The sequence below is a fragment of the Pinus tabuliformis genome, chromosome 8 (genome assembly GCF_031772625.1).
Source record: "Pinus tabuliformis cultivar Carrire ecotype Pingquan chromosome 8, CPIR1, whole genome shotgun sequence".
Lineage (NCBI taxonomy): Eukaryota > Viridiplantae > Streptophyta > Pinopsida > Pinales > Pinaceae > Pinus > Pinus tabuliformis.
In genome coordinates this window covers 97,885,341-97,957,429 of record NC_142294.1, presented here as the reverse complement: position 1 = coordinate 97,957,429, position 72,089 = coordinate 97,885,341, and positions in this window count along the sequence as shown.

The following is a 72,089-nucleotide window of genomic DNA, read 5'->3' as shown; positions in this document are numbered from 1 at the left end:
ATCATCCTTTGAGTAGGATGATCATCTGCTGCAATGATGTACATGTCAAATGTCTTTATATTTCCTGAATATATATCGCAGCCCGGATGGATGAAACTAGATCCGGGGTCTTCAAACTCGTTCGATCTTCACTCTAAGTACAAGTCGATCCATGTGAGAATTGCGCTGAAGTCGAACATGGAAAGACATCGCTTGATTACCGGTCGATGATGTAAACCGTTAACAAGCGCGAGAGGAATCACCGATAATGATAATGACCCTCAAGGTATTGCAATACAATTCACGTGGTGTGAATATAGGACTTGGCATCCAACACCACGCAAAATCTTCTGGTCGAAGGTCATTGATGTATACCTATCGCCGGAAGTGAGAAACTTGCCATTGAGGCATGCAAGCTTCAAAGTACTGGGGGGGTGTTCCTAGATCAACTTCTTGGATAATGAGCTGAAGTCGACAAGAAGTGATCCGTCAAAGGAGGGCCTTAATGAATCCCACATCAGTGACACAGAACGGAGCTAATGATTTTAGTGGAGGTGAAAACAATCTGTGACATATGACTCAGTGTGGCGATCATGGGTGGATGAAGGATAATGTATGGCAGTGGATGGGACACGGTTGACTCTTTCTGAACAACATCTCTTGAACATATAACGACACTGATGCGATGGATCGGTAGCATTACCCCAAATACGGATGGTTTGGCGAGACCATGGTGATGAGACCGGTGAATGAAACAACCCAACCCGATGTGATACGGAGGAAAAGTGTCATGTTCAAGAGCGACTTGCTACCATTAAAGCTTTGAGGTTCTCCCAATTTTTCCCCAGTCATTTCTGACCAGTACCTCTTTATTTTTGTCAAGCTTGAGGAGGATAACATATGCTTGTTCTATAACCTGCCCTTCGGGCAAGCCTATCGCTATGTTTTAACGAGCCTAGCGATAGGGAAACTCGTTCTCGTCTAAAGACAAGTTTGTCGCTATTTAATCATTTTAACGAGTCTAACGACAAGGAAAACTCGGTCCTTTTCATTTTTAGAGAGTCTGAAAAGGTACAGAAAGTTAACTCCAAAATTCCTTTTTCGTCATCTAATCCCTTAAGTCCGAAAAAGTATAAAACAATACAGAAGGGATGATTTTTCGATAACTTTAATGAGCCGAATAAAACAAGCGCTCGACCATTTTGTGCAATAATCCCTCAGGTCCAAAAAGATTAAAATCTAGCGGAGGGATAGCTCTTCCGGTCACTTTAACGAGCTGGAAGGCCAAAACTCGGCAAACTTTTCATATTTTACGAGTCAATTGAAAAGAGCTCAAAGAAGACTCGTCTTTTGAGGAACGAGTGATAAACAGGGATAGCAGCAGATTCCAGGTACAGGTTGGAATTTTCCAATCACGGCAGTGTCACAAGGATGGCTAGGTGAAATCACTCTTCGCAGCTGTTCCTCAAAATGGGTAAACAATCATATGGAGGTGAACGATCGGCCAAATGACGGTGGAGGTGGTAGGTGTAAACACGACCAAGGCTTTTATGGCTGATAAATTTACGATCACAGCGGTTATTTACCGGGATAGGTTCATTTTTTATTTAAAAATGAGCTTAAACTCTGGGGGAAACATTGCTCACTACTTTTATTTATTTTTTAACGAGCATGAAGACCGTGTTAAAACTGCTCGGATCTTGCGTTTTTTTTTTTAACGAGCATGAACTTTATGCTAAAACTGCTCGAATCTTATGTTTATTTTTTAACGAGCATGAACTATGTGCTAAAACTGCTCGAATCTCGCTTTTCTATTTTTTAACGAGCATAAATTCCGCAGTAAAACTGCTCGAATTTTGCGTTTATTTTTTAACGAGCATGAACTTTATGCTAAAACTGCTCGAAATACCAGTCATAAGATAAGAAATGTCTCCTGTGAGATCTCTATTTTTTAGGTAGTTTCATCTTCACTAAGCTTTACTCCATATCCTTTCTTTATGCAAGTTCGGAAACGACTAATCCAAAAAGCAGATAAATAACCGCTCTTTGCTTGCACTCCAAAAGGTTTGCATGCCCCTAGGTATAAAGTACAATTTCAAGGCTGCCCCTACTTATCCATCAAAACATTTGTTTTAAAGGGTGAGGCTTACCTCTTTCTGGTTACCCAAAGATTGTTTCGTTAATCTTTCAAACAAAACATTTCCTCGGCACTATCTACCGAAATAGACAAGGGTGAATGACTGTTGTCAAACACGTAACCTTGACAGAAGAATCCTATTCCAGAACAACCCCTCTTCCATCCACGGACAGGGTACGGACTAGTCATACTCTCTCGCGGAAATTCTACCTTATACCCAAGGTTTTCTCTGCCCGAAGCAGACCAGGATGCATGCCCCCTGGGTTCCAGTCCTATCTTTCCGAATCACTCGCACTCATCGGGAAGAAGGACTGGGGGTGGAGACATTTCTTGATTGAATAGACCATTTAGGGTTGGTATGTGACTATTTGCGATGCGTGATCCCGGAAATGAAAGTTGGTCTACGAGCTTGACCATTCTTCCTTCGTGTGGAAAACACATTACTCCAAAGAGTGAGGAGACTATTGCTCCCATGCAATATATATAGTCTCGTCCAAGGAGTAGGTTATAATCCAAGGGTCCTTGAACGACCATCACATTCATTTGAACGGTCTTCCCTTTCAATGTAACAGGCACATTAGGGAGGATCCGTAATGGTCGACTGGTTCCTTTATCGAAACCCGAGAGATTTCTTATCTCAGGCAAAAGCGCTGGGGAACCCAGTGCTTTCCAAGAAATAGAGGAAAGGATACTCACAGATGCCCCTTCATCAATGATAGTGCCAGCCATTACCATTCTGTAAATTTGGACTATGATTCTGAATGGTATACTGGCTGGCAACCGGGGTCTGCCTAGTTGGTTCCAATCAAAGGACACAACCAGGTTGCTTGGTGGTGGGACCGAATACACAGCCGGATATGACCCTGACGATGTTCCTTCCTGCGATAAAGGAATGGGCGCATTGCCCTGATGCTCATCAGAGTCTGTGTTGATGAAAAGAATCTGGATGGTGTCATCCTTATTCTCTTCGGTGAGGGTGTCATTTGAAGATGAATCTTCAGTGACGATGTCATTTGACGATGAAACTTCTGAAGGGAGAACCGGGTCAACTGCCGTTTCGACCTTTGGACTTTCGTCCAGTCTGGATTCAGTAGGTTCATTTTCAATGACTGACACTTCAGCTGACCACTTGAGCGGGCCAGCTGTATTCTCAACCAACGAAGGACTTGGCACGAGTTTTTTGTATCCAAGAGGAAGTCTCAACGGTGAAACCGGACGATCTTCCAAAACTCTCTTCGCTTCGTCTAAGAAGGGACAACGGTGGATGGCGTGATCTCCTTCACACAGTCTACAGGGGGATCTTGCTCCCCCTCTTTGTCTTGAACCTTCACTTTCGCTGGTTGACGGTAAGCATTCAACATGGCTATCAGAGGTTGATGCTCCCGAATTGTGCAAACGAGGGGACCAGTCCCTTAGTATCCGGGGAATACAGGGACAATCTCTATGGAAGTGGTCTCCTCTACATATGACACATGGCGATTTAGGCCCGGTCTGTGCTGTGTGTGGATTTTTGTCAGATGTCTTTTGCTTGCCCCCAGTCGCCTTAGGCTCCTTCTTCTTCTTCTCTCTCTTTTTCTTCTCCTTCTTCTCCATGGGAGCTTGGCTTTTGCCGGCTCTACCTTGCGAAGATGAAGGATTGGAGGAAGAGTTATAGGAAGTAGAAGGCTGGTGGGCAGCTCTAGACTGATCTAACTGTTGACTCGACTGCTCAGGAACCATGGTGTTCTGAACTACATTGGTTGAGAATAGCCGAATTGGTAGGCCAATTGTCAGTCCTGGAAGCGACAATGTGGCCATGTGGGGCGCACCAACTTCTCCCCAAGAGGAGAAAGGACTAGGATTTCCGTCATGAGGAATTCCTTGGTTGGGGTGTTCCATGTTCTCAACCTAAAGATCTACGCAGGAATAGGAGGTGATTATGTTCCGTTTAAAATAAATTTTATAACGACGCTTTAGACACAACTTGCTTTTTCACTTTTTAAGAGTCGAGAAAAAGCTAAAGATGACTCTAGTCTCCTTCGATGTTTTAACGAGCCCGAAGTGACAAATGCTCGGATGGACTTTTTCAGTTATAGAGTTTGAAAAAGGCCAAAAGAAACCACTCTGGAGTTCTAGGCAGAGGGTGTGCCAAACTTTTCGCAAAACCACAGAATACGTTTTACGGTACGAGTGGTCGATCTTCGTGAATGCTGTGTTCACTGTATTGCGATCAGTAGGGCGGCCGACACGGCTTCCTATGGATAAAGGCTTTGTTACTATAGGGGTCTCCCAATATATACGTGACGGTACGTGGGAGCACAAGTCTGTATTGATACTTACCGCTTCACCGTGGAGGAATCACCCAACCACTCAACGCTAAGATATCATGTTTAACGACGCCGGAACACGTCTCTAGCTTAGACCTCTATGTGTTTGCGTTATGTTTCAATGCGTTGTTATGTAAATTCAATTCATTTTAAGTTGATCTTGTTTAGCAATTTGCCTTTATGGATCACCACGAGATGTATAGTACAACTTCCTAAATGCAGTCTAAGATGATAAGCAAGCTTTTCAATCTTTCAACTTTGAAAATCTTAGCTACTGAGGGAAAAGAAAGACATCATCTTTTCACACAGATCATAGAGCACACACCAATGCACTTTTTTCTAAATAAACATGCAAACTGTCAAAATGCACATGCACAATGCAGGTATTTCTTTTCTCTTTCTTAATGTTGATGTACTACAAAAAGAAAGCTGTTGTATAATTTTGAATTCAATTTCAAGTGAAAGCAAACAAGCTTTGTCCAAAATCAAAAGACACCTTAAGATTTACTTGTTTCGACGCTAGAAATACATAAATTCAAACCATATGACGAAAGCAAAAGCTCAATCAGCTATGAACAACAAACAAACTAACTCTTAAGATCAGAACGACACTTATCACAGGTCTAGATCTAAGAGGCCACAGCAAGACTAGTTCACTTTCGTTATGGGAAATTGCAAATGGTGTAAGAAATACACAAAGAACAAATACAGTTTCTTTATACAACCGAGGTGGAATAGTGGCAAAGAAAAGTGGTTTCAGATAGGTATATTGACTGATAACAGGCTGCAAAAACAGGGATGAAAACAGGGCAATAAACAACAGGGAACCCCAGTTGCACAAGGCAAAACTGGTTCAGCGCAGGTAGTACACTGTCAGTTTGACATTCAACGCAGGTAGCCCTTTCGGGACTTGCGCTGAAATGCAGACTGCCTTCACAGTGCCTGCAATGAACAGAGAAACTCTCGTTTCTCTTGGTTTCCGGGTTACAGATTGCTCAAAAATTCACAGTTTTTGGCCAAATCAAAAGCTATCAATCAAGTACACACTAAAGGGTAATTAGGAGGATGAAAAGCTATCACTAAGAGCTATTCAGAGTCCTTGTGGATCAGCTCTTCAAATCATAAACATGCCCAGAAACTGAGCTAGAGTAGCTACCCTCTACTTTGCATTTGAAAGATCCAAATGCAGTTCGATTCGGTACTCCCTGTGTTTAGGAAATGAATAGCAAAAACACAAACAACCAACAAGATACGATCCCCAGCGGAGTCGCCAGTTTGTTGTTGGGAAAAGTATCCAATACGGAATGAACCTATCCCACTCTAAGGGTGATAGTACCTCAGCAACAATCGAAGCAAAGCTATCTAAGATTTCTTCTTTATGAAAGTAAAATAGGGGAGAAAGAGATCCACTAACCAATGTATTTCGCTAATGGTTGATCCAATCTTCTCTCCTTGCTGCTTGCTCCCAGCTCCTTGCTCTTTCACTGGCCCAGCTACAACAAGATCCTGCAAAATGGCAAGAGAGGGAAACTACAAGAAGCATACATTCATAATTGATTCAAGGATTAGAATAAATCAAATACACAAGTATAACAATACATCATTGAGACACATGCATATAGAAGAACCTAAAATGCTTTATTAATGGAAGAAGTAAAGTTCAGGAAGTGATACAACCATAAGAGGCCCAATCCAGCATCACCTTCCCAGCAGAAAGAAATCTCCTCTTCACCTCCTTCAAAGCAAATCACCCAATAGTTCTAAACTCAAACCAACAGCACTTCCTTACATTCACAAGATTCCAGCCTCCCTAGACCTCATGAGAGAGCTCTATATATAGGAGTTTTGGAGAAAGGATGAGTCAACTAGAGACTGGTGTGAAGCTGACTTGTGTCCTCTCCCACTTCAGTTATTCTTCAGTTCTTGAATCCACTTGGAGGTTCTTGCTTCCACTTGGAGATCTAGACCCTCTTACTCATCACCAGTCGAATTCCTTGATCCAAGTGTCATTTTGGAAGCTTCCTGGGCATTGACACCTTGAGGAATGACTGCGCCACATGTCCAAACTCGCCCAGCGCAGGTAGCCTTCTTTGTAGTTGACATTCAACGCAGGTAGACAGTGGAGCACTTGACATTCAGCGCAGATGCTCAGTGGAGCAGTTGACATGATCCAGAATTAGCTTGTTTTTGAGTGTTTTCAGGTGGAGAACTGATATTCAGTGCTGTGGTTTGCTGACCTGTTCCTCTAGGGGTAGGAACAACATGTTTAGGGACTTTGGATCCCTTAGATTATGGACATTTCATGCTTCATGCTGTAAGGCACAAAAATGTCTATAACACATAGCAGAGATGGTAGAAGGCTTGGACTGTGGAGGGGAGGTTGCGAGGTCAAACCTCGGTGCCTCCACATAAATTTTGTTGAATTTCCGTCTGCGTAGGCTGTTGGGAAGTGGCACGTGGTAGCGTATGGGCTTGCCATGTGGCATTCTCTCATTGGTCCAAAACTAACCAATCAAGCTACACCATGTCACCAATCTGAAACCCAATAAGAACACGACACTTATTGCACTGTGATTAGATTTTGACCATCCATTGACCCTGCCTAGTCACTTGCCACGTCAGTAGTATGGACTGCTGACTGTGCGGTGATTGGGCATTTTTTTTTGCAAATTTCGCTTGTTTAGCAAGCGAATAGAACTTAATAAATTCCTCATACGAACTCAGTTTTTAGTGAAACGAGTTGCATTACGATTGTTTTTCCAAGACAAAAGTGGTAGTTCAAGTTTCGAGCCATTCTGAGAACTTTGATTTTTGAGCTAAATACTAAGTGCCTGATCATCTAGAGTCTCTTAACAAAATTCGTTTCAAAGACTTTCTCAATCTCCTCCTCTCTCCTTCTACCTCAGGTTAGTAATACCCTCTTGGCTTCTTTTTGAAAATCTTTTATTTCCCAAGAGGAGTTTGGGCAGATAACCATCTGCCCATAAATGTTCAATTATCTAGGGTGTGACTTCTCTAGTATTGTTTTCTAAAACAACTTTCTTATGGCCATCACATAAGTATCATATACTAGATAAATTTACATGGAATTTTATTCTATTCAAACTATTGTTTAACTCTAATTAAAAGTCTTTCACTTTCTAGTATAAAGAAAAATATTCACTAGTATACCCAGGGGACATCACAAGAAACTTATTTTTTTTAAGAATGTTAACATAGATAATGAGAAAAAACAAGATCACATATACATTACCTAATGTTGGATTTTTTTATTTTTTTTCAAATTAGTATTAGTATTATTATACCATGCTTTTCATAAAATTAAAATAAGATTAAACTAATTATATAACCACCACTAGAGTCACAAGATATGGAAACATTACAAAATAAGATATGGAAATATTACTTTTTCTATCATTACAAAAATAAGTCTTCAACCAATCAAGTTGAAGATAAATAAATTAAATTATTGTTAAAAAATAATAAATTTCAATCTGTAATGTTAAACAAAAAATTTGCAAAGTTTTTGGTTAAGCCCAAATTAATATGGGTTTGACCAAAAAATAGAATTTGTTATTACATGCATGAATGAAAACTATTGTTTTTTTATATATATGGTGGGAAAACCTATCATAGGTCAGTTGTCAAACCAGCAGTGAGGACAACCATCACTGGCTTCTATCCACGAATTCAGGTTGACTCATCACTGTTATTCAAGGAAAGCCCCTCCACCTAGAATAACTCGTTGGGGCTTCGTAAGGGGGTAGGCATTCACACTTGCCAAATGTCTCTGAGTATTAGGTCGTTAACCTATTTCCTTACGTCCGAGGAAGACGAGTTCTTAGCTAAGCAGAATTAGTTTTAGGGCATACTCCAGGCCCAATGAACACTATTAAATATCTTTTATCTTTATTAAACAATATAAATCATGTATATTTAATTAAATCTATACTCAAATTAGGAAATTTGCTTTAACAAAAGAATTTGTGTTTAAAAAATTAACAAAATACGTAATCATATATATATAACTTGATCATCGTTTTAAAAAGTATATATGTATTTGAATGATTCCTCTATGTTAAAATCTAATTTAAATGATTAAAGTTAATTTCCCTCAATTTAATAGACATCCTGGGTTTGTTCTGTTGCTAATAACGGGCATTTTTCTCTTCTCATCCCAACCCTGATTCCATTCCTATCATCTCATCTCCTCTGATGGAATTATATGCTCATCCCCTTCATCCTTCCCTTCATCCTTCCCTGCATCAAACCTCGTTCTTTGTCATCCTTATTGCCTTCTCTACCTCTCTATTCCCCTGCTCCTTCTACTTGAATGTGAAATATCAGTCTTGTCAAAATAATAATACATGTGGGAGTATGAATATACCATATCCTTTTCTTGTAGGAAATCATGGATTTGGTCATCCTAAATTTCACTCCAGTAACCAGAATTTAGGGCCAGAATTACACAATACTATAGATTTTTGACAAGACCTTCATTATTGTGAGGGGCAAGAAGTGTGAATATTTAGATGATCCCATTGATATGCAAATAATGTATCCAATACATGCATATACCACTAAGATAATTGGTAGAGAGAACATGATTTTGTATGTCTACAAGTGTAATAAGCAGGGTCAATTGAACCATCCAACAATTCTTCAAAGGAAATGTAATTCCAATGATTATTGCAGTTTGTTCAATAGTAGGAGTTTGATTCTAGGATTTTTTGACCAGTTGCACTGACAACAATATTAGTGATATTGTTAAGATTTATGCCCAAAAGAGAAGACATCCTCCTGGTAGATCTAATTCATAGGTGGGGAAATTCCTAAAGGATTATGCTTATGAAATACCAACCAGATATTCACTCTTTCTTCTTTATAAGATCTGTTAACACCCAGGTTGTTCCCTTTGACTCCTAAGGGAATACGGCCGGGGTAACCACTAACCAATCTTTTGATTACAGTTTCTAGCCAAACTGCAATCAGAGAGGGCTCTCTCTTTATGATTTGTCTCTGTTTTGATAGTATTTTAGGCTAGCTATAATGTTCATGGTTTTGGTTTTATGTTTTGGTTGAGGGATATCTTTCTGTACCTAAGGTGGAAATCTTCAGATAGTTCTAATCCATTGGGCTATGGAGTCTGTGGCTACAGGTTGTTAGAAATATTGAGTTGAGTTGCTGGAATTACAGGGCCATTTAAATACCTCATGAAACAAACTTGAAATTATGATGGTGAAGTGAATATAACCAGTGAAAAGCAGTTAAGAATTTTCCGCTAGACTAGGAGTGTGAGAAAGAGATATACTGCACAGGAGAAGACTTGAATTCCTGAGACAATAATCACTGTGGATGATATAGTGTGAAGGTGCAGCAATTAAGAATTACACCTTTATTACTATAACTGAAGAAAAACATGTGTAATAGCTTAGATTGAGTTCAGGGTAATCTGTGATCAAATCCTAGAACTATTCTTTTTCCTTACCATTAACTGTGAATTACAAAACATGAAAGAGCTGTGAAAAGATAACAAAAACACATAACGAAGAGTTTTAAGAAAAACTTATTGAAACATGAAGAACGCAGGAATCCTGTAATATTCAGCAAAATACCACAATGCCTCAGATAACGCAGTGCTTTTGAAATTCCATCAGCTTTGTATTAATCTTCTGAAAAATTTACAGCGCAAGAACTCTGGAAAAGAAATCAACAACAACCCCCGCAAGATTATGCGAGGGGGGAATATATACAATCGGTTACACAAAATATCTGGAGCGTTGAGTCATCTCAGAAATGAATACGTTCACCAACTTTTCAAGATAGTAGATAAGAAAGTTATTACATCATTGAATACAAAATAAGTGCTCTTTATGTATGTCAGAAGATATTTTGACCTTTGGAGGCCACTGAGTCGGTCTGAACGTTCTGCTTTAATTCTGGAAAATGTGCCTTTATGGCTGTCGTGCTGTAGTTTTTCGGCCCTGTCACCTGTAGCTGTCAACCTTGCTTTATTGGCCGAATAGTTCTGCTGAGTTGGCTCAGCCTTTTCCTTTTCATGCATGCTGGTTTTATCAAATTTTTCCTGTGCATGATCACCTATGAATTTAAATGAAAAATTTTAGTTACAGGCTCTGGTTTATAATATCAACTGTATCATTTTGGTCTAGTATTCCTGTGTGGGAAATTGATGTCTCAGAATTGCCTCTAATGTCTCATCTGCCTCTGTGTATTTGTAGAAGTTGGGAGGCACTTCAAACAGATGTTTGATCATGCATAATAAAAAACAAGTTCTGTACCCTGTTGTAGAGACTTTGTCCTGTTGCTGGCCCTGTTTCCTCTGAGGTACTGGCCTTTTCTGTGATCTGATTTGTGGCAAAGGTATTCACTCTCTTGGCATAGTTTTCATGTGAAAATAGTCTTCCTGCGCTGTTCAGTAAGCTTGGGAGACCTTTGTTTTGCAATGCCACAAATTTGTCCATGAATCTATTGACCTCTGTCTGCATGTCCTGGGTCCTTCTTTCTAGTGTCTGCACCAGGCTTCTTAGTGTCAGGACCCTCTTTATTAACAAAATAGTCTCAGTCTTGTTGGAGATTCCCATAGTTGCCAACTGAGCACTTGTTCTGTTGTTGAGCACATTGATCATTCTATTGGCAACCTCAGGCATATTGCCTAGAGATGCCCTAGCTCTTTGGATTTCCCTATGTGCTTTTGCAATGAGCTCCATCTGCTCATGAATTGTCTGAATATATTGCCATTGATCAGTGATGGATTGGCCAATATTGGCCCATAGCGCTGTCTTGAGCTCAGCCACTACTTTATCCAGTGTGAGCTCCTTCTCCAACTCCTTTATCTTCTCCTTGAGTGCCTTTATCTCTCTCCCTTTCTCAGCAACACTTTGCTTTGATTTATCATATCTTTCATTTAGCTTGGCAAGGCTTTCCCTGGCCTCATTCAGTTCTACCATTTGTGCTTCCAAGGCCTGAATTTCATTTCTCAGCTTTTGCACGTCCAGGCTTGGGGCCTGCTCTGTTGTTGGCGCAGGTGCTGAGGTAGAAGGTGTTGCCTGTTCTGTTTGTTGAGTAAGGGGAGCAGTAGTTGGAGGAGCTTCCTGAAGGTTAATTATTTCTGGAGGAGGCTGAGATGTTTGACCTCCTTCCTTTTGCTGTAATGCTACTTGCAATGCTGCCTTTGCAGCCTCTGATTCTCCCAACTTCTCTTGTGTCTGGATCAGCTGTTTGTATAAAGACACCAGCAAAGCTGCCGCATCTTGATCATGTCTCAGCTGAGCAACCTCTTCAGTTTGAGGGTGAATAGTTGCTGGGACTTTGATCATTTTCCTCAATGCTGCCATGTCTGCATCCCTCAATTTCAATAATGCTTGTATGCCCTTGATGTCCTTGGGATCATGCCCAATCTCTATGATTATATCTTCTAAGGCTCTGATCCTGTTGTCCTTTTCTTGAGAGGATGCTCTCTCCAACTCCAGTTGGGCAGTGGTGTTGTTTAGGCTATTTTCTAGCCTGTAGTTCACCAAAGTCTTGTCTGCCAAGGAGGCATACACCATCTCACCCATTTGCTTGTGTAGTTCAATCTGATCCATCGGGTGGATGTCCTTGGCAAGGACCTCAAGATTGGTCCTCAAGTAGTCTGCAGGGGACTGTGGTTGCAATGCAGTTGGCATGAAGTGACTCATGATCATTTTGCCTTCATTGACATCATATGCAGACATTAGTCTTTGTTGGTTAGTGGGAGCCATTTTCAACAAATGATTATATAGCTGTATTTTTATTGGCTCATTCCTCCTCTTTATGTCAATGAACTGTTGTTTGATGCCCAGTTCACCTTCTCTTTGATGGCTTGAGGAGCTGACTTCTCCTCCCTTTATCCTCTCTTGTTCCTGCAGGAAGGAACTTGCTGAGGCCTCCATACTTGGTGGGCCCATGCCCAAAGATTTCCCTATAGGCATTTCCTCTTCTGAAAGGGGATTCATTCTGTGTCTTTTCTCCCCTTGAGTTGTTGTTGTTGTGAGGGGAGTCTCTCTGTCCCTCTTTCTACTTATATCCTCCTTTTGTGGAGTTTGGAGGATTGAGGCTTCAGCTGTTGTTTCCTGCCTAGGAGGCACAATTTGTGGTGGCTGCTGCTCAGTGAAAATTGGGGCCTCAGCTGCTTTTTCTTGCTGTAGTGGCTGCTCTTTCTCTTGCTGCCCCTCTTGTGGCTGTTGTACCTGTTGTTGTTGCTGCTCCACCTCCTCATGAGGTGGCTATTCTGGTTCCATCTCCTTTTCCTTGCCTTTGGTAGAGGTTTGCTCGGTAGCTTTGGCTGCTTGCTGATTTGTTGTGGAGGAAGAGGCAGCTGCTCCCACTTGAGTGCTTAGAAGAGTAAACACCTGTGAACAAAGCTCTAGGTTAGCCATCTTTTTCAGATTTCTTAGTGCTCTTTGATTTAACTCTTCTTGTGTGAGAGGCTCCTCTAAGGTTCCTCTCCTCCACTTTGTTTGATTTGCATACTTTTCTATATGAGGAATCCTTACGTGGTCATAGCTGGCTAGCCTATATTTGACCCTTCTTAGGCTTATGAAGTGACCGAGGTCATATGGTTTCCAAAGGAAACTGGTTTGCAAGCCAAGGGATTCTAACATTCTATCTGCCTCTTGCCAACCTTCCTCCCTTTTGTTGTAGACAAAGTGGCCTAATTGGTTCCTGACCTTGAGCTGTGCTTTCTTGCCTCTGCCTGAAAAGTGTAGCACATCAGCATTCCCAAATTGCCTGAAGTATTCCAGGGCAAACAATCTCATGGGCACATATTTGGGCAATCTGTATGGGGGAAACTCACACCCATATATCCTTATAACTGTGTGGTTCTGGTAGAAGTACCAGTCCCCAATGCTATATAATTTAGACAACTGAAGCACCCTTTGCATCTCATCAGTTAGTCTTGGAGGAGGTGAGCTCATCAGCAGAGACATGGCTAGGTGGATGAAGAGATCTATGAACTCACAGTAAGTATATGTAGAGTGAGATCTGTAGTGGAAGGTAGAGGACCAATAGACCACTGACCTTGGATTGCCTTGGGTATCCACTCTTTTCACAGCAAAAGAAAACTTTTCATGTTGATAATATAGGATTAAGTGGTAGATGTAAGAGGTGTATCTGAACACCTTTTCTCTTGCCAAGTTCATCAACTGCTCATGTATTTTATCAGAGATGTAGGTGGCATAGTCATAGCAGATTGGAGACTTGCCAGGAGAGAACATGAGCATGATCACCAGCATAGTTTCATCAACAAATTCAATTGAATTATAGCCCAGAATGGGACTAATCATGTCTACAAGGTCTCTGCCCAATTGGTTGAGGTATACTTGGTTAAGAGGAGGATACTTCACAGTGTCAGAGTCAATGTACAGCTGATTGAGTTTGGTGACCTGAGCATCTGTCAATCTAGCTCCTTGATTTATCAGATCTATTAGTGATAAAGGAACTAATTTCTTCTCAGTCTTGAAGTGCAGCATCTCTTTGATAGCTTCAGGGGTGATATAGAAAACAACTGAGCCTGAAGGGTCAAGCACAGCCCTCTGAGTAGGGTCATAGCATTCGGCACATAGGTGGATTAAATCAGGAAACTTGTTGACCTGAGGGAGCTTGAAGATAGGGAGAAAAGAGTCCCATATGCCCAATACATCTGTTCCACTCTCATTTTTAGCCTTCAATTCATTTAGCAGGTGGATGTGGAACTTGGTATTCATCATCATTTCCTCTGATATTTGATAATCCAGGTCTGCTAGAGGTTTCCATTCCAATTCTCTCTGAGGGGCATTTAATGGAGCAATGTTCAATGCTATAGGCGCTACTGGTGCATCCATGGTTACTTTAGGATTCTGTTACACAATTTGGTGTCACTGTGCAGAGCAACACAAAAGAGTATTCTTTGAAAAAGAAAGGTGAGTTAATGAGGAACAGAGGGTAAAATGGTCAATTGCAGCAATTGAAATACTGCTCAAAGCATTGACGAGACAAATGCTTGGCCTCAAACTCTTTTTCATAGCAAATTGGTGCAGGTTGGATTTCCCGTTCACGTTTGTGCGAACAAAATGCAGGTTTTATGAAAACTCAGGTAAACAAGGCTTAGCAGGTGAATTTCGACCTTACAGTTGCAAATGGGGACTAGGCACAAGGGATTTGCCGGTAAATTATGTGTTTTTTCAGTGTTTTAAGTTATCCTTGGAGAATTATGGACAAACTTAGGCGCAGGGAGGATAACTCGGATAAATACCTGGTACACCGCGGCAATGGTGACAAATGCAGGTGGGTTTGGCGCGCCAGCAATCCTCGGATTGAATTCAGCAGGTTGGCGTGAGCTTGGACGTGAAATACATGCAGAAGAAACAACAGTCGTTTTTGTAAAAAGTGAAAAAAACGGGGATTTTTGGCCAAAATATGGATTTTTTGGGACATTGGCGCATTTTTTGGATGACGTCAGCATGACGTCATCAGGTGGGGTCAAGGTCGGATGACGTCAGCATGACGTCATCAGGTGACGTGGCGGCTTAGGAGTGGTCCACGGGGATGGTGAGGTGGCGGACAGGTGGAGCAATGGCGGACGGGGGCGCTGACGCGGCGATGACGTAGCAGTGATGCTGGCAGTGACGTTGGCAAGGCGGGTTCACCGAAACCGGAAATGGTTAGCGGTTTAATATCGCACCGCCTTCCATACGGAAGCGGAATTGTCAGAGGGGGCTCCGATACGATCTGGGGGTGATGCGTGGCAGAGGCCTGACATCACCCTCTGACAAATTTCGGAAGGTAATTCACGGACATCGGGGCCGGTCCGAAATGCGTGAGGGCTGTCGGATGAAAAGGGCTCGATCCGACGGTCGACATATCATTGAGCTGCCACGTGGATACGGGTACGGGCGGGGATTAAAATAATATTTTCTTCGGTAAATGCGCCCGGTGGGGACCTTAGAACATTGGCGCTTTTTTTGGTTTTTTCAATGTTTTTTATAAAATCGCGCATAGCGCCCAGACTTTGGATAAATCGGAAAAAGTGGGTTTTCATGTGTATTTTGCAATTGAGCGAGTTAAGGGTGAAAATGGGGTTTTTTACAAGGTTTTTTTTTTTAGCAAATGAAGGTTTAAATGGGTTAAATGACTTCTGAAGGAGAAAGAGGGGTAAGGCTTAGGGTTCTCAAACTGACCAGATGTCAATTTAATCCCCAACAGTGAACATATGGCTATAATGCCAAGGAGAGGGATATTTATACAATGCTTGGGGTTTATACACCATAGTTTTATAATAGTAGAGAAAGGGTAACATAGGGGATTTAGATAATAGAAGTTAGGGGTTAATATGGATGGAAAAGGTGAATGAGGAGTGATATCACTAAGTTTATTTGAAAACCACTTAGCTTAGGGAGTAGATCAAAATGAAAAGAATTTTAGACAAGAAATGTGGCTTTCAAAGGAATAAGAACCAACATAAAACCTTGAATTCTTTCATGAACACAACTAATGAAGGAATGTTAGTAAGGGATGTGAAAGGGGAGAAATGGGAAGTTAGACATGCTCCTTTGCTTTGCTGCAACATGATGGAGAAGAGGACCTTCTCAATCCACTGATATTCCTTTGTGAATAGGTTAGCACACATTCAATTGTAAGGAATGATATTTCTGCAACCCCATCTGCCTACCCATCTTTTTGCCTAGCATTTTTTGTTTCTTCATGGAGGGTGCACTTAGACTTGCAGACCCTTATGCACCTTTTCTTTTCTTTGGCTTTTTTCCTTTTGATTTTCTATCTAAGGCTACCCTTATTGCTTCCAAGGTCCCAGATTAAGCAGTTGGGAACCTTACTTCTCTACCTAGCTACTGGTCTGCCAAGATTAAATAGTTTGGACAGACTTCTTTCTCTATTCTACAACAGAAAAATTGAAACATGGCATGATCCAGATTAGGCTTTTGGACCATCCATCAAAATTGAGTCAACATCAAACTATGTACACACATTGTTTTCTCTTGGAAATATGGGATCTTTGCATCACCAAAGCAGAGCATATTTGGACCTTTCTTTGCCAATCATGAAATATGAAACCTATTGGTATAGGTAGCTAACAGTGGCTCCACTTGGGGATGGCTTTTCCATTTGAAAGGCCAAGAACAACAGGTCAGAATGCCTTGGCGCTTGACTTCTTTTACCAACACTTGAAGTATGCTACTTTGAAATGCCAAATTGTACTCTTCCCATCTTGGTAAATCTCTGAACTTATTTGCCTTTTGTTGATAACTAATAAAACTTGAGAAACTGCATTTTTACATTTTAACAGAAAGTAATATATACACCTGAATATGTACAAGGGAAACTCAGGTTGCACTTATGGATAGTAGTCAAAATAGTGCCTCAACATCCTGCCATTCACAGGACCTTCATCCAAATCAGCTTCATCAAGACTTTTAAGGAAGTAAGTATTGTTTCCTTGTACTGCTTGGACAGCAAATGGTCCTCTCCAAAGGGAATCAAATTTTCCATGTTTTCCTTTGTCTTCCCTTCTTGAATCCCACTTGAGGACTTTATCACCAATGTTGAAATCTTCAGCCTTAGTCCTTCTGTCAAAAGCTTTCTTTAACTTTTCTTGTAAAACTTGAACTCTGCTGTAAACTTGGTCTCTAGTTTGCTGCAAACATATCATTTGATTTATCCTTCTTTGCATATCATTTGGTTCAGCTTGACTCTCTTGAAGTAGTTTCATAACAGGGACCCCTAGCGATGAAGGAAATTTGGCTTCTAATCCATAAACTAACTCATATGGGCTGATCCCAATTGATCTTTTGGTTGTTAGTCTATCTGCCCACAAGGCATTCACAAGCTTCTTATGCCAATTCTTCTTATTTTCTTCCAATACCTTCTTTATGATGTTTACAAGGCTTTTGTTTGATGACTCAGCAAGGCCATTTCCTTGGGGATAATATGTAGTAGAATGGCCCAAGGTAATGTGAAATTTGTGGCAGAAATTCACCATCTTCTTTGATCTGAAGGCAACAGCATTGTCTGTTATTATCTTATCAGGACAACCAAATCTAGAAAGAATATTGGTCTCAAGGAACTGAATGATAATGGAATCATTAGCTTGTCTGCATGGAACAGCTTCAATCCATTTAGTAAAGTAGTCTGTAGCTGTTAGAATCCATCTATGTTGGCCTGAAGATGAGGGATGAATTTCCCCAATGAAATCCAAGCCCCATTGTTGAAAAGGTCTCTCTGTTGCAATGGGCCTCAAAGGAAGTGGCAGCAACTTTCTCTTTCCCTCAAACACTTGACATTTATGACATGAGGTGGTGAATTTCTTGACATCAGAGAAAACAGTGGGCCAATAGTAACCAACCCTCAGTATTTTATCCACAGTGGACTTCCAATACAAGTGTCCACCACAGTCACCTACATGAAATTCTTTGGTGACATTGTTAGTCTCATTCTCAATCAAGCAGTTTAACAGTATACCCTCATGGTTTTTCCAAAGCAAATTTGCATCCATGACACAGAATTTCGAAGCTTTCATTTTTAGGAATCTACACTTAGTTCTGGACAATCCTGGTGGAGCACACAGGTTTTGTAACACATAACATATATCAGAGTCCCAAGGGGATTGTTCAAAGGCTACATTGATCTTTGGAGTCGCCAGCTCCGGTTCATTGTCCGGCTGGTTTATGTCTAATGCTTGGAAGTTTGCTTCTGTCATTAGTTTGGCCAAGCCTTGCCCTTTTATTAATTTTTTAGGTTTTATTTCAATGTCAAATTCTAAGATGTTGGCTATCCATTTTCCTCTTCTGCCCTCTAAGTTTTCTTGAGTAAGTATGTCTTTTACAATGGGACTTGGCACATAAGCTATAACATGGGAATAAAGGATGTAAATACTAAAGTATTTAATGGCCTTGACCAAAGCATAAGCTTGTTTCTCCATGATCTGATATTTCAGAGGTGCATCTCTAAGATCCCTACTAAAGAAAGCAATGGGTTTCTCATTTCCTTGGTCATCTTTCTGTAACAAAACAGCAGCAATAGTATGCTGGGAGGCAAAAGAGAAAATGATAAATTCTCTGTCAAATTGAGGATTTGTTAAGACTGGGGTTTGGGTAAGGGCCAATTTTATACCTTCAAAGGCTTGATTTGCTTCTACTGTCCACTTTACTTTTGAATCCTTTTTTAGCATGTTGTTCAATAATCTGATCAGTTCTGCTAAGTTTGGGATAAACCTTCTTAAGAAATTGATCTTCCCTAAGAAAGCTTGCAATTCTTTGATATTTCTTGGGTGAGGCATTTGCAAGATAGCTTGTATCCTGTCTGGGTCAATTCTGATGCCATCCTTTGAAATGATATGTCCTAACAGCTTTCCTTCTTCCAAACCAAATAGAGACTTCTTTGGGTTCAAGGAAATTCCATATTTCCTACATGTTAGGAAGATCTGTCTCAAATGTTTCAAATGTTCTTGGTCTGATTTTGAGAAAGGTGTGAGGTCATCTAAATAAATGACAAGAAAGTCATGAATCTCTTTAGCAAAAGCAATATCCATTGCTCTTTGAAATGTTGCCCCTGCATTTTTCAATCCAAAAGGCATTTTTACATATTTGAAAGTTCCCCAAGGGGTTGTAAATGCAGTTTTGTCTTGGTCATCAGGGTGTACTAGGATCTGATTAAAGCCTGAGAATCCATCTAGTAATGAAATCCTTGATGCTCCTACCACTCTTTGGAGAATGTGATCCATCTTAGGTAAGTGATAGTTGTCCTTGAGGGACACTTGGTTTAGATTTCTAAGATCAACACAAAGTCTTATCTCACCAGTTTTCTTTCTTGTAGGTACCAAATTAGAAATCCAATCAGAAAACCTGATTGGTGCTATGATACCAGCTTTAAACATTTTTTGTACCTCTTTCTCAATTGCAGGGAGAAGCATAGGGTTTATTCTTCTCAATTTTTGCTTAAATGGCTTTTGATTTGGCTTGAGAGGGATTGTGTGTTGGATAACAGAGGTGTCATAGGATTTTAAATCCTCATAACTCCATGCAAAGACATCTTGGAACTCTTTGAAGAGGTCAATGTATTTGGGCTTCTGATCAGGAGGTAGGGATGCAGACAATTTTATTATCTTGGGTTTCTCAATGGTTCCAATGTTGCATTCTTCAATGGCAGAGTTAAGGGGCTGCATTTTTGGTTTTCTAGGGACATCATTTGAATCAAAAATATCCTCTAGTGGAGTTAGGCCTGTTGGAAGAAAATTGTCTTTCAATTGTATCACTTCAGCCTCAGCATCAGCCACTTCTTCACAACTGATTTGTTGAATTTCTTGTATGTTGTCTTTGTTGAAAATTGTTGGATGTAGGATTTGGTTAGCTGTTTTAGGTGATATTGGCTTATGGTTCTGTTGATCAGGTATTTGTGATTGACTTGCTCTTTCAAGTATTTGTGATTGACTTGCTCCCTCAGTGTCAATATTTAGTCCTGCAAATTCTTGTTGCAAGGTCAAGAAATTATTTATTTGTGCATCATCTTCAAATACTTGCCAGTCGTTGACATTGTTTGGGACAGAAGGTCTGTGTTTTACCTCAGCTGTAAAGCAATGGTGGGGCTCAAAAGGTAGCTTGCAGGTACTTGCAAATGTAGCCAAACTATGGGCATGCAGGTTATGGGTTCTGGGAATCTTGGTAATTTGAAATTCAGTGAAGGACTGTAGTAATTCAGCAGCAGCAGATCTATAAGATCTCAGCCTTTTGTCATTGGTGACAAAATTATCCTTTACTTGTTGGATAACTAGGTCTGAGTCTCCTAGAATTGAAACTTTTATGGATTGTAAGGATTTTACTAGCTTGAGGCCTAGCAAGAGAGCTTCATATTCTGCCATATTGTTGGTGCATCTGAAGTTTAACCTATAGGCTCGGCCTTCTGCATGACTGTTTTGTTTATTATGTATCCAAACTCCAGCTCCTGCCCCTAATTTGTTGACTGACCCATCAAATTCAAGGAACCATAGGATCTCTTGTTCTAGGGGAGATTTAATGACTTCTTTGTAAGCTGGGATTGTAAGTTGAAGATCTGGTTTTTCATTTGGTTTGCCTTTTAGGACAGTGTCATCACTTGATTGGATCAGCTTGATTTCTAGAGCAGCAGCCTTGTTTAATGATTGCTCAAGCAGTATTTCTTGAACAGCAGTTTCTTCATTTACATGCTGATCTTGTTTGAGTGTGTGGATTTCCTCATCACTTGTGGGATTTGTTTTGTCATTGAAAAGGATATATGAATCTATATCAGAATGGACGGCATATATGGGAAAGTTTTGAGGCTTTTCTTCACTGCTGACCATGTATTTCATAAGTGACTCTCTATATAACCTCTTGGGTTGACCAAAGACTGAGATGGTTGCATATGACATGTCTAATTGTAGGGAACCTTGGAGTTTAGCCCCCCATGATCTTGATAACAGCATCCCATATTTGGGTGGGATATCAGCAACCACAACATCCATAAGGATTGTTTTATTGGGATACTGGATGAGTGAGACACAAAGATCTTTTATGAGACCTAAACACTTAACTTGGCTGGAGTCAAATGAGAATAGGTCCTTATATGGTCTTGTAATATCTAGATTCAATCTTTCCATGACTGATTTAGGCATCAAGTTGTGAGAGGCACCTGAGTCAAACATTGCATTGTGTAATACCTTGTCATGAATATGCAGACTGACATAAAAAGGTAAGATACCTGTAACAGCTGTCTTTCCATCCACTTCTGGACCGAAAAGCAATTCTGGGGTGTCATCTAACACATTTACATTATCTTTATTACGAGTTAGCTGAAGGGATTTCTTGATTTGTTGTCTATACATGTCATGCTTGGCTAGTTCTGAAAGAGGAACAACTACCTTCAATTTGCCAATTTCAGCTTCTAAGTCAAAGGGTCTTTCAGATTGGATCTTGGTGTTTTGGGTGGCAGCCTTTTCCTTGTTCACTAGGTTGTCTTCTTGATTTTTATCTTGATCTTGAGGCTTGTCCTTCTTTCTCATTTCTTGAGAAGTGTTACTTGGATTGGGCTGCAAGGGTGGTGTAGCCATAGGCTTCTGTTTTGAAGGCAATGGTTCAGTGATTTCTTGAACGGTTACTTCACTTGTAACTGAATCAGTTGTATCATTTGGTTCTATAACAATAGCTTTCCTAGGCTGTGGGGTGTCCTTTGTCTTGTCAGGATGTGTCACATTTATAGTTCTGCTTCTTAGCTTATATTGTTTATGAACTTCATAAACAGCTGTGTCATAGCCTTGTTTAAAGTCAAATGACTCACCTGACCTGGTTTGGAATTGCTGAATGTCATCATCCTTATGATCCTCTTGACTTAGAAAAACTTGCTGCTCATCATTCAGGCCCATCAGGTTAATGTGGGTGCCATCTGTTTGTTCATCTGAAGTGGATGCGTCAGTATAGTTTTCCTGGAAAGGAGGTCTTATGTCTGGATCAGGACCGGCCTTGCCAGCGTTTGGGTTTTGATTTCTCCTAAAATTGGGATTCCTATTAGGGTTATTTTGTGGTGCTTCCCATGATGACTTTCTCTCAACTGATTCTACTCTGTCCCCCAATCTCTTCATACCAGTGAGTATTGCATCCAGTTTTTGATCAAAGGCTGAGGGTTCTTCTTTGAAGGTGGTTCTCTTTTCCAATCTTGCCCTGTTTCTTTTGGCAATTAGGTTAGCCTCCACTGTAACAGCAACCTTTTGGGCATCTTCAAGGGTTTCAGTGGCTCTTTCTTTCAATTGATAGGCCATATCAGGGTCAAAACCATCAGGAAATTTGTACAAGGCTAAATCAGGAGGAGGTCTTAAATTCTGTGGTATTGCATTATATACATTGTTGAATCTTGCACAATACTCCAAGACAGTCTCTTGGGGACCTCATTTGATTGTGTCATATTCACCAAGTATGTGCAGGGGATCTTTCTTTTTCTCCCATCTGTTAGTAAAGGCTTGATAAAGCTCATCAGGAGTTGTGATGGTATTTGCAGCCAGTGACCTAAACCAAGTCCTTACATCCCCTGTCAAGCTCTGAACAAAGATTCTCATTCTCACACTATCATCATCTATTTCATAGTTCTCAAAATGGTCTTGCATCCTCTTTGCATGCTGAATTGCTGTGAAAGGGCCAGTGGAGTCAAAATATGAGATCTCGGATTGGTACTCATGAGGTAGAGCTGCAGCATTGGCAGGCAGCTGCAGGGGTGCATATCTATTAGCCATGTTTGCAGGATTTATAGGGTTGATTGGGACAACTGGGATGGCATGAACGACTGGTACAACAGGGGTGGTTGGAACGGTAGAAACTAGAGTGTTGGTCAAGGGAATATGTGTAGTGGATGGAGGTGTGAAAGGAGGACTTTTAGATGTGGAAGGTGAACTGGGGGAATCAAGGGTAGATCGAAATAGAACCTTGATTGGAGTGGGAACAGGATTTGGATAAGCTGTCTCAGGACTTAAACCAACAAGAGTTTCCTGTCCTTGTTACCTCCTAATGATCTTAGGGATTGTGTTAGGATTTTCAAAAGCAGTTGGTGGGTTGGGGTCAGGATTTGACCTTGTATATCGCGGATTCTTCTTGGGAGCCAGCTTCTGAACTTATTTTTGAGTACATTTTTTGGAATATTTTGTGTCTACAAGGGCCAGACAAGATTTTGGAGTTACTGTGTATATTTCAAAGCTAGCACAAAAAGTGACAGATGCAGCTTCAAGAGATACACAGAAATTAGAAAATCCTGAGGAACTCCCCAGTGGAGTCGCCAATTATGTTAACACCCAGGTTGTTCCCTTTGACTCCCAAGGGAATACGGCCGGGGTAACCACTAACCAATCTTTTGATTACAGTTTCTAGCCAAACTGCAATCAGAGAGGGCTCTCTCTTTATGATTTGTCTCTGTTTTGATAGTATTTTAGGCTAGCTATAATGTTCAGGGTTTTGGTTTTATGTTTTGGTTGAGGGATATCTTTCTGTACCTAAGGTGGAAATCTTCAGATAGTTCTAATCCATTGGGCTATGGAGTCTGTGGCTACAGGTTGTTAGAAATATTGAGTTGAGTTGCTAGAATTACAGGGCCAGTTAAATACCTCATGAAACAAACTTGAAATTATGATGGTGAAGTGAATATAACCAGTGAAAAGCAGTTAAGAATTTTCCACTAGGCTAGGAGTGTGAGAAAGAGATATACTGCACAGGAGCAGACTTGAATTCCTGAGACAATAATCACTGTGGATGATATAGTGTGAAGGTGCAGCAATTAAGAATTACACCTTTATTACTATAACTGAAGAAAAACATGTGTAATAGATTAGATTGAGTTCAGGGTAATCTGTGATCAAATCCTAGAACTATTCTTTTTCCTTACCATTAACTGTGAATTAAAGAACATGAAAGAGCTGTGAAAAGATAACAAAAACACATAACGAAGAGTTTTAAGAAAAACTTATTGAAACATGAAGAACGCAGGAATCCTGTAATATTCAGCAAAACACCACAATGCCTCAGATAACACAGTGCTTTGGAAATTCCATCAGCTTTGTATTAATCTTCTGAAAAATTTACAGCGCAAGAACTCTGGAAAAGAAATCAACAACAACCCCCGCAAGATTATGCGAGGGGGGAATATATATAATCAGTTACACAAAATATCTGGAGCGTTGAGTCATCTCAGAAATGAATACGTTCACCAACTTTTCAAGATAGTAGATAAGAAAGTTATTACATCATTGAATACAAAATAAGTGCTCTTTATGTATGTCAGAAGATATTTTGACCTTTGGAGGCCACTGAGTCGGTCTGAACGTTCTGCTTTAATTCTGGAAAATGTGCCTTTATGGCTGTCGTGCTGTAGTTTTTCGGCCCTGTCACTTGTAGCTGTCAACCTTGCTTTATTGGCCGAATAGTTCTGCTGAGTTGGCTCAGCCTTTTCCTTTTCATGCATGCTGGTTTTATCAAATTTTTCCTGTGCATGATCACCTATGAATTTAAATGAAAAATTTTAGTTACAGGCTCTGGTTTATAATATCAACTGTATCATTTTGGTCCAGTATTCCTGTGTGGGCAATTGATGTCTCAGAATTGCCTCTAATGTCTCATCTGCCTCTGTGTATTTGTAGAAGTTGGGAGGCACTTCAAACAGATGTTTGATCATCCATAATAAAAAACAAGTTCTCTACCCTGTTGTAGAGACTTTGTCCTGTTGCTGGCCCTGTTTCCTCTGAGGTGCTGGCCTTTTCTGTGATCTGATTTGTGGCAAAGGTATTCACTCTCTTGGCATAGTTTTCATGTGAAAATAGCCTTCCTGCGTTGTTCAGTAAGCTTGGGAGACCTTTTTTTTGCAATGCCACAAATTTGTCCATGAATCTATTGACCTCTGTCTGCATGTCCTGGGTCCTTCTTTCTAGTGTCTGCACCAGGCTTCTTAGTGTTAGGACCCTCTTTATTAACAAAATAGTCTCAGTCCTGTTGGAGATTCCCATAGTTGCCAACTGAGCACTTGTTCTGTTGTTGAGCACATTGATCATTCTATTGGCAACCTCAGGCATATTGCCTAGAGATGCCCTAGCTCTTTGGATTTCCCTATGTGCTTTTGCAATGAGCTCCATCTGCTCATGAATTGTCTCAATATATTGCCATTGATCAGTGATGGATTGGCCAATATTGGCCCATAGCACTGTCTTGAGCTCAGCCACTACTTTATCCAGTGTGAGCTCCTTCTCCAGCTCCTTTATCTTCTCCTTGAGTGCCTTTATCTCTCTCCCTTTCTCAGCAACACTTTGCTTTGATTTATCATATCTTTCATTTAGCTTGGCAAGGCTTTCCCTGGCCTCATTCAGTTCTGCCATTTGTGCTTCCAAGGCCTGAATTTCATTTCTCAGCTTTTGCATGTCCAGGCTTGGGGCCTGCTCTGTTGTTGGTGCTGGTGCTGAGGTAGAAGGTGCTGCCTGTTCTGTTTGTTGAGTAAGGGGAGCAGTAGTTGGAGGAGCTTCCTCAAGGTTAATTATTTCTGGAGGAGGCTGAGATGTTTGACCTCCTTCCTTTTGCTGTAATGCTGCTTGCAATGCTGCCTTTGCAGCCTCTGATTCTCCCAACTTCTCTTGTGTCTGGATCAACTGTTTGTATAAAGATACCAGCAAAGCTGCCGCATCTTGATCATGTCTCAGCTGAGCAACCTCTTCAGTTTGAGGGTGAATAGTTGTTGGGACTTTGATCATTTTCATCAATGCTGCCATGTCTGCATCCCTCAATTTCAATAATTATTGTATGCCCTTGATGTCCTTGGGATCATGCCCAATCTCTATGATTATATCTTCTAAGGCTTTGATCCTGTTGTCCTTTGCTTGAGAGGATGCTCTCTCCAACTCCAGTTGGGCAGTGGTGTTGTTTAGGCTATTTTCTAGCCTGTAGTTCACCAAACTCTTGTCTTCCAAGGAGGCATACACCATCTCACCCGTTTGCTTGTGTAGTTCAATCTGATCCATCGGGTGGATGTCCTTGGCAAGGACCTCAAGATTGGTCCTAAAGTAGTCTGCAGGGGACTGTGGTTGCAATGCAGTTGGCATGAAGTGACTCATGATCATTTTTCCTTCATTGACATCATATGCAGACATTAGTCTTTGTTGGTTAGTGGGAGCCATTTTCAACAAATGATTATATAGCTGTATTTTTATTGGCTCATTCCTCCTCTTTATGTCAATGAACTGTTGTTTGATGCCCAATTCACCTTCTCTTTGCTGGCTTGAGGAGCTGACTTCTCCTCCCATTATCCTCTCTTGTTCCTGCTGGAAGGAACTTGCTGAGGCCTCCATACTTGGTGGGCCCATGCCCAAAGATTGCCCTATAGGCATTTCCTCTTCTGAAAGGGGATTCATTCTGTGTCTTTTCTCCCCTTGAGTTGTTGTTGTTGTGAGGGGAGTCTCTCTCTCCCTCTTTCTACTTATATCCTCCTTTTCTGGAGTTTGGAGGATTGAGGCTTCAGCTGTTGTTTCCTGCCTAGGAGGCACAATTTGTGGTGGCTGCTGCTCAGTGAAAATTGGGGCCTTAGCTGCTTTTTCTTGTTGTAGTGGCTTCTCTTTCTCTTGCTGCCCCTCTTGTGGCTGTTGTACCTGTTTTTTTTGCTGCTGCACCTCCTCATGAGGTGGCTGTTCTGGTTCCATCTCCTTTTCCTTGCCTTTGGTAGAGGTTTACTCTGTAGCTTTGGCTGCTTGCTGATTTGCTGTGGAGGAAGAGGCAGCTGCTCCCACTTGAGTGCTTGGAAGAGTAAACACCTATGAACAAAGCTCTAGGTTAGCCATCTTTTTCAGATTTCTTAGTGCTCTTTGATTTAACTCTTCTTGTGTGAGAGGCTCCTCTAAGGTTCCTCTCCTCCACTTTGTTTGATTTGCATACTTTTCTATATGAGGAATCCTTACGTGGTCATAGCTGGCCAGCCTATATTTGACCCTTCTTAGGCTTATGAAGTGACCGGGGTCATATGGTTTCCAAAGGAAACTGGTTTGCAAGCCAAGGGATTTTAACATTCTATCCGCCTCTTGCCAACCTTCCAAACTTTTGTTGTAGACAAAGTGGCCTAATTGGTTCCTGACCTTGAGCTGTGCTTTCTTGCCTCTGCCTGAAAAGTGTAGCACATCAGCATTCCCAAATTGCCTGAAGTATTCCATGGCAAACAATCTCATGGGCAAATATTTGGGCAATCTGTATGGGGACAACTCACACCCATATATCCTTATAACTGTGTGGTTCTGGTAGAAGTACCAATCCCCAATGCTGTATAATTTAGACAACTGAAGCACCCTTTGCATCTCATCAGTTAGTCTTGGAGGAGGTGAGCTCATCAGCAAAGACATGGCTGGGTGGATGAAGAGATCTATGAACTCACAGTAAGTATATGGAGAGTGAGATCTGTAGTGGAAGGCAGAGGACCAATAGACCACTGACCTTGGATTGCCTTGGGCATCCACTCTTTTCACAACAAAAGAAAACTTTTCATGTTGATAATATAGGATTAAGTGGTAGATGTAAGAGGTGTATCTTAACACCTTTTCTCTTGCCAAGTTCATCAACTGCTCATGTATTTTATCAGAGATGTAGGTGGCATAGTCATAGCAGATTGGAGACTTGCCAGGAGAGAACATGAGCATGATCACCAGCACAGTTTCATCAACAAATTCAATTGAATTATAGCCCAGAATGGGACTAATCATGTCTACAAGGTCTCTACCCAATTGGTTGAGGTATACTTGGTTAAGAGGAGGATACTTCACAGTGTGAGAGTCAATGTACAGCTGATTGAGTTTGGTGACCTGAGCATCTGTCAATCTAGCTCCTCGATTTATCAGATCTATTAGTGATAAAGGAACTAATTTCTTCTCAGTCTTGAAGTGCAGCATCTCTTTGATAGCTTCAGGGGTGATATAGAAAACAACTAAGCCTGAAGGGTCAAGCACAGCCCTCTGAGTAGGGTCATAGCATTCGGCACATAGGTGGATTAAATCAGGAAATTGGTTGACCTGAGGGAGCTTGAAGATAGGGAGAAAAGAGTCCCATATGCCCAATACATCTGTTCCACTCTCATGTTTAGCCTTCAATTCATTTAGCAGGTGGATGTGGAACTTGGTATTCATCATCATTTCCTCTGATATTTGATAATCCAGGTCCGCTAGAGGTTGCCATTCCAATTCTCTCTGAGGGGCATTTAATGGAGCAATGTTCAATGCTACAGGCGCTACTAGTGCATCCATGGTTACTTTAGGATTCTGTTACACAATTTGGTGTCACTGTGCAGAGCAACACAAAAGAGTATTCTTTGAAAAGGAAAGGTGAGTTAATGAGGAACAGAGGGTAAAATGGTCAATTGCAGCAATTGAAATACTGCTCAAAGCATTGATGAGACAAATGCTTGGCCTCAAACTCTTTTTCACAGCAAATTGGTGCAGGTTGGATTTCCCGTTCATGTTTGCATGAACAAAATGCAGGTTTTATGAAAACTCAGGTAAACAAGGCTTAGCAAGTGAATTTCGACCTTACAGTTGCAAATGGGGACTAGGCACAAGGGATTTGCCGGTAAATTATGTGTTTTTTCAGTGTTTTAAGTTATCCTTGGAGAATTATGGACAAACTTAGGCGCAGGGAGGATAATTCGGATAAATACCTGGTACACTGCGGCAATGGTGACAAATGCAGGTGGGTTTGGCGCGCCAGCAGTCCTCGGGTTGAATTCAGCAGGTTGGCGTGAGCTTGGACGTGAAATACATGCAGAAGAAACAACAGTCGTTTTTGTAAAAAGTGCAAAAAACGCGGATTTTTGGCCAAAATATGGATTTTTTGGAACATTGGCGCTTTTTTTGGATGACGTCAGCATGACGTCATCAGGTGGGGTCAAGGTCGGATGACGTCAGCATGACGTCATCAGGTGACGTGGCGGCTTAGGAGTGGTCCATGGGGATGGTGAGGTGGCGGACAGGTGGAGCAATGGCGGACAGGGGCGCTGACGCGGCGATGACGCAGCAGTGATGCTAGCAGTGACGTTGGCAAGGCGGGTTCACCGAAACCGGAAATGGTTAGTGGTTTAATAACGCACCACCTTCCATACGGAAGCGGAATTGTCAGAGGGGGCTCCGATACGATCTGGGGGTGACGTGTGGCAGAGGCCTGACGTCACCCTCTGACAAATTTCGGAAGGTAATTCACGGAGGTCGGGGCCGGTCCGAAATGCGTGAGGGCCGTCAGATGAAAAGGGCTTGATCCGACGGTCGACGGATCATTGAGCTGCCAGGTGGATACGAGTACGGGCAGGGATTAAAATACTATTTTCTTCGGTAAATGCGCCCGGCGGGGACCTTAGAACATTGGCGCTTTTTTTGGTTTTTTTAATGTTTTTTATAAAATCGCACATAGCGCCCAGACTTTGGATAAATCGGTAAAAGTGGGTTTTCATGTGTATTTTGCAATTGAGTGGGTTAAGGGTGAAAATGGGGTTTTTTACAAGGTTTTTTTTTTTTTAGCAAATGAAGGGTTAAATGGGTTAAATGACTTCTAAAGGGGAAAGAGGGGTAAGGCTTAGGGTTCTCAAACTGACCAGATGTCAATTTAATCCCCAACAATGAACATATGGCTATAATGCCAAGGGGAGGGATATTTATACAATGCTTGGGGTTTATACACCATAGTGTTATAATAGTAGGGAAAGGGTAACATAGGGGATTTAGATAATAGAAGTTAGGGGTTAATATGGATGGAAAAGGTGAATGAGGAGTGATATCACTAAGTTTATTTGAAAACCACTTAGCTTAGGGAGTAGATCAAAATGAAAAGAATTTTAGACAAGAAATGTGGCTTTCAAAGGAATAAGAACCAACATAAAACCTTGAATTCTTTCATGAACACAACTGATGAAGGGATATTAGTAAGGGATGTGAAAGGGGAGAAATGGGAAGTTAGACATGCTCCTTTGCTTTGCTGCAACATGATGGAGAAGAGGACCTTCTCAATCCACTGATATTCCTTTGTGAATAGGTTAGCACACATTCAATTGTAAGGAATGATATTTCTGCAACCCCATCTGCCTACCCATCTTTTTGCCTAGCATTTTTTGTTTCTTCATGGAGGGTGCACTTAGACTTGCAGACCCTTATGCGCCTTTTCTTTGCTTTGGCTTTTTTCCTTCTGATTTTCTATCTAAGGCTACCCTTATTGCTTCCAAGGTCCCAGATTAAGCAGTTGGGAACCTTACTTCTCTACCTAGCTACTGGTCTGCCAAGATTAAATAGTTTGGACAGACTTCTTTCTCTATTCTACAACAAAAAAGTTGAAACATGGCATGATCCAGATTAGGCTTTTGGACCATCCATCAAAATTGAGTCAACATCAAACTATGTACACACATTGTTTTCTCTTGGAAATATGGGATCTTTGCATCAACAAAGCAGAGCATATTTGGACCTTTCTTTGCCAATCATGAAATATGAAACCTATTGGTATAGGTAGCTAACAAGATCACAAACAACTTTGCAGAAAAGTTGGGCAAAGGAGGTTATGGCTTGGTGTATAAAGGAAAGCTTTTGAATGACATTTTAGTGGTTGTAAAGCTTCTTGATAGACATAGGCACAAGTAATACGAATTCATGAATGAAGTTGCCACAATTTGGCGGATCCATCACTTCAATTTGGTTCATCTGATGGGGTATTTCTTTGAAATCCCCACAAGCACACTGGTATATGAATACATGGTTAATGTGATATGAATTTAAACAAGAATGCAAAAAACTATAGATATAACCATAAATACAAAGATGCAGCAGAAATAACACTTCATTTCATTAATATAAAATACTAAAATATGATTACAAACATAATGGAAATAAGACTAGCTCGGGCGATGGTAGCTTATCTTTGAGAAGAGATGTGGTGGCTACATGCCTCTGAACTATGTTACAATGAGGCTCAAGGGCCTATTTATTATTGAGAAGCATTGGAAAACCCCAAACATCCAAAAAACTAACCCTAGGAGATGAAATGCCAAACTATGGGCCCCATTGGGGTAAATTGGTACATCAACTTCCCGGGGTCGTAACTTTGGCATACGATCTTCGTTTTACGCGTATGATACCTCGTTAGAAAGATCTATCTCAGGACTACAACTTTTATTAATGAATATTGAGTTGAAAACCCATATTTTCCATCGGTGATTTTCCCAAAAAACGTCGTTTAGGGCCTCAAAATGACTCCAGAAGTTCAGGACTCGAAAAACTTCCAAAAATAATAAAATATGCTACAATTAAGGAAACTGATAAACAATGGAAGAAAAAATGGTGGGGGTCCAAGTGGAATAGGTGGGTGGCCACCAATATCCACCTGGATCATTCCTCCGCCCTTAGGAAGAAATGGTCCCCATTGCATTGATTTCCTCCATGAGATGGGGAAACTTCTGTCGAACTTGGTCCCTAGTGAGCTACTTGCCCTGGTGAAGGAGTTGACCTACTTTGGAAACTCGATATAGTTGGATTCTTTGTTGTTAGGTGTTATTGATCTGTGTGCCCATGATCCGATCAGTTTTGGCTTGTTCCATGCATTCTGGATTTAGCTCTATAGGTGTGAATTGTTCTGCAATGTCTAATGTGTCCAGCAATGGTGAGAAGTATAGTCGAAGGTGGTCCACATTGAACACTGGGGGCAGGCCAAGGAATGGGGGAATGTTGAGCTCAAATGCATTGTCTCCCACAACCTTGGTAATGGTGTAAGGACCATATCAGAGTGGTCTGGGTTTCCGATAGGCTTTAATAAGGCATTCATTCTGCAAATGAAACCAGACTTTGTCGCTCACCTCAAACTTATGTGGCACTCGATGTTGATCATTTTGCTGCATGTACTTGGAATTTGATTTCTCAGAATGTTGTCGACTTGTTGGCAGATGTGATAATGTGCTCAATGAAGTGTTTTTCCTTGTCAGCTTCAGACTGGACATGAGCTGAATCTGCTTGAGTAGCTGCAAATGGTATGGCCACATGAATGGGACATAGTGGTTGGAATTCCAAGCCCGCCTGAAAAAGGGCTATGGCTAGTCGAGCTGTGGAGAGCCCGGTTATGGATGTGTTGGACATAGGGGAGGCTCTCATCCCATGTGCGTGGATGTTTTGAGATGTACATGCGTAGAATGTGTATGATCATCCTGTTGACGACCTCTGTCTGGCCATCAGTTTGGGGATGGAAAGTTGTGGACTTAGTGAGCTTGGTGTCCAACATCGACCAGAGACTGGACCAAAATGTACTGAGGAACTTTCTATCCCGATCTGAGATGATAGACTGTGGGATCCCAAAGTGTAACCACACTCGTTCAAAGAAGAGTTTAGCAGTGGCTTCTACTATGATATTCTTCTTGTAGGCCGCCATAATGGCCATCTTTGAGAATCTATCGATGACCACAAAAACACAGTCGTTACCATGCTTAGTAGAAGGAAGGCTCGACATGTAATCCATGGAGATGGATTCCGAAGGTCAAATAGGGGTAGGTAGCGGAGTATAGTGGCCTTGCTTCTTGATGATTGGTTTGGAAATGACACGGGAAATGCAGGATCTGATGTACTTCCCGACATCATGTCGAAGATTCGGCCAATAGAAATACTTCTACAGTACTACCACTATTTTCTCGACCCCGAAATTCCCAGCGACCCGACTATAGTGTGCTTCCCAAATCATCTTGGCATGCTCGCTTGAAGGAACACAAAGGTGTCCCAAGTGACATAACAGTTCATCTTGGAGGTGAAAATATGGAACTTGCTGACCCTCCAAGAGCGTCTGATATGTGTGGCATAATTGTGGGTCGCGTTTTTAGAGAAGGGACTAATCAAAAGTCTCGTGCCCATAAGAGTTGAGGACATTGGTTAATGCCATGATCGATGGTCAGTTGAGGTAGTCTGCAACATTATTGGTGTTTCCCTTCTCGTATTTGATATTCAAATGGAACTATTGTAGGTATGTGGATCACTTCTGATGGCGATCATTCTGGAACTTCCCTTGCATCTGTATGAACTGCAGGGGTCGGTGGTCTATGTGGATGACTGTTTCCTTCCCCAAAATGTAATTTATCCATTATATACAGGCCTGCACAACGGAATACATCTCTTTGTCATAAGTGGTATACTTCCGGACTGTATCTGAAAGTGTCTCACTTTGATATGCCATTGGATGCCCCTGTTAAGTAAGGACTGCCCTAATAGCATAGTCAGTGGCATCTGTCTCGATCTCAAATGGTTGTTGCAAGTCTGGTAATGTCAGCACTAGTGCAAAGTAGAGGAGATGTTTCAACTCTGTGAATTCCTTCTGTTGAGATTCAGACCAAAATAATTTTTCTTTTGCTCCTGCCTTGGTGACTTGACTCAAGGGCCAAGTGATATGAGAGAACCCCAACACGAACGTGCAGTAGAAATTTGCAAGACCCAGAAAGCTGCAGAGCTCTGTCAGAGTGGTTAGGGCTGGCCAATCCCGAATGACTTGGATCTTGGTTGGATCCACATGCACCCCCAATTCATTAATAATGTATCCCAGATACTGAACTTGGGTCATGCCAAAAGTGAATTTCTCCAAATTGGCACACAGCTTATGTTGCTGCAGTGTTTGGAGAACCTTTCGAATGTGTTGGAGGTGCACTTCCCAACTCTAGTTGAAGATCAGGATGTCATACAAGTATACCACTACAAATGACTTGGTGAATGGCTGCAATTTGTCATCCATCAGCCTCATGAAGGTTGCAAGAGTATTTGTCAACCCGAAATACATAACCAACCATTCGAAAAGGCCCTCCTTGGCTTTGAAGGCAGTCTTCTACACATTGGAGGGTTCGATTGGTACCTAGTGATATCCAGACTTCCATTCGGTCTTGCTAAAATATTTTTCTCCCTTTAGTTGGTCCAGAAGGTCATTAATCTGTGGGATCAGGTACCTACTCCGAACAATGATCTTGTTCAGCACTCGATAATCAATACAAAGTCTCCAAGTCTCATCCTTCTTTTGTACCAACATGATCGAGCTCCCACAGGGTGATGAACTCGGCTGGATGTGACTGTTCTGCAACAGCTCCTGAATCTACCTCTTGATTTCGTCATTCTCCAAAACAAATCGTTGATAGATTGGTCCATTTGGTAACAACGCACATGGGGTCAGATAGATGGAGTGCTTGACTTAACAATGCAGAGTCACCTTGGGGGGAGGTGAATATGTCCTTGTACTCCTCCACGACCTTTTCCATCTATTGTTGGAGTGCGGAGGGGGTCCTGTATGGAGGTCGTGATCACCGCCTTCTTCTTTCCTGAGGGTGTTTCATCAGGAAAAAAAATTCCCGGTTTTTGAAATGAGCTTACTGCATTATTTTGCAGTAATCAAAGAGATGTTGGTATGCGGTGCTACCTTTGGTATCCTGTACAACTAATTTCCCAAGGTAACAATAACAACATGATGCCTTGACTCATACACAACATGACACTTCCACAAGTATGGTTGGCCCGATAATACATCACAAACATCAAGAGGAGCAACATCACATAATACCTCATCAGTGAAGGGCTTGATGTTGTATAGAATGCAACACTCATGGCTGACACGAAGATCTCGTCCTTAGTGAAGCCACCGATGGTATATGGGTTTGGGTGTGTTGTGGTCGGTAAGCCCAGTCACTTCACAACCTTTGCTGAAAAGAGGTTCTTTTGGATTCCATTGTCAACAATTAACTATAGCGGGGAACCCTTTAGCCACATCTGGGAGAGGAAGAGGCCCTCCTCCTCCTCTGGATCTTCAGGTTCCTCCTTCTGAATCTTCGTGATGTCAACGGTAGTGTTGGGCTCTGCATCGATAATCTACTTCCCTTTGTCATTCCCCTTGTTGGGTTCTAACTTAGTGTCGGAACATGCATCTGATTCAGAAGCCTTCAGCTTGGCCACTAGTGACTGATTGGCCTGACACTCACTTGTGTTGTGAATGAAGCTCTTATGGAACTCACACCACTTTCCTGTGTCCTTCTTCGTTTTCGCTGTGTTTTTTTTTTTTCTTGTGGATTTGGTGGTTTGTCTTGGGCTATCCTACCTTGGCTTTGTCCTTTGTTCTGTGGTTTGAAGGCACCTTTCCCTTGCTTCAGATTCACCAATCCAAAGTCTCGCTTTTTCTATTTAATTTTCTGCTCGATCTTAATAGCGTATCGGTATGCGTGCTGAGTGAGGATATTTCCAAGAAATCCATCTCATCCTTGATGTACCTATGTAGGCAGCCATGTACTTGAGTACCAAATGTTTCTCAGAATCCTTGATACCCAACATCGTGCGAAGGGTATGAAAAACATTGGTAAACTTCGGCACATCTTGGTTCCTTCCTTATCGCAGCCTGGTCCACTTTATGTACTTATCCTCATAGCTCCCGATAGGGTAGTACTTCTCCATGATGGCATCCCATAACGAATTCCAAGTGGGTCCGGCTGAAAACAATGAGGGCATACTTTCATCCTTTTGCTCACAGTAGGTTTCCCAGTAATCCTTGACGTGGGGGGCAGCTTTGAGAAGAGCAAAAGTAATCCTTTCCTAGCTGGAAAAATCATGAACATAAAAATATCCTTCTAGCATATTTAACCATTTATCTACAATGTCTACATCTATTTGGCCCTCAAATATTAGAATTCCAAAGTTTACTTGTACCTTAAAAGGAGTGGTGCCTCCAGAGTGGCTGTTGGATGTGGATGTGCCACCAGTGGGCAACCGTTGAAGGATCTGGGCAACGTTATCCATCATCGCGTTCCTTTGTTTCTCGAGGGCCTCCTTGAGAAATATTTTTATAGGATCTCCTACTCCCTCGTCTTTCTTTTCTTCCCTCATGGGAGTCCGTCGGGATTTGGGAGGCTCGTCTTGCAAAGGTTCGACCAATGCATGTCGTAACTCCTTATATCCCGTCCTCATTGGGGATATGCAAATAAAAACAGAGAAAGAGCAAACCGCTCTGATACCACTGATCCGAATTTAAACAAGAACATAACAAATTACAAATATAACCATAAATACAAATATGCAGCAGAAATAACACTTCATTTCATTAATATCAAATACTGAAATATGCTTACAAACAAAATGGAAATAAGACTAGCTCGGGTGATGGTATCTTATCTCTAAGAAGAGATGTGGTGGCTACATGTCTCTGAATTGTGTTACAATGAGGCTCGAGGGCCTATTTATTATTAAGAAGAAATAGAAAACCAAAAACATCCAAAAACCCAGCCCTAGGAGATGAAACGCCAAACTATGGGCCCCATTGGGGTAAATTGGCATGTCAACTTTCGAGGGCCATAACTTTGGCATACGATCTTCGTTTGATGTGTATGATACCGCATTAGAAATATCTATCTGAGGACTAAAACAGCTGATAGTGAATGCATAGTGAAAATTACATATTTTCCACTATTGATCTTCGAAAAAAACGTCGTTTAAGGCCTCAAAACGACTCCGGAAGTTCAGGACCCGAAAAACTGCCAAAAATAGTAACTTATTATACAATTAAGGAAACTGAAAAAAACTGAAAGAAATAATGGTGGGGGTCCAAGTGGAATAGGCAAGTGGCCACGAATATCCACCTGGATCATAATGAATCTCTAGAGAAGTTTACATTTGCTGGAAAAGAGGATGGGAGAATATTAAGGTGGGAGCAATGGTATTCAATTGTTTTGGGTGTGGCTTGTGGAATTACATATTTACACCAAGATTTCCACAATCACATCATACACTTCAACATCAAACGTCACAATATGTTGTTGGACGATGAATTCACCCCTAAAGTTGTTTATTTTGGTCCCGCAAAACTTTGCGAGAAAGGGGATGACCATATTTTGATGACGATGACGAGATGGATGTCAAGATACATTTCCCCATAGGTGTGGTTGAGAGATATGGGTCATGTTATAGATAAATAAAATGTTTATAGTTTCATAATGCTCTTGCTAGAGATTGTTGGGGGGGGGGGGGGGGGGGGGGGAAATTGATGTCCAAGTGAGACGGTCCAATCAGTTATACTTCCCTGAGTGGGCTTTCAAGATGATTAAGAGTGGTGGGTTAGGCATGATATTGAGAGGAGGAGAAATGGAAGTTGCAGATGAGGAGAAGGTAATGAGACTCACCAAATATGGATTTTGCTGCATTCAATACCAATCTAGAGATCGTCCTTGTATGACGAGGGTTGTCCAAATGTTAGAAGGTAATGTAGAGGACTTCCCCAATCTGTTGTTACCCTTCAATTCCTTGGATATGCATGAAAATCCTATACTGTATTCGAGCGTGAATTCTTTTTCAATTGAAATTACATGCTAGATTTCCATCTTTGACCGTCTTATAAAAACCACTCTTCACAATTGTTGCAAATCGATCCCCAAACTCCATACCATACTTTGTAAATGACTATCATAGAAAAAGCTAAAGACATGACAAATTGTGGCGATGATTTGTTTTCTAAAAATTTACTAGGTATATGTTAGTGGAATGTCTCAGTTCATTTTTAGTACAAACAAAACTTTGAATGAATTGAGAAAACTTATACGGTCTATAAGATTGGATTGGAACTTTTCCATTAGATTTAATATATTGTATTTGGGACTAATTTCTTGATAGCTTCATCTTCTCACTTGATGATCTCTTCAAGGCTCCAGCCTCACAAGTGTCTACATGATCTCCTAAGCATCCTCCTTGAGCATCATCCTATCATATCGATATATAGTACCTACAGATGGAATTCACCCATGACAAGATAACATCAACCCGAAAATATCCTAGTCTAACTCTCCTTATGCACTTCATTGATTGGACCCAAGACTAAGTGCGGGACAGAGGATAAGGCTCAAAGATTATGTAGTGCATGGTTCCAGGGGAAAGAGTGATAGTTTGGTGACTATGACTACGCAATGCATAATATCCAAGGTCAGAGAAGGAAGATTGCACAATTGAGGGAGCTAAGGAGAAAACAATGAGGGCTTGCTCACTGAAATTGCAACATGTACAATTCTAGGAGACAATGAGGCAAAAAACTACGCAGTTGTGCAAGTCAGTGAGATAGTGATGAAGGCTTGCTCGCTATGATTGTGAAATGCACATTTCTTGGAGGCTGATGATTAAATATTACGCAGATGAGAAAGTTAAAGTGGTAGATAGGAACGTTTTGCTCACTGTCGAAGGAGAAGGACCTGAAAATGCACATCGAGATGGGAGATGGTGGGAGATATAGCAAGATTGAAATTGGTACTATTACATTTCAGAGGGAGTCTAGTTCTCCCCTCACATTAAAACATGTGATGTATGCTTCGGGTTCGAAGAATAATTTAGTGCTAGTTACCATATTCCAAAAATCGAAGTGAGGAAATTTGATGGCAAGGATCCCGCAACATGGATATTACAGATGGAGCAATTTTTCGATCTCAATAATGTGCAAAACACACAAAAGGAACGTATTGCAACATATATTTGGAACCAAATAAATTTGTATGGTATCAATGGCTTTGCTCACATAAACAAATTATCACTTAGGCAATTTTTACGGAAGAATTGACAGCACATTATAGGGATACAAAAAGCAACACTTTTTTTAGCCAATTGATAAGTCTCAAACAAAAGGGTTCAATAATGGAGCACATTGAGGAGTTCCAAAAATTAAACATAAAGGTAAAAAATATTCCAGAGGAGCATAGGATTGATGTGTTCATAGGAACTTTAAAGTATAATATCCAACTTGATGTTCGCCTTTGGGAACCTGATTCATTAGAAAAGGAATTCAGGTTAGCAAGAAAAATGGAAAGCAAAATTATGGCAACCAGGAAGCATACCACTCACAACTATAAAGATGGAAGCGTTGCCCCTAGTCTTCCACAACCTATAAGGTTGACACCACAACAATTGGAAGAAAAAATAGCAAAAGGGCTTTGTTATAGTTGTGATAGCAAATACACTAAAGGTCATAAGTGTGCTGAGAAGAAATTATTCTACATAGATTGTGAAGAGGAAGAAGAAAAGGAGCAAGAAAGGTCAAAGAAGGGGATATACTCCAGGAACAAAGCCTAGATAAATAAGAAATGAATCCGACCATATCGTGTAATGCATTGGCTGGAATTACCACTCCTCAAACCATCAAGATAGAAGGACAAATCAAGAAGAAAAAGGTAACAGTGTTGATTGATTCAGGAAGTACCCACAATTTTATTCACTGTAAGATAGCAAGAGAATTGAATTGCTTCCTATATCCAGCACTAGAGTGTCAAGTGATGGTTTCAAATGGAGGAACGATAAATTGCTCTAGAAAGTGCCATAATATCAAGCTATCTATGGGAGAATATGTATTGACTAGCCCAATGCTTTCCATTCCAATGGGAGGTGATGATGTTGTACTAGGAGTCCAATGGCCACAATCCTTGGGTACAATAGCTTTTAATTTTCAAGAACTTTTCATGAAATTTTCTGCAGAAGGAAAGGAAGTTGAATTAAGGGGTATTGCAGGGAAACTGAGAAAGATAATTAGCTCTAACGGTATGACAAAGCTTCTAAAAAAGGAACAAAGAGGTGTAATTGCATAATTTTGTTCGCTAGATGTTTCCACCGGAATCATCTATTTCTCCAGATCTCCAAAAATTCTAGGACAATCATTCCAAGGTATTTGAGACTCCCAAAGGTCTCCCACCTATTCGTGATCATGATCATGCTATTCATCTGATTCCAGGAAGTGTTCCTCCAAACATCACGCGGTACAGATATCCCTATGCCCAAAAGAGTGAAATTGAACGTATGGTTGTAGAAATGCTAGAGGTTGGTATAATTCAACCTAGTCAAAGTTCTTTCTCTACTCTAGTTGTATTGGTGCACAAGAAGGATGGATCATGGGGCATGTGTCCGGATTATAGGGAGCTCAACAAGCTCACTATTAAAGATAAGTTTCCCATTCTGGTCATTGATGAATTACTGGATGAATTGCATGGATCAATTTACTTCACCAAGTTGGATCTTCGTTCACGATATCATCAAATCAGAATGAAGACTGAAGACATTCCGAAAACAACATTTAGAACTCATGAGGGTCATTATGAATTTTTGGTCATGCCTTTTGGCCTTACCAATGCACCTTCTACATTTCAAGGTTTGATGAATTCCATTTTCAAACCCTTCCTTAGAAAATTTGTGTTAGTATTTTTTGATGATATACTAATCTACAGCAAGTCTTGGAAGCATCATGTTGAACATGTTGATAGGGTGCTACAACTATTGGAGGAGAAACAATTATATGCAAAAAGATCCAAATGTTTCTTTGAAGTACAAGAGGTGGAATATCTGGGTCATATTGTATCTCATGAAGGAGTTAAGGTAGACCCTGGCAAAATTAAAGCCATTAAGGAATGGAAAATCCCCACATCCATAAAGCATCTGCGAGGATTTCTCTGGTTGACAGGGTATTATCACAAGTTTTTTAAGAATTATGGGAGAATAACAGCACCTCTAACAACATTATTGAAGAAAGATGCATTTTCATGGACTCCAAAAGCAACAAAAGCCTTCAACCATCTTAAAGAGGCAATGTGCCAAGCACTGGTCTTAGCTACACCAGACTTCACAAAAACCTTTATTGTAGAATGTGATGCTTCAAGAAATGGAATTAGTGCTCTTTTACTGCAAGATGAAAGACCCATTGCTTTTGAAAGTCATCCAATCAAGGGAAAGTTTTTACACAAAGCTATTTATGAGAAGGAAATGTTGGCAATACTACATGCACTTAAGAAATGGCGACCCTACCTAATGGGAAGACACTTCAAGGTAAAAACCGATCATGATAGCCTTAAATACTTTTTAGAACAAAGATTATCCTCTGAAGAGCAACAAAAGTGGGTCACAAAGATGTTGGGTTATGACTTTGAAATCATCTACAAAAAAAGAGAAGCAAAATGTGGTGGCAGATGCACTCTCAAGAAAGGATGAGGATGTGGAAGCATTGTTGTATGCCATTTCTATTATCCAACCAGATTAGATAAATGAAGCAAGGGAGGAATGGAAGAATGATGAAGAAGTGTGGGCACTTATTCGAAAGTTACAACAAGATTCCAATACATTTGATACATTTAGCTGGCGAAATGATTCATTATGGTACAAAGATCACTTATACCTCTGAAAGAATTCCCAACTCAAACAAAATATTCTTATGGAATTGCACACTTCTCCCTTAGGAGGGAACTCAAGATTTTTATAAACTTACCACAGGATTAAGAAGGAATTTTTTTGGGATGGCCTTAAAACAGATATTCAAAAGTTTGTGGCAGAATGTTTGGTTTGCCAACAAAATGAAGTTGAAGCAATTAAGACCTTGTGTCTATTACAACCTTTATCCATTCCAAGCCAACGTTGGGAGGAGGTTTCAATGGATTTTATCACAGGTTTACCCAAGTCTGAGGGAAAGAGTGTCATCATGGTGGTAGTTGACAAACTTACCAAGTATGCACACTTTTGTGCATTATCACATCCATTTAAAGCCAATACAGTTTCTACTGCATTTATGGAAACAATTCAAAAGCTATATGGAAACCCAAAGATTATTGTAAGTGACAGAGATCCCATTTTCACTGGAAATTTTTGGACAGAATTATTTTCTTGTCTTGGTACGCAGTTAGCTCATAGCTCATCTTATCATCCTCAATATGATGGGCAAACTAAGATAGTAAACAAATGTTTGGAAGGATATCTGTGTTGCTTTGTATCTGATAAATGAATATAATGGGTCAAATGGTTGCCTCTGGCTGAATGGTGGTATAACACTTCCTTCCATACAACAACAAAAATGACCCCATTTATGGCACTTTATGGATATCAGCCACCATCCATCACATCATATTTAAGAGAAAATTCTAAGGTTCAAGTAGTGGAACATCACATAGAACATCAAAAAGAAGTCCTCCAAATCTTAAAGCATAGCCTCGTGTTGGCACAGAATAGAATGAAACAACAGGTAGATCAACGTTGTAGCGAAAGAAGTTTTGATGTAGGTGATTGGGTATTCCTATGGCTACAACCATATAAACAAATGTTTCTCAAGCAAGCTAAGAAGGATAATAAATTATCACCAAAGTATTATGGTCCATACAAGGTGTTGCAGAAGATTGGTACTATGGCATACAAATTGGAGCTTCCTGCAGCTTCTCGAGTGCACCCAGTTTTCCATGTTTCATGTTTAAAGAAGGTTATAGGCGACAAGCTCCCAGTTCAAACAATATTGCCAGAACTTGACGAGGAAGGAAAAATTATATTGGAACTGGAAGCAGTCACAGAAACAAGAACTCGACAACTACGAAATCGATCAATTTCGGAGTATCTCATCAAGTGGAAGAACTTATCTACTGAATATTCCACATGGGAGGATGAGAATTTTATACAGAAGCATCTAGAACTACTCAAGCATTGAGGAAAACACTTTTTTTGAAGGAGAGGGGCATGTTAGGTCCCTATAATACTATTGATTACCCCGTTACTATTGTAGCCGTATCCCTTATTAATATTGTTGTTCCCCTATTGTCCCCATATTGTTATTACTGTGCCCAATAGAATCCTTCTATTGTTATTTTTGTGGCTTTATATTATTATTGTTAGGTCGGCTGGGTTATATTGTGACTCCTTAGACTCCTATATATAGAAAGGAGGTTTTGTCATTTGAATCATCCAAGAATTCTTCATTTATGTAATGTAAAGGAGGTTGCCCCCTCGAAGAGGCTAAATTCTAAGGCATTGATCTATCTTTTCTATCTTTTTATGAGCTGGTTTCATAACAGAGTGATACTCACAGGGGTGAAGAAGTGGGATTGAAACTAGTGAAATGAATCAAATAGTGTCAATCATCACTTTTGGGGTTTGCACCCAGTAACCAGGAATTCCCGGGAGGTCACCCATCCCATATCGACTCTGGCTCAAGTGCGCTTAAATGTGGAGTTTTCCCCACAATCAAGCCCACTTATCTTTCTACCCGATTTGCAAAACCTTAGCAAGTATTGTGCCTCATGAACCATTCAAGTAGAGTTCCATTCACTCTTTTGAAATTAAGTATTAAGGAGTTTTCGCAGTGCATTATATTAGATATCATATTTTTGGGATTCAACTGCATTAAGTAAGTCATTAATGTATGACCATTTCCACGAGAGGTAGTAGTAACTGACTAATTTGTCATGATTTTTTAATAGTCCACTTAGCACTCATTGCATCGGGTAATGCTCATAGGGGTGAAGAAGTGGGATTAAAACTAGTGAAATGAATCACATAGCATCAATCATCACTTATGGGGCTTGCACCTGGTAACAAGGACTTCTTGGAAGGTCACCCATCCCATATCGCCTCTGGCTCAAGCGTGCTTATGATAGTGATGATGTATGGCTCTCCTCATGTTTTCATTTGCAAATGAATGAATAATGTATATATGACCTAATAGATGATAATGCATTTAATGATTTAAGGGAACAATGCTTCTTATCTATTCTCAGATAAGTAAGAGATCCCTATGCTTAGATATGTTATTTAAAACTATAGATTACATGTTCGTGACATGTTTTATGAAATGCCTATCATGGCTAGTAGGGGTCTAGTTTATACCTTATCATTTTTTTTGCAAATGCATCATTTTTATATTGTGTAAATTCATTTATGAAAGTGTCATTGAGTTCTAGGCAATAACCTAGGCTTTGGGCCTGAAAACCTGGCTCAAATCCCATATCAAGGGAGCGTCTGGGGGTTTAGTGGTCTAAAACTCTAGTTGGTCTCAAGGGTTGGTTAGATGAGTGGTTGGGTTGGCTCCTGGGAGTCAATTTGCTGATGTGGAGGGTCTGTATGGTATGTTTTAATTGATTCAACTTTCCATAAGGTCACCTAGGAGGTTGAATCTCATTATAGTGGCCTCTTGTCGCATATTTACCCTCGTTGATCGGTTACTTGGGTAGATGTGAGATGAGGATGTTACAATGTGCGACATGCACAAAATACCACATGTACACCAGTACCACCTATACAACATGTACACATCACCACCTGAACAATGTGTACACAACATCACATGTACACGTCACCCCTTACACAACATTGCTTCCATTCCATTGATGTGTCCCTCAACATAGCATGTCCATAACATAGACATAGTATAATCACATAATATCAACTCATAACCACATGATATTGACCTCATATATTTGTAAAGACTACTCTTCCCACTTGATTCCCCATACTACTAGGAATGTCTTCATGCCATTCACCTACATAAGCAATCATTCCTCCACAAGAATTATCCCTGACAACCTTGTCAAATAGTGACATAGATACATACATATATATAAACATTAGCATAGAAAAATAAAGATCCATGACAACCCTATCAGACACGACACACATACATACATACATGTATACATATATAGACCTCAGAACAATCATGAACACAACATAATTATGAGATACCATAAGGTCAAGGTTAATAGAACTCCCTTTATCCATGCACAACATGCAAAACATTGAGAACAACAGTTCCCAACATAGCCAAGGAATCTGACACCTCAAATCCATTTACTTCACCTTTCATGTTACCTTTCTCATGATTGTCTTGCCATTTTCCATTTACCCTAATGGACCCAACCAATCCAACTGACTGTCATACTCTTGCCTTCAACTACCCTTATACATGCACCGATCTTCATTTGGGTCCTATATTACCTATTGGAATTCATTCATCTCTCCTTGGGCTCCACTAACGTCCCTCTTTCCCAACCAAATTCGAAGACCATCAAAATAGAAAAGGCAAGAACAAGAAATCCAACAAGAATAAAATCATGAAAACCAAGAGCAATATGACATCACAAACAAAGTGGCAAGGCCTTGCACAAGACGCAATCAAAACCCATAAATCAAGCTCAAAAAATTCACAAAATACCGAAGGTACAAAACACTCAATAAACACCATGACTCAACCCTATGGGTTCCCAATGCCTCTAAGGGAAATTTAACCTAAGACTTCTTCAAGATTTCATGACAACCTCTTTTTCCATTCAAACCTGCATCATACTTCCATAAACACATAATTGTTAGTGTATAAATAAATATAGCAATACACTAGTTACCTTTCCTTATTTTACGTAGCACACTGACCTGTAACTGAACTCGTACATATATCATCTCTCAAGGAACTCCATTCCTTTTGACGAATCTAGCTATAGATGAAAACCAACTTAATATATATGTCATATACATTTTTAGGAATATAACATATATCTACATAATATTAGACAAAATCTAGGTTAAGATGACTTCATGTATTCAAAGAATTCATTCGTTTGGAATTGTGGTTTCCAAACATAGCCAAAGGAATTATCACCCAATTCCTTTCTTTTACCTTACCTTGTTGCAACTGAGTTTCACTATGTACTATCACATCACCCAAGGGATAATTATATAAACAAATCAATTATTACCTTGTCATGCTAATACCAAGCATGTTTTCATGCAACTATTTACACATGTCAACCACATGTTCCAAGGATTAAAACATCATGTCTATTAATTGAAATCAACCTTTGCCAAGATTAACAACCATGTCATAATCACTACCAATCATTACTCATACTACTACAACAAGCACCTACTTACACTCAAGTGCATATCAGTTGTCTTAGCACATATGTGTTAGTACAACCATCTTAAAACAAGATCGTTCCTTCATGCAATCTTATAGGAACATACTCATGTCATGCAAGTATTCAAACATTAATGCAAAATATAGATGACATAATAGATTTCAAACACTCAAAAACCAAATAAATGACATAATAAAACATTCAAACACCAAATAGATGACATAAGTAAACTCATACCTTAATGTATCTCAGGGAGGTTGTCTTGTTTGCACAATCAATCTAGATTAGCATGATACAAATTCACAACACATAAACTCAAACATAAATAAGGTCATGATATCCATCACAATAACTAGATAACATGTTCACATCATAATCTCATAAACAATTGTCATTCATGCATAACAATCACATATGCATAGTCAACTAGATTAGTATGACATAATATCACAATATATTAACTCATACCTAAATTTCATAACCATAATCATCTGCACAGGTCAGTCCAAATTAGCACAAAACATAATAACAAACCTTAGCTGCAATGAACATAGCCATTAGGCATATGAGCATAATGCATACAATAGGAGGTTACTATCATTCATGACTATCTGACACATTTGCATATGCCTACACTAATCAAGTAGCATTTATCATACATGTAACCATAATAATAATAGAATGAAAAAAATATAATTAACCCTAATTCTTATAACAACCATTAACCACATTCATGCCAAACATACAATACCTGTATGACGATCTACTCTTACCCCGAGGTCTAGTGTTATAATCTCACTCTGGTTACCTACGTCTCCTGCTCTATCTCAGCCAACACATCAATATCATAACATGCCAATAGCATCATGATGACACAAGACCGCAAAAATGACCATCATAAAGCATCTCTTACCTACTATACAAGCATAACCATGACCATGAAAATGCATGCATAACAACACATAGATATTGACATGCATAACAAATGCATATGCAACCGATATGCATTCATGACAAACACATCCTAGCAACAACCTCATTAACTTTTACATGACAACAAAAATATAAAAATGACCATCACCATTCATACATAACAAGCACATATACATCCTTCATGCATACATGGAAAACAAAATCTGCCCATCCATTCCAAGTGTTGAACCATGCTCTGCTACCACTCTGTAACACCCTCCTCCCACATTTACCCAAGTTACCGGCCTACTGGGGTAAACATGTGACGAAGAGTTACTATGATATGATTGAACATCCTATATCACCTTAAGGAAGTGGAATTTGTTCAAAAATGCAAGAAAATCCTAATTTAATTTTGTCTTTGAATTAAATTAGTAATTAAATTGTAATTATAATTCTCATAACAACTTGTAATAGTTAACTAAGTTAATTTTACTTAGTTGGCTCAATTAATTTGAGTTTGGAATCTATCTAGAGTCATGTAGAGTGGTTCCTAAATTTTAGGGGCCTGGGTTGAGTTCTTTTGAGTTATAATTATTTAATTCAATTTAACTGAGTTAAGTTTAGTTAAACTAGTTCCAACTAATGGAGGAATTAGTGGGAGATCTAGTAGTGCGGTGTAACCTGTAGTAGTGGGGTCTAACTAGCACTACTCAACCAGTAAACTAAAGATTCACTCATAATTAACTCATGCATGTCAAATTAGAGAAAGACCCGATTGAGATTGGAGTTTAGGGACAATGTACTGTCAACTGTATAATCATCTGAATTGTACAAGTGGTGCATGCAATCAAAGGAAGGCCTATGATGGATTGCGCAGTTATGGATGAGGAATTTCTGATCCAGATTTAAACAAAAACACAACAAATTAAAGATATAACCATAAATACTAAGATGTAGTGGAAATAACACTTCATTTCATTAATATCAAATATTGAAATCTGCTTACAAACAAAATGGAAATAAGACTAGCTTGGGCGATGGTAGCTTATCTCTAAGAAGATATGTGGCGGCTACATGCTTATAAACTGTATTAAAATTAGGCTCAAAGGCCTATTTATTATTGAGAAACAATAGAAAACCCTAAACATCCAAAAACCTAACCCTAGGAGATGAAGCGCCAAACTATGGGCCCCATTTGGGTAAATTGGTACATCAACTTCTCGGGGTCGTAACTTTGGCATACGATCTTCGTTTGAAGCACAAAATACCTCATTACAAAGATCTCACCAAGGAATACAACTTTTGAATGGCCAAAATTTGTCTACAAGCCATGTTGGCCTTGTTTCTCCAAAAGAAAAAAAATCATTTAGGGCCTCAAAACGGCTCTGGAAGTTCAAGACCTGAAAAACTGCCAAAAATAGTAAATTGTGTTACAAAAAAGAAAACTGAAAGAAACAGTGGTGGGTGTACAAGTGGAATAGGTGGGTGGCCACCAATATCCATCTGGATCATTTCTCCCCACTTAGGAACCAATGGTCCCCACTGTGTTGAGTTCCTCCATGAGATGAGGAAACTTCTACTGAACTTGGTCCCTAATGAGCCACTTTCCCCAATGAAGGAGTTGTCCTTCTTTGACAACTCGATATAGTTGGATCCTTTGTTGTTAGGTGTTCTTGATCTAGTTGTCCATGATATGATTAGTTGTGGATTTTTCCATGCAGTCTAGATTTAACTCTGTAGGCGTGTGCTATTTTGCAATGTCTGATGTGTCCAACAATGGTTGGAAGTATGGTCGAAGGAGGTCCACATTGAACACTGGGTGCAGGCCAAGGAATGGGGGAATGTTGAGCTCAAATGCATTGTCTCCCACAATCTTGGTAAAGGTGTAAGGACCACATGTGGTCTTAGTTTCCAATAGGCTCCAGTATGGCATCCCTTTTACAAATGCAACCAGACTTTTTCGCCCACCTAAAACTTGTGTGGCACCTGATGTTGATCATGTCATTGCTTGTACTTGGCATTGAATTTCTCTAGAATTTCATGGACCTACTGCCATATGTGTTTGATGTGCTGAATGAATTTTTTTGCCTTATCAGCTTCAGACTGGACATGAGCCAAATCTGCCTAAGTAGCTGCAAATTGTTTGGCCACAACAATGGGACATAGTGGCTAGAATCCCAAGCCCACGTAAAAAGGGTTGTGGCCAGTCGAGCTATGGAGAGCCAGATTATAGTTATGTTGGACATAGGAGAGGCTCTCATCCCATGTGCATGGATTCTTTGAGTTCCACATGAACATAGTTTGTACGATCATCTTGTTGATGGCCTTTGTCTAGCCATCAGTTTGGGGATGGAAAGATGTGGACTTAGTAAGCTTGGTGTCCAACATCGACCAGAGACTGGAACAAAATGTACTGAGGAACCTACTATCCCGATAAGAGAAGATAGATTGTGGGATCCCAAAGTGAACCCACAATCTTTTAAAGAAGATTTTAGTACTGACTTCTAATGTGGTATTCTTCTTGTAGGCTGCCATAATGGCCATCTTCGAGAATCTTTCGATGACCACAAAAATGCAATCGCTTCCATGCTTAGTAGAAGGAAGGCCCAACATGTAATCCATGGATATGGATTCCCAATGTTGACTAGGGGTAGGCAATGGAATATAGAGGCCTTCTTCTTTATGGTTGGTTTGGAAATGGCGCAGGTAGTGTAGGATCTGATGTACTTCCCGACATCTTGTCGAAGATTCTACCAATATAAATACTTCTGTAGTACTGCCACCATTTTCTCAACCCCGAAATACCTAATGGCCCGACTATTGTGTGCTTCCCAAATCATCTTATAACACTCGCTTGAAGGAACACAAAGGTCTCCCAGGTGTGTTATCGGGAATAGTGTCTATGCAGAGCTGCTAATCCCATTAAGGCTGGTAGCTACCTTAGAAACAAACACACTAAAAACTAGTTTCGTTTTCCTTTATGAGAAATAGATAAGAGAAGAATAAGGAGACCAACCTCTGTCTTGCGCTTGGTTCCTTGCTCGATTCCTCTCTCTTCTGGTAGGTCTTTGCCACTCGCTTCCTTGTCTACCCAGCTTCAAAGAGTACTTGTAGAATCAAAGCAGCATAACACTATCCAAGAACATAGATCTATTATCATAAACAATATAGGATCAGATGTACATTGACCACACAAATTCATAAATCATCAATCATACAAGAATATGGAGGAAAACTTGAATAGCTTTATTGATAATCAAGAAAGAGCAAAGAGGATTACAACCGATTGTTCTGACCTAGCATCATCCTCTCAGCAAGTAAGCCCTTCTTCACCTCATGAAAAGCTTAGATCACCCAACACTATGATATTGCACCAAGAAACCAACAACACTTCCTTACAAGATACAAAATTCTAGCCTCTGGATCTCTGGGATGAGGGATCCATATATAGATGTCTACAAGGGAGGTGAGTCAACTTTTGAGATTTGATTAGTGTCTTATCTTTTATAGTTCTTGATTCCACTTGGAGATTGATGACCTCTTACTCATCCCTGGTCGAATTCAGAGAGGCAAGTGTCACAGGAGAGGTTTCTGGAAGATTCCATGCTCCTCCACCTTGCGGATTGACCCTGCCATTTGTCCCTTCTCGCCCATCACACCCCATAGAAGGGCTTTTGGACATGCATCACACCTGTTGTGTGTATTCAGGTGGGATGCAACGCACTTTGCCTATGGAGCAGGTGAAATGGTTCAGTTTTGACCAGTTCTAAGTAGTTTTTCATGGAGAACTTCTGGGAGACGCTGTAATTAGTTGACCTTATTCTTTTAGGGGTTGGAAAAACACCTTTAGGGACTTAGGAGCCCTTGGTTTATGGACATTTATGCTTGGGGTTGCAGTGCCCAAAAATGTCTATAATGCTTGCCCCCTAAAGCATGAGGTCGTTAATCTTTTTGATGTCGGGTGAAATGATTTATCATGAGGATCCGAAGTTTTTTCGAGCTTGGAGGCGACCTGTAATAAGATACAATACAATACATTATCTTCATTTTATTTTCATGATCTAGTTGAGGCGGGCATTCCCATGCTCAGATTTATAAATTCATTTTCATGTACATAGGACAGACAATCGTCTGAGTGTAGACTGATGATTCTGGTAAAGCCATCATCCCTTAGATTGGATGATTATCTGTGCAGCAATGATGTACATTTGATGTCTTTATTTTCCTGAATATATATCACAGCCCAGATGGATGAAACTAGATCCGGGGTCTTCAATCTCGTTCGATCTTCACTCAAAGTACAACTCGATCCATGTGAGAGATGTTCTGGAGTTGAACATGGAAATACATCGCCTGATTACCAGCCAATGATGTAAGTTGTTAACAGGCGCAAGAGGAATCACCGATAATGATAATGATCCTCAAGGTACTACAGTACAATTCACGTGGTGTGAATAAGAGACTTGGCGTTGAACACCATGCAAAATCTTTCGGTCGAAGGCCATTGATGTAAACCTATCGCCGGAAGTGACAAACTTTCCATTGAGGCATGCAAGCTTCAAAGTACTGAAAGGGTTGTTCCTAGATCGACTTCTTAGATAATGAGCTGATGTCGACAAGAAGCGATCTGTCATAGGAGGGCCTTAGTGAATCCCACATCAATGACACAGAACGGAGCAAATGATTTTAATGGAGGTGAAAATGATCTGGTGATATACGGTTCAGGGTGGCGGTCATGAAAGAATGGAGCGAAAATGTATTATAGTGGGTGAGACACAGGTGAATTCTCTGAGCGACTTCTCTTGAACATATCAGTGACACTGGCATGATGGATTGGTAGCATTAACCCCAAATGTGGATTGTGTGATGGAACCATGGTGATGTGACCAGTGAATGGAACAACCAAACCCGACTCGGATGCGGAGTGAAAGTGTCATGTTCAAGAGCGACTTGCTACCAACAAAGTTTCTTCAAGTTTTCTTCCCAATTTTTCCCCAATCATTGCTGACCAGTACCTCTTTATTTTTGTCAAGCTTTAGGAGGATAACATATGCTTGTTCTATAATTTTCCCTTCGGGAAAACCCATCGCTATGTTTTAACGAGCCTAGAGATAGTGAAACTCGTTCTTGTCTGTTATGGACAAGTTTGTCACTATTAGGTTTTAACGAGTTTAATGACAAAGATAACTCGGTCCTTTTCAATTTTAGAGAGTCTGAAAAGGAACGTAAAGGAAACTCCAAAAATCCTTTTTCGTCATCTAATCCCTTAAGTCTGAAAAAGTATAAAATAATACAAAAGGGATGAATTTTCGGTACTTTTAAGGAGCCGAACAAAACAAGCGCTCGATCTTTTTGTGTAATAATCCCTCAGGTCCAAAAAGATTAAAATCTAAAGGAGGGATAACACTTCCGGTCGCTTTAACGAGCTGGAGAGGCCAATGGCTCAGTAATCTTTTCATATTTTACAAGTCAGTTGAAAAAAGCTTAAAGGAGACTCGTTTTTGAGGAACGAGTGATAGATTCGGGTAGTAGCTGATTCCAGGTAAGGTTTGGAATTTTCCAATCACGACAGTGTCACAAGGATGGATAAGAAGATCACTCTTCACAGCTATTCCTCAAAAGGGGTAAACAATCAAGTGGAGGTGAATGATCGGGCAATACAAAGTGGAGGTGATGATGAGAACACGACCAAGGCTTCAAAGGCTGAAGTACTACATTCACGATGGTTATTTACCGGAAATTGGTTCATTTTTTAATGAGCTTAAACGCTGGGGGAAACACTTGCTCATTGCTTATGTTTATTTTTTAACGAGCTTGAATTCCGCATTAAAACTGCTCGATATAATGGTCATTTCTTGACTTTACCATTAATGACTTTGTTCCTTCAAAGGTTGCACTGCATGCTCAATTGCTTCATCAAACTAGTTAGAAATGAACAATACATGTTTGGAAAATGAGTTAAGACACTAATATTTTACTTGAATTACGTAAAAAGTAATTTAAAAGTGCTTTTACCCCTCATTTTACCATTTCATTTGAACTTTGGCTTGTTGGAGCTTTGGAGGTGCTTTCCCCCTTGATTTTCACCAGCTGATTTCGGGAGATTCTGTGGACGATTTTTGGTGCCGTCTGGACCAGGTAGGAGCTAAACCTGAGCTCTTTCATTTCATCCTTTCCATTTTGCATTCTAAGCCTGATTTCTAGTTTTTCTAAGCCTCTAGGGTTTGAAAAACTCGCTTTGGCTCCATCGCACCCTTTCTATATCGAAAGGTGCGTTGCATGTTGGCCTACTCACTAGACAGTTAGCATGCAACGCACCCAGAACACTGCTGGGGGTGCGATGGGCACAAGGAGGGAAATTTGTGCACAGTTTTCAATGGAAATTTTTGCCTGTTTCTCACCAAATCAGGATCTAACTCTTCTCTTGTTTGTTTTCAGATATTTATTGGAGAAAAATGCCTATTAAATGGCGAGAACGTGAGCATGAAGAAGAGGACATGCTTGCTTTACATGATCCGGTTACAGTAAATGCATTGCGGAACTGTGGCCTGCTGAAGTTTTTCCGCATCTCTAGCATGAGGCAACAAATCAAATTGCTGCAGTATTTTCTCAATGCCTGGGACCCTACCAGCTAGGTGTTTCAGATTAGGGGCAAATCCATCCCCTTGACTATCGTGGACATCTATTTTTTGACCAGCTTATCAAGGCGGGGTGCCCCTATCTCTTTATCAGGTTCGGCCTGTGGGGGAGAATCTGTGAGAGATTACATTCGCAGGTATTGCAGAGAGGGATCTCAACTGAGTAAAGATGGCAAGATCATCATCCGAGATGTCACTGGCAGGTCCTTGAGGACCATTATGTTCACCTTTGGTAGGATGGCTGGTGGTGCGCTCTTCATGTGGCCAACCGGTATTATATGCAGTATGCCTTAGAGTGTCTCGAACCGAAGGTGTTCAACTGGTGTGATGCAGTACTCTTCGTGATGAAAGAACAGTTGACCAAGGTGAAAAACAGAAGATTGAAGAACTTTGGATATGGTTCTATTTTGACCACCTTTGCCTTGAAAAAGATCCCGCTTGTTATAGACATTTTTGTGCCTTACAACATGAAGCATGAAATGTCCATAATCTAAGGGATCCAAAGTCCCTAAACATGTTGTTCCTACCCCTAGAGGAACAAGGTCAGCAAACCACAACACTGAATATTAGTTCTCCACCTGAAAACACTCAAAAACAAGCTAATTCTGGATCATGTCAACTGCTCCACTGAGCATCTGCGCTGAATGTCAAGTGCTCCACTATCTACCTGCGTTGAATGTCAACTGCAAAGAAGGCTACCTGCGCTGGGCGAGTTTTGACATGTGGCGCAGTCATTCCTCAAGGTGTCAATGCCCAGGAAGCTTCCAAAATGACACTTGGATCAAGGAATTCGACTGGTGATGAGTAAGAGGGTCTAGATCTCCAAGTGGAAGCAAGAACCTCCAAGTGGACTCAAGAACTGAAGAATAACTAAAGTGAGAGAGGACACAAGTCAGCTTCACACCAGTCTCTAGCTGACTCATCCTTTCTCCAAATTTCCTATATATAGATCTCTCTCATGAGGTCTAGGGGGGCTGGAATCTTGTGAATGTAAGGAAGTGTTGTTGGTTTGAGTTTAGAACTATTGGGTGATTTGCTTTGAAGGAGGTGAAGAGGAGATTTCTTTCTGCTGGGAAGGTGATGCTGGATTGGGCCTCTTATGGTTGTATCACTTCCTGAACTTTACTTCTTCCATTAATAAAGCATTTGAGGTTCTTCTATATGCATGTGTTTCAATGATGTATTGTTATACTTGTGTATTTGATTTATTCTAATCCTTGAATCAATTATGAATGTATGCTTCTTGTAGTTTCCCTCTCTTGCCATTTTGCAGGATCTTGTTGTAGCTGGGCCAGTGAAAGAGCAAGGAGCTGGGAGCAAGCAGTAAAGAGAGAAGATTGGATCAACCATTAAGTGAAAGACATCGGTTAGTGGATCTCTTTCTCCCTTATTTTACTTTCATAATGAAGAAATCTTAGATAGCTTTGCTTCGGTTGTTGCTGAGGTACTATCACCCTTAGAGTGGGATAGGGTCATTCTGTATTGGATACTTTTCCCAACAACAAATTGGTGACTCCACTGGGGATCGTATCTTGTTGGTTGTTTGTGTTTTTGCTATTCATTTCCTAAACACAAGGAGTACCGAATCGAACTGCATTTGGATCTTTCAAATGCAAAGTAGAGGGCAGCTACTCTAGCTCAGTTTCTGGGCATGTTTATGATTTGAAGAGCTGATCCACAAGGACTCTGAACAGCTCTTAGTGATAGCTTTTCATCCTCCTAATTACCCTTTAGTGTGTACTTGATTGATAGCTTTTGATTTGGCCAAAAACTGTGAATTTTTGAGCAATCTGTAACCCGGAAACCAAGAGAAACGAAAGTTTCTCTGTTCATTGCAGGCACTGTGAAGGCAGTCTGCATTTCAGCGCAAGTCCCAAAAGGGCTACCTGCGTTGAATGTCAAACTGACAGTGTACTACCTGCGCTGAACCAGTTTTGCCTTGTGCAACTGGAGTTCCCTGCTGTTTATTGCCCTGTTTTCATCCTTCTTTTTGCAGCCTGTTATCAGTCAATGTACCTATCTGAAACCACTTTTCTTTGCCACTATTCCGCCTCGGTTGTATAAAGAAACTGTATTTGTTCTTTGTGTATTTCTTACATCATTTGCAGTTTCCCATAATGAAAGTGAACTAGTCTTGTTGTGGCCTCTTAGATCTAGACCTGTGATAAGTGTCTTTCTGATCTTAAGAGTTAGTTTGTTTGCTGTTCATAGCTGATTGAGCTTTTTCTTTCGTCATATGGTTTGAATTTATGTATTTCTAGTGTCGAAACAAGTAAATCTTAAGGTGTCTTTTGATTTTGGACAAAGCTTGTTTGCTTTCACTTGAAATTGAATTCGAAATTATACAACAGCTTTCTTTTTGTAGTACATCAACATTAAGAAAGAGAAAAGAAATGCCTGCATTGTGCATGTGCATTTTGACAGCTTGCATGTTGATTTAGGAAAAAGTGCATTAGTGTGTGCTCTATGATCTGTGTGAAAAGATGATGTCTTTCTTTTCCCTCAGTAGTTAAGATTTTCAAAGTTGAAAGATTGAAAAGCTTGCTTATCATCTTAGACTGCATTTAGGAGTGTTACTATACATCTCGTGGTGATCCATAAAGGCAAACTGCTAAACAAGATCAACTTAAAATGAATTGAATTTACATAACAACGCATTGAAACATAACGCAAACACATAGAGGTCTAAGCTAGAGACGTGTTCCGGCGTCGTTAAACGTGATATCTTGGCGTTGAGTGGTTGGGTGATTCCTCCACGGTGAAGCGGTAAGTATCAATACGGACTTGTGCTCCCACGTACCGTCGCGTATATATTGGGAGACCCCTATAGGAACAAAGCCTTTATCCATAGGAAGCTGTGTCGGCCGCCCTACTGATCGCAATGCAGTGAACACAGCATTCACGAAGATCGACCACTCGTACCGTAAAACGTATTCTGTGGTTTTGCGAAAAGTTTGGCACACCCTCTGCCTAGATCTCCAGAGTAGTTTCTTTTGGCCTTTTTCAAACTCTATAACTGAAAAAGTCCATCCGAGCATTTGTCACTTCGAGCTCGTTAAAACATCGAAGGAGACTAGAGTCATCTTTAGCTTTTTCTCGACTCTTAAAAAGTGAAAAAGCAAGTTGTGTCTAAAGCGTCGTTATAAAATTTATTTTAAACGGAACATAATCACCTCCTATTCCTGCGTTGATCTTTAGGTTGAGAACATGGAACGCCCCAACCAAGGAATTCCTCATGACGGAAATCCTAGTCCTTTCTCCTCTTGGGGAGAAGTTGGTGCGCCCCACATGGCCACATTGTCGCTTCCAGGACTGACAATTGGCCAATCAATTTGGCTATTCTCAACCAATGTAGTTCAGAACACCATGGTTCCTGAGCAGTCGAGTCAACAACTAGATCAGTCTAGAGCTGCCCACCAGCCTTCTACTTCCTATAACTCTTCCTCCAATCCTTCATCTTCGCAAGGTAGAGCCGGCAAAAGCCAAGCTCCCATGGAGAAGAAGGAGAAGAAAAAGAGAGAGAAGAAGAAGAAGGAGCCTAAGGCGACTGGGTGCAAGCAAAAGACATCTGACAAAAATCCACACACAGCACAGACCGGGCCTAAATCGCCATGTGTCATATGTAGAGGAGACCACTTCCATAGAGATTGTCCCTGTATTCCCCGGATACTAAGGGACTGGTCCCCTCGTTTGCAAAATTCGGGAGCATCAACCTCTGATAGCCATGTTGAATTCTTACCGTCAACCAGCGAAAGTGAAGGTTCAAGACAAAGAGGGGGAGCAAGATCCCCCTGTAGACTATGTGAAGGCGATCACGCCATCCACCGTTGTCCCTTCTTAGACGAAGCGAAGAGAGTTTTGGAAGATCGTCCGGTTTCACCGTTGAGACTTCCTCCTCGATACAAAAAACTCGTGCCAAGTCCTTCGTTGGTTGAGAATACAGCTGGCCCGCTCAAGTGGTCAGCTGAAGTGTCAGTCATTGAAAATGAACCTACTGAATCCAGACCGGACGAAAGTCCAAAGGTCGAAACGGCAGTTGACCCGGTTCTCCCTTCAGAAGTTTCATCGTCAAATGACACCGTCACTTAAGATTCATCTTCAAATGACACCCTCACCGAAGAGAATAAGGATGACACCATCCAGATTCTTTTCATCAACACAGACTCTGATGAGCATCAGGGCAATGCGCCCATTCCTTTATCGTAGGAAGGAACATCGTCAGGGTCATATCCGGCCGTGTATTCGGTCCCACCACCAAGCAACCTGGTTGTGTCCTTTGATTGGAACCAACTAGGCAGACCCCGGTTGCCAGCCAGTATACCATTCAGAATCGTAGTCCAAATTTCCAGAATGGTAATGGCTGGCACTATCATTGATGAAGGGGCATCTGTGAGTATCCTTTCCTCTATTGCTTGGAAAGCACTGGGTTCCCCGGCGCTTTTGCCTGAGATAAGAAATCTCTCGGGTTTCGATAAAGGAACCAGTCAACCATTAGGGATCCTCCCCAATGTGCCTGTTACATTGAAAGGGAAGACCGTTCAAATGAATGTGATGGTCGTTCAAGGACCCTTGGATTATAACCTACTCCTTGGACGAGACTATATATATTGCATGGGAGCAATAGTCTCCTCACTCTTTAGAGTAATGTGTTTTCCACACGAAGGAAGAATGGTCAAGCTCGTAGACCAACTTTCATTTCCGGGATCACGCATTGTAAATAGTCACATACCAAGCCTAAATGGTCTATTCAATCAAGAAATGTCTCCACCCCCAGTCCTTCTTCCCGATGAGTGCGAGTGATTCGGAAAGATGGGACTGGAACCCAGGGGGCATGCATCCTGGTCTGCTTCGGGCAGAGAAAACCTTGGGTATAAGGTAGAATTTCCGCGAGAGAGTATGACTAGTCCGTACCCCGTCCGTGGATGGAAGAGGGGTTGTTCTGGAATAGGATTCTTTTGTCAAGGTTACGTGTTTGACAACAGTCATTCACCCTTGTCTATTTCGGTAGACAGTGCCGAGGAAATGTTTTGTTTGAAAGATTAACGAAACAATCTTTGGGTAACCAGAAAGAGGTAAGCCTCACCCTTTAAAACAAATGTTTTGATGGATAAGTAGGGGCAGCCTTGAAATTGTACTTTATACCTGGGGGCATGCAAACCTTTTGGAGTGCAAGCAAAGAGCGGTTATTTATCTGTTTTTTGGATTAGTCGTTTCCGAACTTGCATAAAGAAAGGATATGGAGTAAAGCTTAGTGAAGATGAAACTCCTTAAAAAATAGAGATCTCACAGGAGACATTTCTTATCTTATGACTGGTATTTCGAGCAGTTTTAGCACATAGTTCATGATCGTTAAAAAATAAACATAAGATTCGAGCAGTTTTAGCATAAAGTTCATGCTCGTTAAAAAATAAACGCAAGATCCGAGCAGTTTTAACGCGGTCTTCATGCTCGTTAAAAATTAAATAAAAGCAGTGAGCAATGTTTCCCCCAGAGTTTAAGCTCATTTTTAAATAAAAAATGAACCTATTCCGGTAAATAACCTCTGTGATCGTAAATTTATCAGCCATAAAAGCCTTGGTCGTGTTTGCACCTGCCACCTCCACCGTCATTTGGCCGATCGTTCACCTCCATATGATTGTTTACCCATTTTGAGGAACAGCTGTGAAGAGTGATTTCACCTAGCCATCCTTGTGACACTGCCATGATTGGAAAATTCCAACCTATACCTGGAATCTGCTGCTATCCCTGTTTATCACTCGTTCCTCAAAAGACGAGTCTTCTTTGAGCTCTTTTCAACTGACTCGTAAAATATGAAAAGTTTGCCGAGTTTTGGCCTTCCAGCTCGTTAAAGTGACCGGAAGAGCTATCCCTCCGCTAGATTTTAATCTTTTTGGACCTGAGGGATTATTGCACAAAAAGGTCGAGCGCTTGTTTTATTCGGCTCGTTAAAGTTATCGAAAAATCATCCCTTCTGTATTGTTTTATACTTTTTCGGACTTAAGGGATTAGATGACGAAAAAGGAATTTTGGAGTTAACTTTCTGTACCTTTTCAGACTCTCTAAAAATGAAAAGGACCAAGTTTTCCTTGTCGTTAGACTCGTTAAAATGATTAAATAGCGACAAACTTGTCTTTAGACGAGAACAAGTTTCCCTATCGCTAGGCTCGTTAAAACATAGCGATGGGCTTGCCCGAAGGGCAGGTTATAGAACAAGCATATGTTATCCTCCTCAAGCTTGACAAAAATAAAGAGGTACTGGTCAGAAATGACTGGGGAAAAATTGGGAGAACCTCAAAGCTTTAATGGTAGCAAGTCGCTCTTGAACATGACACTTTTCCTCCGTATCACATCGGGTTGGGTTGTTTCATTCACCGGTCTCATCACCATGGTCTCGCCAAACCATCCACATTTGGGGTAATGCTACCGATCCATCGCATCAGTGTCGTTATATGTTCAAGAGATGTTGTTCAGAAAGAGTCAACCGTGTCCCATCCACTGCCATACATTATCCTTCATCCACCCATGATCGCCACCCTGAGTCATATGTCACAGATTGTTTTCACCTCCACTAAAATCATTAGCTCCATTCCGTGTCACTGATGTGGGATTCATTAAGGCCCTCCTTTGATGGATCACTTCTTGTCGACTTCAGCTCATTATCCAAGAAGTTGATCTAGGAACACCCCCCCCAGTACTTTGAAGCTTGCATGCCTCAATGGCAAGTTTCTCACTTCCGGCGACAGGTATACATCAATGACCTTCGACCAGAAGATTTTGCGTGGTGTTCGACGCCGAGTCCTATATTCACACCGCGTGAATTGTACTGCAGTACCTTGAGGGTCATTATCATTATCGGTGATTCCTCTCGTGCTTGTTAACGGTTTACATCATTGACCGGTAATCAAGCGATGTCTTTCCATGTTCGACTTCAGCGCAATTCTCACATGGATCGACTTGTACTTAGAGTGAAGATCGAACGAGTTTGAAGACCCCGGATCTAGTTTCATCCATCCGGGCTGCGATATATATTCAGGAAATATAAAGACATTTGACATGTACATCATTGCAGCAGATGATCATCCTACTCAAAGGATGATAATTTCAGCAGAGAATTATCAGTCTACCATCAGACGATCGTCTGTTCTATGTACCAAAATGAATTTATAAAGCTGAGCATGGGAATGCCCGCCTCAGCTAGATCATGAAAGCAGAATGAATCATAATGTATTGTATTGTATTTTATTACAGGTCACTTCTCAACGATTGAATGAACTTCGGATCCTCCTGATAAAGCATTTCACCCGATAAATGACCTCATACTTTAGGGGGCAACTGTTATAGACATTTTTGTGCCTTACAGCATGAAGCATGAAATGTCCATAATCTAAGGGATCCAAAGTCCCTAAACATGTTGTTCCTACCCCTAGAGGAACAAGGTCAGCAAACCACAGCACTGAATATCAGTTCTCCACCTGAAAACACTCAAAAACAAGCTAATTCTGGATCATGTCAACTGCTCCACTGAGCATCTGCGCTGAATGTCAAGTGCTCCACTGTCTACCTGCGTTGAATGTCAACTGCAAAGAAGGCTACCTGCGCTGGGCGAGTTTGGACATGTGGCGCGGTCATTCCTCAAGGTGTCAATGCCCAGGAAGCTTCCAAAATGACACTTGGATCAAGGAATTCGACTGGTGATGAGTAAGAGGGTCTAGATCTCCAAGTGGAAGCAAGAACCTCCAAGTGGACTCAAGAACTGAAGAATAACTAAAGTGAGAGAGGACACAAGTCAGCTTCACACCAGTCTCTAGCTGACTCATCCTTTCTCCAAATTTCCTATATATAGATCTCTCTCATGAGGTCTAGGGGGGCTGGAATCTTGTGAATGTAAGCAAGTGCTGTTGGTTTGAGTTTAGAACTATTGGGTGATTTGCTTTGAAGGAGGTGAAGAGGAGATTTCTTTCTGCTGGGAAGGTGATGCTGGATTGGGCCTCTTATGGTTGTATCACTTCCTGAACTTTACTTCTTCCATTAATAAAGCATTTGAGGTTCTTCTATATGCATGTGTTTCAATGATGTATTGTTATACTTGTGTATTTGATTTATTCTAATCCTTGAATCAATTATGAATGTATGCTTCTTGTAGTTTCCCTCTCTTGCCATTTTGCAGGATCTTGTTGTAGCTGGGCCAGTGAAAGAGCAAGGAGCTGGGAGCAAGCAGTAAATAGAGAAGATTGGATAAACCATTAAGTGAAAGACATCGGTTAGTGGATCTCTTTCTCCCTTATTTTACTTTCATAAAGAAGAAATATTAGATAGCTTTGCTTCAGTTGTTGCTGAGGTACTATCACCCTTAGAGTGGGATAGGGTCATTCCGTATTGGATACTTTTCCCAACAACACCGCTGATGCAGCCGCAGTATATTTCACTTGGTTTACCTCCACCGACTGAACCATGGATGCAGAGATGGGTCGACCATATGTCTAGACATCCTGGTAAGTCTCAGATTTCCTTTTCTGATACCTTCTTCGGGTGGTTCGATCATCAGGAGATGGTTTTTTCCGAGTATCCATATGCTGGTATGGACTTCCGGGGTGACCCGGATTTGGTACTGTCGGCTGGCGAGCAGTGGGGTGCCATTGGTAAATTCTTTGACCATATTTCTGTTTATTGTTTCTCTTTATAATGTCCTTGTGATTTATTCTATCAAGACTAATCAGAACTCATGTTCTCATGCAGATGTTGGTCCCGTCCGGCCAGTAGTACGCCTGAGAGTGCCAGCCGCCACTCCAACAGGAGAGGTTGTGGGAAGGGCTATCCTTCGCGACCTCGATGTGGCCGAGACTCTTTCAGCATTACAGGATCAGGTCAAGGGCCTCACTCTCGGTATTCCAGATGTGAGGACTGACGAGCTGCCTCTGAGGTTGCAACGACATACCACTGGCGTGCCAAGTCGATGGACTAGGCTTTTATGCATGATTGCACAGGTGATGACTTGTTATAACCAACATCATTAGACTAGGGTGCCCCCTAGCATTTTGAGTTTTGGGTCATTTGACCAATTTTGTCTTGGTTATAGAACATTATGTGTAAACCATAAACAGTTATATATATATTCTTGATTTTCGGAGTTTTATTTTGGTTAAGTTACATAATCTGAATGCAAATATTGATGAAATGCTTCTTTTTATAAATGTTGCAAATGTCTATCTAACACATAATTTGCTAATGAGTCAGTTAATGTGTTTAAGCTTCTAGAAATATGTTGATATTGAATAAAATCAAATTGCCTTTCCAAAATCTTGACCCTTAGGAACATGCGATAGATAGCTGGATTTCGGATGGAGTAGATACCAGTGAGTTGTAGTATGATGAGCTGTGAGTCTAGCTTGACGACAAGTCGGCGTATGCCATGTGTGATGGCATCAAAGAGAAGTTCTATCAACGCGCTATATTCAGCGATGTTATTTGTTAATCAACCAATACATACCCCTCTGAAACTTACTAACTCGTCGCTTGGATCAAAAATGGCCCAGGCCGCAGAAGATAGGTTCCGCGAGCTACGATTTGCTTTGTCGGCATATCCAACAAAAGATTCCAATAGGTTCGACATCTGCGACAAATGCAAAAAGTGGATTTATTTGACCAAAACGATTACCCTTAGTGAAAACAAAAATGTAACAAAAGCATATAGGTTACCACACTGAATCATGCATAGTAACGCTTAAGGTACAACCCGTTACGGGGTTGCGCCAGTGGAATTCCGTCGTAATCCATTAACTCATAGGCTCCTTTTTCTAATACATGTTTAACAATATAGGGGCCCATCCATAAAGACTTGAATTTACCTGCTCCCAATTTATCGGATTCTTGGTCGTAATGTAAGACCAGGTCACCTTCTGAGAAGACACGGGGTTTGACATTCTTGTCGCACTGTGCCTTGACTCGTTTCTTATGGGCTTCGTTAGCCAAAGCGGCATCACGACGGGTTTCATCCAATTGGATTACTTCCAAGAAACGATCCCCCTCTTCTGAAGTTCTGAGGAGAAGGTCGATTGCGAGTTTGAGGGACGAGATTTCACACTGAACTTGTAAGATTGCTTCTAGGCCATACACCAGTTGGAAGGGTGTAAACCCGGTTGCATTCCTTACCAATGTTCGGTATGCCCACAAGGCTGAGTACAGGATCAGGTGCCAAATCCTTTTGTGGACTCCAATCATCCTTTGTAGCATGCACTTCAGGACTTTGTTGATTTCTTCAACTTGTCCGTTGGCCTGCGGGTAGTATGGAGTAGAGCTGTTGTGAGACAACTCTAATTTGGAAGCTAATTCGGCCATCATGTGATTGCGAAAATGCGATCCATGATCTGTGACTATAGCCTGTGGAATGCCGAATCTGGCGACTACATGATTGAAAAAGAAAAGGGTAGCTGTTTCACCAGTGTTATCTAATGTAGGCATCGCCTCGGCCCATTTGGTAAAATAGTCCACTGCGACTATGATATACCCATGCCCCCCGGTCGAGGTGGGGTTACATGTCATGAAATCAATGCCCCATTTGGCGAATGGCCCAACAGCAACTATCGGCTGCAGAGGTGCGGGTGGTCTTCTGGTTTTGCTATCGAAAATTTGACAGGCATGGCAACTTCTGACTACGGTTATGCAATCTTTGAACATTGTTGGCCAGAAGTATCCTGCGCGTAAAAAAAATTTTGTCGTAGCGTAACTGGATTGATGCCCCCCACACGCGCCTGAATGGCAATCATTCAGGACTTTTTCGGCTTCCTCATGGGTGAGGCACCTCCTCAGAACTGTATCAACACCACGACGGTAAAGCGTGTCACCGACGATCATGTAGTCTTTTGATTGGTATTGAATACGTTTTTGTTCAGAGCGGGAGGTATTAGGCCTATATTATTGGGTTTGGAGATAGATGATTATATCTCCATACCACGAATTGCTTGAAGATATCAGAAACAAAGATTCATCCACGATTGTTTCATCTGATGTTTCATCGTTGGACGACGATGGGAGATCGCATAGTAATTCCGCGAAAACCAGGGCTTTCTTTGATTTGGATTTTACAAATTCCATATCAAACTCTTGTAGAATTGCTATCCATTTTGAATATTTGCCCCCCAGCAACTGTTGCGACAATATATAAGTCATGGGGTTGCAATCTGACAGAATGGTAGTTTTTCGAAAGAGGACATAGTGTCGAAATCTCTGTATCTCTTGAACAACTGCGAGCGCCAGCTTTTCAACATAGGAATATTTTCTTTCTGTATCACTTAAGTTCTTACTTAAATAATATATAGGATGTTCAATTCCATTGTCTTCTTGAACTAACACCATTGCGATGGTTGTATCCGCTGCAGCTAGATACAGGTTAAAGTCTTTTTGATAATCAGGAGTGTACATTAATGATGCTTTCATTAGGGATTCTTTTAAAGCATCAAAGGAAGCTTGCGCGACCTGATCCCAGACGAAGGGAACTTCCTTTTTCAATAGACATGTATAACCTTTTGCAAGTTTGACGTAATTTGGAATGAACCTCCTCAGAAATTTTGCTTTCCCTTGGAGTTTCTGAATCTGAAGCAAATTTGAAGGTGGAGGCAAATTTATGATTGCTTGAACCTTACATGGGTCGAGACGGATCCCGTCTTTTGAGACTACAAAGCCAAGTAAACGACTAGAACTGACACAGAACACACATTTGTGTGGATTGAGTCGTATCTTGTAGTGTTGGCAACGTAGAAATATCGCTCTCAAATGCTACGGATGATCGGTCCGCTTTCGCTAATGAGCCGGAAAGTCATCAAGATATGGTTGAACGATGTTTTTGATGTCATGGAAGGCATAATTCATTGCCCTCTGAAATGTTGCCCCTACGTTCTTTAAACCAAAGGGTAATTTGCGATATGCGAATGTGCCCCATGGGCAAATAAATGCAGTCTTTGACTGGTCCTATGGGCAGATATTTATTTGATTATACCCACAGAATCCATCCATGAATGAAAAGATTTCGCATCCGGCGCATTCATCAATTATCTGGTCAATAAAGGGTGTAGGGTAGTTGTCTTTTGGACAAGCTTGATTTACATCCCTATAATCGACGCACACTCTAATCATTCCTTGCTTTTTCATAACAGGAACAATGTTTGATACCCAATCGATTAGAGGAACCGGGTAAATGAAACCAGCATGGAGAAGCTTTTCAACTTTTGCCTTGATGGCAGTGGCTTTCTTGGGGTGCACCTGCCATAGCCGTTGTCATATTGGTTTGACATCTGGATACATCTTGATTTCGTGTTCAACTATACTTGAGTCAATGCCTGGCATTTCTTCATATGACCAAGAAAATACATCTCTGAATTCGCGAAAAAGAGCATTATATATTTCCAGTTCTGAAGGAGAACAACATTTGCCAACATAAATATTCTCTACAACATCTGTTTTGGTCGAGATATTTATGGCGATAGTCTCTTCAATGTTGGACAAGTTTCGCTCGGAATCCACTGTGTTTACAGTATTTGATAGGAAATAAAAAACTAACGGATGATGATGATCATCAGGAGTATCTTCTTTACAATTCGGAAGATGGGAACGATGGTGGTAATCTTCCCATGGCGCCCCTTCAATTACCATTGATTGAACAATTCCTTCGTCGGTGTAATGCACTTGCGACGAAGGATCTGAAGGGGTGCCATATTCCTTAGACCTATCTATCCAAATGCTTGATGAGCGTTGATTCCGGTCTACCTCCCATGCTAAAAACATTGATTTCTATAATATTTCTATTGGGCTTGGAGGCAATACCTGCGTATGATCCATGTTTATATCGTTTTCTGAGATCTTTTGAATCAAAGATATCATATTGCAGGTTCCTATTTCCGCCAGATTGATTGGAGGAAGAAGGGAAAAAGTCCCCATTAATATAGGGTCTTTTAGTAGGCCTACTCCGATATTTTGAAGCATATGGGGGCTTCCATGGATCATCGGAATGCTTCCCGTAACTTGGGAACTATTCAGAAGAAATGTTTGTTGGTCGACAATCGTAATTCCTCCTTGAAAAGGAAATGCAATCTTCCTAAAGTAGGTTGACACAACTGCAGCCATAGCATATATCCATGGTCTTCCCAGTAGGATGTTGTAATCGATGTTTCCATCGATTACTTCGACATCTATTTCTATTGTTTTCCCTCCTAGTTCAACTTGCAAGTTACTTAGAATACCATATGGGGTATATGTTCGTCCGTCAAATGTTTTTAATGTTGTCGAAGATCACGACAAGGTTAGAGATCCTAAAGTTTTCCAGCAACTCATCGACATAATACATGTAGATGCTCCCTCATCAATAATTGTTCGATGAACAGTTTTGTTGAGGGCTTTCACTTGAATGAGGAAATCTAGTTGAGCTAGTAACTGAGGATCGTATCCTTTATGATTAAAGGACACAAGATTAGAATCCTTTGGGTCTATCCCACCGATAGCTAATAATAAAGCCTGCTTCTGGGATGGCAATTTTGCAATACCTCAAGTGTTGACATAGCGGATGGCAATTGGGCTAGATCTTCCACTATATTATAATGTTGTGCTGCTCTGGCATGAGGATTAAATGTCGACTTGTGTACTACTCCCTTTGGCGGTTTTATTATTAGCTCAGGAATGATGGGCGGCGCAACTTCTGTGGAAGTTGTTGTTGAACTACTAGGTTGATCTTTATCCTTGTTGTTTGACAGCTGTGGATTCCCGTAATCTTTGTTCCTTGTCGATATCAAAGCATCATTTTTTTGTTTCGAAACCGACAACATCAGTACTTGGGACGGGGAAGCATTTTCACTAGCAACCAGATTTGTTCCTGGATTTGGAAATGGATCAGTCAATACTGCCGAGGTTTTTGAATTCTTGTTGAATCTTTTAAGCTCAGCCTTATGTGGACAATCTCTTGTCCAATGATCCTCATCACATATTACGCATGGATTTTTTGGTTTCCTATCTCTAGGAGGGTTTGCAGAAGATTTTTCAGGTGATGATTCCTCTTGTTTCTTCTTCTTCCCTTTGTTTTTCTTCTTGCCTCCTGGTTGCTTGGTTTCTTTGCCTTTATCTGTCAAGACGGCATTTACTTCTGAGGCGAGAAGTTCTTCTTTTGCATTTTGACTGGAAATCTTACAGGCATTTTTAGATGTAGCCTTTGTCGATTTCGTTTCTGTCGTACCAATCATGCCATCGCCGGCATGAGAGTCTTTGTTTGATTTAGGAGGAGGGGGGACGGAAAATTCCGATCTGGGAGCGTCAGGGATTTTATCGTAGAGCATGCTAGACTGAGTATAAATCAAGTCTAAATATTGCGCACGAGCAATAACTTGCTCTTCAGTGACGACTCCTCCTTTTGCCACATCTTCTGTAATGGAAGGTAATAAAGACTTAATAAACCATTCAGCTAAAAGCTGATTAGGAACATACATTTTTACCATTCTACGACGACATCGCCACTCATGAATATGATCGGATATGTGAGTGGCCATTGTTTGCTTGAAATTGGTAAGAAGTTCTGTTCCCATTTCGTACCTTATCGGTAACTGAAAATGGGTTAAAAAGGTTGTGGCTAGGGTACTGAAGTTGTCAAATGAAGCTCTGGGTAACTCGATATACCATTTTGCTACCAGACCAATTAACGTCCTCTGGAAAAGGCGAAGTCTAATCGAATCATATTTTAGGGTGTTTGATGAACACCATAGATGAAATGTCATCACATGATTCGATGGGTATTCACCTGGATTTCCATTAAATTTGGGAATATCTAACGAAAGTTTATGTGGAATCACTGGCCACCAAGGGGCGTAAGCAATTGGATCGTTTGTTAACCTATTTAGATTTGGTAACTCCAAAGTTGCCACGAAGGGTAACTGTTGATTCAGGTTTGGCGAAGCATACCCATGATACGACGAAATTTCCTGAGCAGTTGGTCTTTGCATACCAGCATAATGCATTTGATGCTGGTAACTCTGGTAAGGTTGATGGGCATAACCATTGTAGAACGGTTGATTTTGACCGTTTTGAATATACGGTTGCCCACTATTTGCAAAGATTTGTTGCTCGGATCCTTGGTATACTTGTTGGAATTGCGGTTGTTGGTATTGCACCAGCCATGGTTGCGAAGCCATGTGTTGTTGCCCAATACTGACTGTTTGACAAAGATGAGGGGTAATTGTACCCATCTGTGCCTGTGTCATCCCACCAGTTGGCAATTGTGGTTGAGTCGTAGGGACAAGAGGCTGTTACATTACCACCTGAGAAACCTGGGGTTGGCATACAACAAACAACGCTTGTACTTGCGACACTATCACAATAGCTGGCGTAGCCGGTATATTTGACATAGGTAAGCATTGTTGCATCGAATATACAACTCTTGGTTGTTGAGGTAGTATTGGTACCCAACTACTAGACATAATTCCAGCATAACCTGAATTTTGTTGTGAACTCTCATATAGTTTTCCTCCTAGAGGAGACAATGAAAGGGTATATTGCCCCCCATACGGTGGTAATCCAGTACTTAAAGGAATTGTTTGCCCTTGAGGACCGGATTGCCCAAATTGACACCCTGAAGGATCAATTCGCTAAGACTCAACATAAGAGTTCCCGGATACTATTCCGGATGAACAAATAGGAATGGACCATACTGTCAAAATAGCCCCTGAGTGGGCCCCATCTAGCGATTGAGAGCTAGTTGGGACATATGGTATGCCAGCGAACATTTTTGGAGTGACAGCAGTGTTGTAGGGAAAAGTATCCAATACGGAATGACCCTATCCCACTCTAAGGGTGATAGTACCTCAGCAACAACTGAAAGCAAAGCTATCTAAGATTTCTTCTTTATGAAAGTAAAATAGGAGAAAGGGATCCACCAACCGATGTCTTTCGCTTAATGTTTGATCCAATCTTCTCTCCTTGCTGCTTGCTCCCAGCTCCTTGCTCTTTCACCGGCCCAGCTACGCAAAGATCCTGCAAGAGAACAAGAGAGGGAAACTACAAGAAGCATACATTCATAACTGATTCAAGGATTAGAATAAATCAAATACACAAGTATAAAAATACATCATTGAGACACATGCATATAGAAGAACCTCAAATGCTTTATTAATGGAAGAAGTAAAGTTCTGAGAGTGTTACAACCATAAGAGGCCCAATCCAGCAACACCTCCCAGCAGAAAGAAATCTCCTCTTCACCTCCTTCAAAGCAATCACCCAATAGTTCTATCCTCAAACCAACAGCACTTCTTTGCATTCACAAAATTCCAGCCTCCTTAGACCTCATGAGAGAGCTCTATATATAGGAGAAGTGGAGAAAGGATGAGTCAGCTTGAGGCTGGTGTGAAGCTGACTTGTGTCCTCTCCCACTTTAGTTAAACTTCAGTTCTTGAGTCCACTTGGAGATCCTTGCTTCCACTTGGAGTTTAAGGACCTCTTACTCATCGTAGGGTGAATTTGCTGATCCAAGTGTCATTTTAGAAGCTTCCTGGGCACCTGACACCTTGCAGAATGACTGTGCCACTTGGCCAATCTCGCCCAGCGCAGGTAGCCTTCATTAGAGTTGACATTCAGCGCAGGTACAGAGAGGAGCATTTGACATTCAGCGCAGATGCTCAGTGTAGCAGTTGACATGATCCCGAAATTGCTTGTTTTTGAGTGTTTTCAGGTGGAGAACTGATTTGAAGTGCTGTGGTTTGTTGACCTTGTTCCTCTAGGGGTAAGAACATCATGTTTAGGGACTTTGGATCCCTTAGATTATGGACATTTCATGCTTCATGCTGTAAGGCACAAAAATGTCTATAACCGATGCCCCCTAAATGTATGAGGTCGTTTATCGGGTGAAATGCTTTATCCAGAGGATCCGAAGTTCATTCAATCGCTGAGAGGTGACCTGTCATAAGATACAGTACAATACATTATTTTTCATTATGCTTTCATGATCTAGCTGAGGCGGGCATTCCCATGCTCAGCTTTATAAATTCATTTTGGTACATAGAACAGACGATCGTCTGATGGTAGACTGATAATTGTCTGCTGAAATTATCATCCTTTGAGTAGGATGATCATCTGCTACAATGGTGTACATATCAAATGTTTTTATATTTCCTGAATATATATCGCAGCCCGGATGGATGAAACTAGATCCGGGGTCTTCAAACTCGTTCGATCTTCACTCTAAGTACAAGTCGATCCATGTGAGAATTGCGCTGAAGTCGAACATGGAAAGACATCGCTTGATTACCGGTCAATAATGTAAACCGTTAACAAGCGCGAGAGGAATCACCGATAATGATAATGACCCTCAAGGTACTGCAGTACAATTCACGTGGTGTGAATAAAGGACTTGGCGTCGAACACCACGCAAAATCTTCTGGTCGCTATGTTTTAACGAGCCTAGCGATAGGGAAACTCGTTCTCGTCTAAAGACAAGTTTGTCGCTATTTAATCATTTTAACGAGTCTAACGACAAGGAAAACTCGGTCCTTTTCATTTTTAGAGAGTCTGAAAAGGTACAGAAAGTTAACTCCACAATTCCTTTTTCGTCATCTAATCCCTTAAGTCCGAAAAAGTATAAAACAATACAGAAGGGATGAATCTTCGATAGTTTTAACGAGCCGAACTAGACAAGCACTCGATCTTTTTGTGTAATAATCCCTCAAATCCAAAAAGATTAAAATCTAGAGGAGGGATAGCTCTTCCGGTCGTTTAACGAGCTGGAAGGCCAAAACTCGGCAAACGTTTCATATTTTACGAGTCAGGAGAAAAGAGCTCAAAGAAGACTCGTCTTTTGAGGAACGAGTGATAAACAGGGATAGCAGCAGATTCCAGGTATAGGTTGGAATTTTCCAATCGCGGCAGTGTCACAAGGATGGCTAAGTGAAATCACTCTTCGCAGCTGTTCCTCAAAATGGGTAAACAATCATATGGAGGTGAATGATCGGCCAAATGACGGTGGAGGTGGTGGGTGCAAACACGACCAAGGCTTTTATGGCTGATAGGTTACATTTACCAAGGTTATTTACCGGGATGGGTTCGTTTTTTAACGAGCTTGAACACTGCTCAAACTTATGTTTATTTTTTAACGAGCATGAACTATGCGCTAAAACTGCTCGGATCTTGTGTTTATTTTTTAACGAGCATGAACTTTATGCTAAAACTGCTCGATTAATTTTGCATGCCCCCAGCATAATAATGCAAACGAGGAACATGCCCCCTAGACTCCAGGGGATCGCTTCATTTTTTAATGAGGTTGGCACAATAAAGAACTATCCTCTTGGTTTTTCATTTTTTAATGAGGTTGACCTGAGATAGGAACTATCCTCGATTTTTTAGATCCATTAGAAACAAAAGGTTTCATATTCCACTGTGGCCATTTCCGCCAGATTACTTGAAGACGGCAATGCAAAAGTACCCATTAAAGTAGGGTCTTTTAGGAAAATGACTCCGATATTTTGGAGAGAATGATTCCTTCCCTGGATCATTGGAATGCTTCCTGTAGTAAATGGTGGCACAACTTCTGTCGAAGTTGTCGTCGAACTGCCTGGTTGATCATTTCCTTTACCGTTCGACGACTGCGGATGCCCGTAGTTTTTGCATCTTGTCGAAATCAAAGCATCATCCTGTTGCTCAGAGGTCGACACCATTAGCACCTGGCACCGGGAAGTATTTCCACTATCAACCAAATTTTGGCTTGGATCGGGAAACGGATCAGTTAGCACAGCTGGGGTTTGTGAATTCTTTAAGAATCTTTTAAACTCAGCTTTATATGGACAATCTTTTGTCCAATGATCCTCATCACATATCTGACACCCAGAAGGTGGTTTCCCTTTTCCAAAAGAAGTTTTTCGAGGAGATGACTCTCCTTGTTTCTTCTTCTTCTCTTTGTTTTGCTTATTCTTGCTT